Consider the following 71,343-nt stretch of genomic DNA (forward strand, 5'->3'; position numbering starts at 1 on the left):
GGTGAATTTAACTCAGATGACCATTATATCTACTACTGTGGGCAGGAATACCTTAGAAGAAATGGAGTAGTCATCATGGTCAACAAAAGAGTCTGAAATGCAGTACTTGGATGCAATCTCAAAAACGACAGAATGATCTCTGTTCATTTCCAAGGCAAACCATTCAGTATCTCAGTAATCCAAGTCTATGTCGCAACCAGTAATGCTGAAGAAGCTGAAGTTGAATGGTTCTATGAAGACCCACAAGACCTTTTAGAACTAACACCCAAAAAAGATGTCCTTTTCATTATAGAGCACTGGAATGCAAAAGTAGGAAGTCAAGAAACACCTGGGGTAGCAGGCAAATTTGGCCTTGGAATACGGAATGAAGCAGGGCAAAGGCTAATAGAGTTTTGCCAAGAGAATGCACTGGTCATAGCAAACACCCTCTTGTAACAACACAAGACAAGACTCTACACATGGACATCACCAGATGGTCAACACCGAAATCAGATTGATTATATTCTTTGCAGCCAAAGATGGAGAAGCTCTACACAGTCAGCAAAAACAAGATCAGGAGCTGACTGTGGCTCAGATCATGAACTCCTTATTGCCAAATTCAGACTTAAATTGAAGAAAATGGGGAAAACCACTAGACCATTCAGGTATGAGCTAAATCAAATCCCTTATGATTATACAGTGGAAGTGAGAAATAGATTTAAGGGACTAAATCTGATAGATAGAGTGCCTGATGAACTATGGACAGAGGTTCATGACACTGTACAGGAGACAGGGATCAAGACCATCCCCATGGAAAAGTGCAAAAAAGCAAAATGGCTGTCTGGGGAGGCCTTACAAATAGCTGTGAAAAGAAGAGAAGCGAAAAGCAAAGGAGGAAAGGAAAGATAAAAGCATCTGAATGCAGAGTTCCAAAGAATAGCAAGGAGAGATAAGAAAGCCTTCCTCAGGTATCAATGCATGGACATAGAGGAAAACAACAGGATGGGAAAGACTAGAGATCTCTTCAAGAAAATTAGAGATACCAAGGGAACATGTCATGCAAAGATGGGCTCGATAAAGGACAGAAATGGTATGGACCTAACAGAAGCAGAAGATATTAAGGTGGCGAGAATACACAGAAGAACTGTACAAAAAAGATCTTCATGACCAAGATAATAATGATGGTGTGATCATTCACCTGGAGCCAGACATCCTGGAATGTGAAGTCAAGTGGGCCTTAGAAAGCATCACTATGAACAAAGCTAGTGGAGGTGATGGAATTCCAGTTGAGCTGTTTCAAATCCTGGAAGATGATGCTATGAAAATGCTGCACTCAATATGCCAGCAAATCTGGAAAACTCAGCAGTGGCCGCAGGACTGGAAAAGGTCAGTTTTCATTCCAACCCCAAAGAAAGGCAATGCCAAAGAATGCTCAAACTACTGCACAATTGCACTCATCTCATACACTAGTAAAGTAATGTTCAAAATTCTCCAAGCCAGGCTTCAGCAATACGTGAACCGTGAACTCCCTGATGTTCAAGCTGGTTTTAGAAAAGGCAGAGGAACCAGAGATCAAATTGCCTACATCCACTGGATCATGGAAAAAGCAAGAGAGTTCCAGAAAAACATCTATTTCTGCTTTATTGACTATGCCAAAGCCTTTGACTGTGTGGATCACGATAAACTGTGGAAAATTCTTCAAGAGATGGGAATACCAGAGCACCTGACCTGCCTCTTGAGAAACCTGTATGCAGGTCAGGAAGCAACAGTTAGAACTGGACATGGAACAACAGACTGGATCCAAATAGTAAAAGGAGTACATCAAGGCTGTATATTGTCACCCTGCTTATTTAACTTCTGTGCAGAGTACATCATGAGAAATGCTGGGCTGGAAGAAACACAAGCTGGAATCAAGATTGCTGGGAGAAATATCAATAACCTCAGATATGCAGATGACACCACCTTTATGGCAGAAAGTGAAGAGGAACTAAAAAGTCTCTTGATGAAAGTGAAAGAGGAGAGTGAAAAAGTTGGCTTAAAGCTCAACATTCAGAAAACGAAGATCATGGCATCCGGTCCCATCACTTCATGGGAAATAGATGGGGAAACAGTGGAAATAGTGTCAGACTTTATTCTTCTGGGCTCCAACATCACTGCAGATGGTGATTGCAGTCATGAAGTTAAAAGACGCTTACTTCTTGGAAAGAAAGTTATGACCAACCTAGATAGCATATTCAAAAGCAGAGACATTACTTTGCCAACAAAGGTCCGTCTAGTCAAGGCTATGGTTTTTCCTGTGGTCATGTATGGATGAGAGTTGGACTGTGAAGAAAGCTGAGCGCCCAAGAATTGATGCTTTTGAACTGTGGTGTTGGAGAAGACTCTTGAGAGTCCCTTGGACTGCAAGGAGATCCAATCAGTCCATTCTAAAGGAGATCAGTCCTGGGTGTTCTTTGGAAGGAATGATGCTAAAGCTGAAACTCCAGTACTTTGGCCACCTCATGCGGAGAGTTGACTCATTGGAAAAGACTCTGATGCTGGGAGGAATTGGGGGCAGGAGCAGAAGGGGACAACAGAGGATGAGATGGCTGGATGGTATCACCGACTCGATGGATATGACTTTGAGTGAACTCAGGGGGTTAGTGATGGACAGGGAAGCCTGGCGTGCTGCAGTTCATGAGGTCGCAAAGAGTCGGACACGACTGAGCGTCTGAACTAGACTGAACACTAGTCAAAAGAAAGGTGGAGTAGTTACGTTAATCTGAGACAAAGCAGACTTCAAAATATGGAAGCTTATCAGGGATAAAGAGGGGACTTACATAATGATAAAGGGGTCAGTTCTCCAAGAGGACATGAAAGCCCTGGTACATGAATACCTAATAATGGAGCATCAAAATATGAGAGGCAAAAACTGATAGAACTTCAAGGAGAAGCAAACACATCAACTATTATGGCTGAAAGCTCCAATACCTTTCTATCAGTAACTGGCAGATACAACAGGCAGAAAATCTGTGAAGATAGAGATGACCTGGATAGTCAATGCAGTCTACCTGACATTTAGAGAATATTCCATCCCACAGCACAAACGCTGTCTTCTCAAAGATCATAACTCAGTTTACACAAAGGTGAGAACAGCAAACCTAATCTGTTGTTAGACGTCAGGATAGTGGTTAGCTTTGGGGAGTAGGATAAGAGGGTACCTGGAAGGCACAGGAGGCTACTAGTAAAGTTCTAGTTTGTGACAGTTGCATGTGAACGTTAGGATAATTCATCAAGACATGCATTATGCTTTTGCACTTCTCGTGTGCTTATTATGTTTCAAGTAAGTTAATTTTTTTCAAAGACATGGAAGCAAAGGGATGCTTGGAAATAACAGAGTTGCCTGTAGGATAGTGTGCACAGTTCCCAAAGGGCTGCAACTGAGATGCAGCTTGGAGCATCTCAGGAAATTCTAGAGTAGGTCACTTTAGAAGGAGGAAAGTGACCTGCTCCCAAACATCCAGAAGCCAGGGGGAAAGAGGAGAGAAACCAGGGGCAGGAGAAGTGAAACCGTATCTGCACAGACACCTCGAAGGTACAGATGCTCCCAAAGAACTTTCTTCTTTCACAGAGGAAGAAAGAGGGGCAGATAGGTGATTTGATGACTTTGAGCAAGATTCGCAGGCTTAAGCTGAAATAAGCAGAGCCCCTAGTGCTCCTTGATGTCCTAACAAACATGCAGAATGGAGTCTGAGGAAACAGAAATATTTTCTTGCTTAACATACTTCCTTCTGAGTGGTTGCGTTATGTATTGTTATGTGACTCGGTGGCACTTGTTTTATGAGCAAGAACAATGACCCTATTCAAATTTGCCAGATTCCTTGAGACGGGTGTAAATACTAGTTTTAGTTTTGGGACAAAGTGAAACGGGGCTTCCCCAGTGGCTCAGTGGTAAAGAATTTGCCTGCAACACAGGAGACTCAGGAAATGCAAGTTTGATCCCTGGGCCTGGAAGATCCCCTGGAGGAGGAAATGGAAACCCAACCCAGTATTCTTGCCTGGAGAATCCCATGGACAGAGGAGCTGGGTGGGGTACAGTCCATGGGGTCACAAAAGAGCTGGACATGACTGAGCATTGTGCTGTATACATGAAATGAAACGCACTCCTAACCGGCTTGCTTTATCTTTGCTTTTTTCCCCTCTTGGACCTAATACATGGCTTATTTTCAATTTCCTTAATTGTTCATTATTACAGGCAGAAGCCAAGAGAGCAGAGAGAAGTAAAGTTATTAAATGATCTCACCACACCCTTTCTCTCGCTTTTAAAAATTTTTTGATATGGACCATTTTTGAGTCTTTATTCAACATGCTACAACATTGCTTCTGTTTTAATTTTTTATTTTTTGGCCAGAGGGATATGGGTCTTAGCTCCTCCACCAGGGATTGAATGCACTCCCCCTGCATTGGACTACACTAAAGTCTTTGTATGGATCATAATAAACTGCGGAAAATGCTTAAAGAGACAGAAGTAACAGACCACTTTACCTGTCCCCTGAGAAACCTGTATGCATGTCAAGAAGCAACAGTTAGAACCGGACATGAAACAACAGACTGATTCAAAACTGGGAAAGGAGTATGACAAGGCTGTATTACTGTCAACTTGCTTAACTTATATGCAGAGTACATCTTGTGACATGCCAAGCTGGGTGAATCAGAAACTGGCATCAAGATTGCTGGGAGAAATATCAACAATCTCAGGTATGCAGATGATACCACTCTAGGCAAAAAGTGAAGAGGAACTAAAGAGCCTCTTAATGAGAATGAAAGAGAAGAGTGAAAAAGCCAACTTGAAACTCAACATTAAAAAAAAAAGATCATGACATCCAGTCCCATCACTTCACAGCAAATAGAATCGGAAAAAGTAGAAGCAGTGACAGATTTTATTTTCTTGCATCCCAAAATCACTGCAGATGGTGACTGCAGCCACAAAATTAAAAGACGCTTGCTCCTTGGAAGAAAGGCTGTGACCAACCTAGACCGTGTATTGAAAAGCAAGGACATCACTTTGCCAACAAAGGTCTATATGGTCAAAGCTATGGTTTTCCCAGTAGTCATGTATGGATGTGAGAACTGGACCATGATGAAGGCTGAGTGCCCAAGAATTGATGCTTTCAAATTGTGGTACTGGAGAAGACTCTTGAGAGTCCCCTTGGACAGAAAGGAGATCAAACAAGTCAATCTTAAAGGAAATCAACCCTGAATATTCACTGGAAGGACTGATGCTGAAACTCCAATACTTTGGCCACTTGATGTGAAGAGCCAACTCACTGGAAATGACCCTGGTGCGGGAAAGATTAAAGGCAGGAGGAGAAGGGGATGACAGAGGATGAGATGGTTGGATGACATCATTGATTCAATGTACATGATTCTGAGCAAACTCTGGGAGATAGCAGAGGACAGAAGAGCCTGGCATGCTGCGGTCCATGGGGTCTCAAAGAGTCGGCCATGCCTTAGTGACTAAACAACTAAACCAACACATAGAAACGCTGAACACTTTCACCTCCTTTCTTCCTTCCCCACTGCCAACTGTTGATGCCAAAGGGCTGCAGAATCCTCTGCTTGCAGACATCAAAGGGACAGAAGGGAACTCAACATCTAGATTCCCATGAAAAATCAGGAGGGTTTTCTTTTTTCTGGTAACATTTTTGTAATTAACCTACAAACTTAAATTCTGTGCAAAAGAACCCAGTGCAAAATCCCAAGGCAGTAATCAAATCCTGCTTCTTGGTTTCATACTTCAGGCCTGCCACACATTAACTCCAGGGCTTCCCTGGTGGCTCAGCTGGTAAGGAATCTGCCTGCAATGCAGGAGACCTGGGTTTGATCCTGGGTTGGGCAGATCCCCTGGAGAAGGGAAAGGCTACCCACTCTGGCCTGGAGAATTCCATGGCCTGTATAGTCCATGGGGTCGCAAAGAGTTGGACACAGCTGAGCGACTTTCACTTCCTCCTCTCCAGCACTCATCAGGAGTGACAGAGATCTTCCATCTTCAACCTGTGGCCTTCAATTTACTCCCAGGTCTCTAGGGGGCCTTACTGCTTTTCTATTCTGGGCTCCTCATCACATGGATAAAGTCGAGGCCCAGGGAGATAGCATCCTACTAAGGGTCATACAAGGTCAGAGGTGCAGCAGGGACCAGAGTGTGACCTTGCCCTGCCTTTACCTGCGTGGGCCCCACGAGGAGAAGCCCTGGTCCCCCAGGGCTGTTCCCTGTCGCCACCTGGAGCCCCTGCCCTGACCCCCAGCACTGCTTCCAGTCGTGTGATAACTTCCGGAAACGTGCCCCCTCCTGAAAACTCAGAGCTGCCTCCTCCATTCATGTCAGCGCTTCAGAGGCCACCCGCAGGCAGGAGCTCTCCCCATGTCCAGCCAGGCCCGTCTCTGCCTCGTCTGGTCCCTCCCTCTCCTCAAGGCCCATCTCCAGCTGGGCTCCTGACCAACTCCCTTCCGGCTTCCCGAGGCCCCTGTCTCGTGGATGGGCCATCTCTCTCTCTCCTGTTCTTTCTCTCTCCACCAGCTTCCTGCAATCAATTTTCAATGCTGATGCCTCTCATCTTAGAGAATGGCACACATGCCCTGGTCTCCCGCTCTCTCCCCTTTTGGGGTGGCTCCTTGCATTGACCGCCCCCTTCCTTCCATCCCATGGAATGATCCCCATGGGATCCAGGAAAGAGTTTCAGGCCAACCATGCATGGTCACAGGGAGACAAGCTCAAACTGCTGACCTCAGCAGAAGCCCAGCATCCTGGCTGCAGTGGGCGTCCAGGTGACCCAGGCCGGATGTGTCCCCATCGCCAGAGAGCTGTTTGTGCCATCTGCCGCTTGTCATGGGGAGGGGCCTCCGTCTTCCTGAGGCCTGAGGCACAGGGGCCTGACGGGCCGCGTGGTTGAAGGTCAGAGCACCGGCCAGCCCTGGCACCAGGGCAGCACGCGGGCCTCGAACCCACAACCACACAGGCGGTACTGCAAACCAACTCCCATGAAGAGCCAGATGTGACCTGTGGACCCAGGGCCATACAGGCTAACATGCAAAGAGTACTGGCCACAGAGGGCTACGCTGGCAGGGCCCTGTGTCCAGCACGGCGCCCTGCAATCCAGTCGGCCTCTGAAAACACAGCAGTCAGCCCCGTCTGCAGGACTGGAATGGAGCGAAACCAGTGAAAACTGGACTAAGCCTTCAGTCTGACCACGAGGCTCTGAATGTCTGCGAGGTTGAGGCCAGAAGTGCGCACCTGCCCAGGGGCCAGGCGCCGGGTGTCCTGCACACAGGCCTCCGGCAGCCCCCAGGCTCTGTGGCTTTCTGTCCCTCCTTCCCCCTCACTGTCCCTCACAGACACCACTAAATAGCAGGGATCAGGGCCACCAGAAACCCCAGTGAATCACATCTCTTCCCAGGGACGCAGCTGCTCAGACTGTACTTCCAAAAGGAGCTTGGCTGGAGGGCCAACCCTCACCCACCCCAGGTGCCTTCATGCCTAGCTGTGCCCGTAATGGGTGTGCTTGTGTGTCTGTGTGAAAATGTGTGTGTGTGTCAGTGTGTGAGTGACATGGAGAGACACACACAGAGGGAAACACAAAGAGAGATCTCAGTCAATATATAATTTGACTCTATAGTTAAACACACAGGCCACAGTCATGGCCATTTTGCCAAGTGGCCATAAAACTGCAAGATAAATAGGAAACCCCTAAATGGCAGGGATTTTTCTGGGTAGGGAGTGGCGTGATAAAGCGCTATCTGAACCAGGTCAAGCTTGCAGTGACCCGGGTGGAGTGGACAAACAGACAAGGCCCCGTTTCTCTTCAGTATAAAACCTTCTCCATAAAACCCATAAAACCTCCAAGGCTGAGAGCCTGGGTTGAGGGCAGGTCCCCATGACCCATCCTGGGAACCAGGCTCCCCTCCCCCCATGAGAGCAACCGGGACAGGGGAGCCCACTTGGCAAGGATGGGGTCCAGTTCTCCCCCCAACACACATATACTCATATGCATATACACACACATGTGCACAAACATACACACGTGCATGCGCACAGATACATACATGTGTACACACATACACGCAGGCACGCACACACACATACACACACACACTCATGCTTTCTGATGCCTGCCATCCAAACAGCCTGCTCAGGGACCGTCTTTCCCTGAAGGCGGGATGCCCAGTTTCCTCCATCTCCCACCACAGGGGCCCCGCCCCCCAAATCCAGGTCTGCACTCCTCAGCTCCCAAGAGGAACTGCTCTCTACAACTGAACAGTCATGTGAAACACTGTTTTTCTCTTTTTTTTTTTCCAAAAAAGAAAGGCCTCAAACTTAGGATCCTGTGGCTGGCATTGCTCTGAGAAGGGGAGAGGGAGGATTCTCCCCTCATCAGCATGAAGAGGGTCTCACTCAGGGGTCCCACTACCGCTCCTTCCTCCTGGCACCGTGCTGCCCGAATGGCCAGGACCAGCCAGGGCCATCAGACAGTCAGGGGGAGCCCGTGGAAGTGCAGCAGAGGAGACCCACAGAGAGCAGAGAGCTGCGCGAGACTGGAGAGGATGAAGCAGGAGGGAGGAGAGTGCCCCCTTTAAAGACAGCAGGAGCGCGGAGGGCAGTGACATTCTTTTAAGCACCTGCAATGCCAAGCCCTACATCCAGTGCCTAGCACCTTCAACAGAGTCTTCCGAAGACAGAATCAGTGTATCCATTTGATGGACGAAGGAACTGAGACTCAGAGAGGTTAAGACACTTGCCCATGGTCACACAGCTAACAAGCACACAAGCAGGGTATGAACAGAATCAGAGGACCAGCTGGGAGCGGGGAGGCAAGGTAGGGGGCGACCGGGTCCTGCACTTCGTGGCCTTGGTGTCCTGCTACGTAGGTGGGGGTCTTAGCTTAACTCAGCAGAGCAGGACGGTGAAGCACAGCAGGCCAGGCCCAGGGCCCAGGCGTCAGGGTGCTGTTGCTCAGTCCGGCCTCAGTGGCCCTTCGCCCTGATAACACACTGTATCCAGCGAGGCATGTCCTTGTGCAGCCATGAGCTCACTGAGCGCTCTCAGTCGACCTTGCTCAACCCCCTGCCACCTCACCCACCCACATGCAGACAGGGTGTGCAGACCCCAGGGCCCCTCAGCTGCAGAGCGAGAGGCAGGAAAGGCCAGGGCACCGGGCTGGGCTGTCCCAGAGGGTGCTCAGCCATCAGGAACAGGGTCAGCATCGTCCACTCAAGTCCACAAACAGGACGAAAGACAGACTCACCCCAAGACCACCTGACCTGGGTTCTTAGAGCGGGCGTGCTTGTGGTGGGGGAGTCAGAGTAGTGTAAATCTGGGTTGTTGCTTCTGTGCAGAAGACGGCCTGGGGTGCCCTGAGGGGGTTTCTCTTCACCAGGAACGGCCTCCCCCAGGCCCGGTTGACGTCTGCTGCCCAGGCCTCAGCCCGTGTCCCCAGCCGTGGGTGGTCACCATCACCTACCCCATGGGGAACTGGGATGTGAGTAACTCAGGCACTTGATCCCTTCAAGGCGCCGCATGAGGCCACGGGACTCGGGCACACACTGGCCTCGGGAGCCCAGAGGGTGAGGGTGACAGCCGGCACTCGTCCTGAGAGCAGTAAGTCCACCTCCCAGAGACCTGTCATCTCTGCAGGGGACGTTTGGGATACCACAGTCATGCTCTTCTTTTTAAAGTCCTCAGGCTGATGGTTCTCATCTGATTTGAGAGAAAGAACTTCTCTCTGTTCAGTTTTGTTTTTTTTTTTTAAGGAATTTTATATAAAGGCCAGATAAACACCCTCGGTCTCAGTCACGCGCTCCGAGCCTTTAAGACGTGTCCGGCTAATGAACATGCACCTCAAGAGGTTAAGACGTGCTGCCTATTGCCTCCAGATTATTTTAGGTGTGTGAACTTCCAGAAATCAGCACCTTTTCTAATTCCTACTTGACAAGTCAGTGTAGCAAACTTTAAAATGAAAGATGTGTCAACTTCAAGCTTCCCATTCTGCCCTCAGCCTCCCTGCTGACTGCCAGTGGCCCCGATACCACCTGCCTCTCCTCTATCTCTGGGAAAAATTGGGAGGTGCCAGGACAGCCTACCCATCCAGTCTCAAAGCCAGTGCCTGAGCAGGAGTTGTCTGATAAATGTTTACAGAAAGAGAGCCTGCCTTAGCCTGGGATGAATTGCATTACACCCCTGGCATCCAGGCGGGCCATCCTACGGAGAGGTGACACCCCAGGGTGAGAGGGTCCATTGGGCCTTTAATTTCAACATTTGCTGTGCAACTCTCGGCCACCTACCTGATCCTTCTGGACCCCAGTTTCCTCATCTCTGAATTAGGGATCACCATAGTGAAAGTAAAAGTTGCTCAGTCATGTCCAACTCTTTGCAATCCCATGGACTGTATAATAGAATTCTCCAGGCCACAATACTGGAGTGGGTAGCCTTTCCCTTCTTCAGGGGATCGTCCCAACCCAGGGGTCAAATTCAGGTCTCCCACATTGCAGGTGTATTCTTTACCAGCTGAGCCACAAGGGAAGCCCAAGAATACCGGAGTGGGTAGCCTATCCATTCTCCAGTGGATCTTCCCAACCCAGGAATCGAACCGGGGTCTCCTGCATTGCAGGCAGATTCTCTACCAACTGAGCTGTGAGGGAAGCCCAAGGATCATGATAGAAGCCGTCAACTTAGATCCTTGTGAGGATTCATTAAAGTAACACGTGTGCCCCAGCAGATCACAAACTTTAGCCAGGCTTACAACAAAAAGTCATGGTGCTCAGTGAGTTACTGTGTCAAATTAATTAATAGAAAATCTAAAGGGAAAGAAGAATGCCACCGATCCTAAAGCTCTGGCTCTAGGATTTCCTTGGTTAAGAATTGGCTTGCCAATGCAGGGGACCTGGATTCAATCCCTGGTCCGGGAAGATTCCACATGCCAAGGGATAACTAAGCCTGTGTGTCACAACCACTGAGCCCGCGCTCTGGGGGCCGAGGTCTGCAACAAGAGAAGACACTGCAGTGAGAAGTCCGTGCCCCACAGCTAGAGAGTAGCGTCGGCTCGCTGCAGCTAGAGAGTCTGCCCACAGCAACAAAGAGCCCGTGCAGCCACAAATAAACAATGTTTTTTTAAAAACTTTAAAAATTTTTTGGTGTTATTTATTTCACCTTAATGATCATTTTATGGAAATACAACAGCAGTGGATATGATCATTCACTGAGTGAAACATAGTATGTATCTATGCCCACTGTACTTGGATTACTACACTCAATATGCCAGCAAATTTGGCCTTGGAGCACAAAACACAGCAGGTGAAAGGCTAACAGAGTTTTGCCAAGAGAACGCACTGGTCATAGCAAACACCCTCTCCCAGCAGCATAGGAGAAGACTCTATACATGGACATCACCAGATGGTCAACACCAAAATCAGATTGATTACATTCTTTGCAGCCAAAGATGGAGAAGCTCTATACAGTCAGCAAAAACAAGACCGGGAGCTAACTGTGGCTCAGATCATGATCTCCTTATTGCCAAATTCAGACTTAAACTGAAGAAAGTAGGGAAAACCACTAGACCATTCAGGTATGACCTAAATCAAATCTCTTATGATTATACAGTGGAAGTGAGAAATAGATTCAAGAGATTAGATCTGATAGACAGAGTGCCTGAAGTACTATGGACGGAGGTTCATGACGTTATACAAGAGGCAGTGATCAACACCATCCCCAAGAAAAAGAAATGCAAAAAGGCAAAATGGCTGTCTGAGGAGGCCTTACAAATAGCTATGAATAGAAGAGAAGCAAAGACAAACGAGAAAAGGAAAGATATACCCATTTAAATGCAGAGTTCCAGAGAATAGCAAGGAGAGATAAGAAAGCCTTCCTCAGATCAATGCAAAGAAACAGAGGAAAACAATAGAATGGGAAAGACTAGAGATCTCTTCAAGAAAATTAGAGATACCAAGGGAACATTTCATGCAAAGATGGGCACAATAAAAGACAGAAAAGGTATGGGCCTAAAAGAAGCAGAAGATATTAAGAAGAGATGGCAAGAATACACAGAAGAACTATACAAAAAAGATCTTCATGACCAGATAATCACGATGGTGTGATCATTCACCTAGAGCCAGACATTCTGGAATGTGAAGTCAAGTGGGCCTTAGGAAGCATCTCTATGAACAAAGCTAGTGGAGGTGATGGAATTCCAGTGGAGCTATTTCAAACCCTAAAAGATGATACTGTGAAAGTGCTGCACTCAATATGCCAGCAAATCTGGAAAACTCAGCAGTGGCCACTGGACTGGAAAAGGTCAGTTTTCATTCCAACCCCAAAGAAAGGCAATGCCAAAGAATGTTCAAACTACCACACAATTGCACTCATCTTACAAGCTAATAAAGTCATGCTCAAAATTCTCCAAGCCAGGCTTCAACAGTATGTGAACTGTGAACTTGCAGATGTTCAAGCTGGATTTCAAAAAGAGATCAGATTGCCAACATCCGTTGGATCATCAAAAAAGCAAGCGAGTTCCAGAAAAACATGTACTTTTGCTTAATTGACTACGCCAAAGCCTTTGACTGTGTGGATCACAACAAACTGGAAAATTCTTCAAGAGATAGGAATACGAGACCATGTGACCTGCCTCCAGAGAAATCTGTATGGAGGTCAGGAAGCAACAGTTAGAACTGGACATGGAACAACAGACTGGTTCCAAATAGGAAAAGGAGTACATCAAGGCTGTATATTGTCACCCTGCTTGTTTAACTTTTATGCAGAGTACATTATGCAAACTGCCAGGCTGGATAAAGCACAAACTGGAATCAAGATTTTCAGGAGAAATATCAATAACCTCACATATGCAGATGACACCACCCTTATGGCAGAAAGTGAAGAAGAACTGAAGAACCTCTAGATGAAAATGAAAGAGGAGAGTGAAAAAGCTGACTTAAAACTCAACATTCAGAAAACTAAGATCATGGCATCTGGTCCCATCACTTCATGGCAAATAGATGGAGAAACAATGGAAACAGTGAGAGACTTTCTTTTCTTGGGCTCCAAAATCACTGCAGATGGTGACTGAAGCCATGAAATTAAAAGATGCTTACTCCTTGGAAGAAAAGCTATGACCACCTAGACAGCATATTAAAAAGCAGAGACATTACTTTGCTAACAAAGATCCATCTAGTCAAGGCTATGGTTTTTCCAGTAGTCGTGTATGGATATGAGAGTTAGAATATAAAGAAAGCTGAGGGTCAAAGAACTGATGTTTTTGAACTGTGGTGTTGGAGAAGACTCTTAAGAGTCCCTTGGATTGCAAGAAGATCCAATCAGTCCATCCTAAAGGAAATCAATCCTGAATATTCATTGGAAGAACTGATGCTGGGAAGCTGAAGCTCTAATACGTTGGCCACCTGATTCGAAGAACTGACTCATTTGAAAAGATCCTGATGCTGGGAAAGATTGAAGGTGGGAGGAGAAGGAGATGACAGAGTATGAGATGGTTGGATGGCATCGCTGGTGAGATGGACATGAGTTTGAGCAAGCTTCAGGAGTTGGTGATGGACAGAGAGGCCTGGTGTGCTGCAGTCCATGTGGTCTCAGAGAGTCAGACACAACTGAACTAAGCTGATACTTGGATTTAAAATTTATTTTAAAAGTCACTGGCCAATCCTTATTATGTATCAGTAGTCTTACAGGAGGGATATACTCACCTTTAAGGATTCAGGGAACCAAATTTTTACTCCATAAAATCATAGAATAAATGCCAATGGATGTACTACTTCAATGGGTTTCACTGACATCTCAACTGAAATATCTCAAAGGTTTATTTTCCAAAAACATTCACTTTTAAAAGTTCCTATTCTGGCTGTGTCTAAATAGGGTTGTCTTCTTTCAAAATGACTTACTCATCGTTCCAGCACCTACGGGTGCCTGGGGCCTGCTGTACAGGTCTCCCAGAAAACAGTTAAGAACACTCCCACTCTTGGAACAGAGACTTGAGAGCAATCTTGAAAATCAGATCCTTTTCTTGGAAGCAAGAATCCAACGCTTTCTTCCAAGGTGGCCTTTGTCCCTCCATAGCCTCAGCTCTATCTTGCCCATCCCCCTGCCCCCCACCATCCCACCACCTCCCTGCAATTGTTTCCTGGGCCTCCAACCTCCATCCTATCAGGTCATTGTGCTCCTGTTTTCCTCGCACACAATACACCCTTCACAAGGCTCTTTCTAAACCTAGTTAATCCTCTAAGATAGGCAGACTGTGCGGGGGTGAGGGGTTCACGCAGGAGTCTCTAGAGCTTCAGGAACCAAGGTCACACCTTGCTCACTCGAGTGCTTGGGGCCCATGGGCTCCATGTCTGGGGACCTGGACTCATGAAGACATGGTTTCTGGGTCTGCTGAGTCGATTGAACTCATCAGCACACATCAGCACTACTCACAGCCCAAAGGCTGAAGGGGCCCAGAGTGGGGAGGCTGGCAAAGATCCAAGTGCCCAGGAAGAGGAGGAATCTGGGTCACACCACCCCAGTCCTGCCTCTGAATCTTTGCCTGCAGAGCTTCCATCATCTGCCTAGATCCTGGGTCCCTGCCCTGCTCTCAGGCTGCTGTACACACCCATATGGACCTGGCCTCCACTGAGAGTGGAAACAAATACCCTGTGGCCTCCCAATGCCTTCCCAATGCCCTGTGACCCCAATGCCCTCCCTTCTCTGACCGTGGCCTGAGTGCAGCCCTGTTTGGGGATCTTCTCTGAACTGAAAGCCAAGATGGGGCCTCCCTCCTCCAACCTCAAGTCTCTCCTCCCGGGGGCTGCAGGCCCATCTGTCCAGCTGAACAGACCAGAGAAGAGTCGCCTGCTATCTCCCCGCCCCCCACCCCCACCACAACCTCTAAGGAAATGTTCTGAGGTCAACAACAGGGAGGGAGCTGAGGAAGTGCAGCTCTCTGAGCGTGGCATCCATGGGGCTGTCGGGCTGGGGGACACAGGCAAGAAGCCCCAGGGCCTGCCAACTCATGCGGGCCCCCTCCCTGTGGCCCAGTCTCCACCCTGGACACGTGTGCATGGAGAGCTGTTCCCTGAGACAGGTCACAAGAAAAGATGTCACTGGATTTGTTAGTTTTTCTGTTGCCACAAACAGAAATTACCCCTCAAATTACCACAAACTCAGTGGCTTAGAACAACACATATTTATCTTCTTCCACTTCTGGAGGCCAGAAGTCCAAAGTAAGTTTCATGGGGTTAAAACCAAGGTGTTGCAGGGCTGCGTCCTTCCTGGAGCCTCCCAGGGACAGCCTGCTTCCTTGTCCTTTCCAGCTTCCGGAGGCCGCCTGCGTTCCTTGTCTTGTAAACCCTCCACCTTCACGGTCAGCACTGGCCAGCTGGGTCTTCCCACACAGCATCGCTGGGACACCTCCCCCTTCCACACTGGGGCTTCCCTGGTGGCTCAGACAGTGAAGAATCTGCCTGCAATGCAGGAGACCCGGGTTCGATCCCTGGGTTGGGAAGATCCCCTGGAGAAGGGCATGACAACCCACTCCAGCCATCTTGCCTGGAGAATCCCATGGACAGAGGAGCCTGGTGGGCCACAGTTCATGGGGCCGCAAAGAGTCGGACACAACTGAGTGAGTAATGCTTCCACACTGGGCCGACTTGGGTAATCCAGGGCAATCTCCCCACCTCAGTGCCCTTGGCTGAACCATCTGCCAAGTGCCTCTTCCTTTCACAGGTTCTTGGGCTGAGAATGCGTTCATCTGGGGGGAAGAGGGGAGTTATTCTGCCTACCGCAATCAAAGGAGGGTGCTTTCCCCAGGACACACTGTGAATAGACACCTTCACTCTGGACCAGCATCTGGGGGGCACTAGACAGCCCCTGGGCGGCACTCACATGTGGTCTTTATAATCAGAGAGCACAACCGCTGGGGCCCCTGTGTGCTCACAGCCCTGGGGAAAGACCGTCTCTGGGACCCAGGTCCCCTTGTGAGCAGGCAGGAGACAGGGGGTGTGCCTTCTGTGGGACATCTCCTCCAGGAAGTGGCCTTTCTCCTGCTTTGAAAAGAGCTGGAAAGGCTGGGTCCACGGAGAGTGGCCAGGGCCCCCTGGAAGAAAGAGGAGCCCCAAGACTCTGGGCAGCTCCAACCAAGGGACCCCTCAGGCAGTCCGGCCGTCCTGGGGAAAACTTGGGGAGCTCTGAAGCAGGGGTGAGGCCTGCCACGTGACATGCAGAGACTGGGGAGCCCAGGAGGAATGACAAGACGCGGGGACTTCGTCTAAGTGGTGGTGGGGCAGGCCCTGAGAGTGGGCAGCCAGACATCATGGAGAACAGGCAGGGCCACCCAGCCAAGGGACGCCAGAGGCCTATGCCCCGCTATGCCCCAGGCAGGGATGGTGGGAAAGGAATAGGGGCTGCAGGATGGCCTCCTGGCAGCCCAGAGCAAAGGAGGCTGGCAGGGCGGGCGCAGGGGGACACCGATCTCCAGTCACTGCCCCAAGGGAGTGACTTTCTGCCCCAGAGCCTGGCTCATTTGAGCACAAAGACAGTCTTTATCCCTTCGAATCTCCAGAAATCACCAACCCTGCAATCTTAGGACTGGACGGCATCCTAGGAAGTTACCTGGTCAGCCTCATCTGCCAGAGGAAGGCTCTGTCAAGCCTTCTGAAGGAGCCCTGAGGTCGCCCGGGGTCACCGGGCAGGTGATGGTGGCATGAGGCCGGCCGCCCTGTTCTGGCTTCTCCCCCAACGACCACATAAGACAGGGCAGAGTCAGAGAGGGTCCAGGCCCCTGGACCCTGTTGCAGTCTCACAGCCTCCTCTAAGCTTCGGGAGTCTGGGGGCACCAGCACCACCATGGGGGACTCGGGCAGAGGGGACCTGGGAGCCAACAGGCCTACCCTCTCACTCCTGGCCCAGCCACCCTTGCTTGCTTCAGAGCCTTTGGCAACTGTTTAACCCCTTGGCGCTCCAGGTTCCCCAGAAAAGAGTGACTCAGAGCCCCCCGCCTCCCAGGAGGAGTGCATTGTCAGATGCAACCCCCACCCCGCCCTTTCTCCCCCTCCTACCAATTCAAGTCAGGCCAAATTGATTTTTCCTAATCAGTAATTTCTCACTAATTTCCTGTCCTGGCAGCTTCCAAAACTAAAATGCCTCGTTGTTGGGAGCCCTCGGGCTAAGCTTCCTGTGCTGTCCCCGTGTGGACTACATACCGACGATGACGACGGGGTGGGCAGGATCAGGGTCAGCCCCAAGGACCCTGGGCCCGCCAGGCCCATTGTGGTGGCGCAAATGGTTTAATTATTAACTCTTTCTCCAGTGCGGTCGGCCTCCCACGCGCATTCATGAGATATTCACCCTCATCTGGTCCAGCATAGCTCCCCGCCCACAGGACAAGGGGACCAGCATGCTTGGGCTCTGAGTCACTCTCCAGCACCATGTTCAATGGCTGGATAGGGTTATTTGTCATTGTGGCAACATCTCACAGCCACCCGGACTTCCCCGGCCTCCCCAGGGCGGCTCTCTGCCTTCAGCCCCTTCTCCATCCTCCTGTCTCCACTGCTGCCCGCCCGCACCTGGGGTTCATCTGCTCCTCAAGCACCCTGACCCCTCCTGGACCATGGTCTCCACGGAGACCCCACCTCCAGGCCACCGGAGACTCCAGGCCCCCTCCCCCATCCCAGCCACCTTCTTATCCCCTTCCTGCCCCGCGCCATCTGCTATCAAGCACCCCCACGTCCTTAGGGAACTCTCCACGTTCTTCTCTCTCTTTTTTGGCCATGCCCTCGGCATGTTGAAGCTGAAGCTCCAATCCTTTGGCCATCTGATTCAAAGAGCTGACCCACTGGAAAAGACCCTGATGCTGAGAAAGACTGAAGGTGGAGGAGAAGCGTTGAGGGTGAGATGGTCGGATGGCATCACCGACTCGAAGGACGTGAGTTTGAGCAAACTCTGGGAGACAGTGAAGAACAGGGAAGCCTGGTCCAGGGGACAGTGAAGGGCAAGGAAGCCTGATGTGCTGCAGTCTACGGGGTTGCAAAGAATCAGACAGGACTGAGTGCCTAAACAACGCAATGGAAGCAAGGTGAGTGCTTGCTGTGTTCATTTCCTGTGGCCACCGTGACAGACTGCTACAAAGTGGGTGGCTGAAAACTACTGAAAACTTTTCTGTCTCGTCTCTGGAGACTGAAAGTCCTAACTGAAGGCATCGGTTGGGCCATGCTCCCTCTGACAACTCAAGGCCCGGACCCTTCCTTGCCTCTTCCCAGCTTCCAGTGTTGCCAGCAGCCCTCAGTGACCCTTGGCTTGAAGACACTTCTCTCCAGCTCTGGCTCCATCATCCACGGCTCCTCCCTGTGTCCTCTCTGCATACTTGCCCAAATGCCCCTCTTCTTACAAAGACCCCAGTCATTGAGTTAGGCCCACCCACAGGACTTCTTCTTAATTAGACTACATCTACAAAAGCCTTGTGTCCAAATAAGGCCTTTCCTGGTGGCTCAAATGGTAAAGAATCCACCTTCAGTGCAGGAGACACAGGAGATGCAGGTTTGATCCCTGGGTCGGGAAGATCCCCTGGAGAAGGGAATGTCTACCCACTCCAGTATTCTTGCCTGGAGAATCCCCTGGACAGAGGAACCTGATGGGCTATTGTCCATGGGGTCACAAGGAGTTGGGCACGACTGAGCGACCAACACTTTCACCAAATAAAGTCACATTCACAAGCACCAGGGCTTAGGACGTGAACATGCCTTTTGGGGGTACATAATGTTTCTGTCAACACTGATCTTGTATCTGCCTGAGACTCAGTTTTCTTATCTTCAAGGTAACAACACCCGCTCCCTCAGGGAGGTTTGCTAGGATGTGATGAAATAGCGCAGGTGGAGACTGGACACCTCCCGGCACACATTGCTCAACCCTTTTCTGTCAAGACCCACAAGAGGTCCTTGCAGGTGTGATTCTAGGCCCACCTGCCACTGCGTTTCCTTTCCTATCTTCCTCTCTCGAAAACGTCAGAGCGAGAGGGATGATCCCAGGCACCAAACATGAAATCTGCGCAACTTTTTTTCTTTCTAATTAAGTTTTAATTACAACTTTTTTTTTTGAATGTTTTATTATTTGGCTGCGCTGGGTCTTAGCTGCAGCACGTGGGCTCTTCCGTCTTCATTGAGGCATGCGGGATCTTTAGCATTTGAACTCTTAGTTGCACCCACTGGGATCTAGTTCCCTGACCTGGGGTCTACTCCTTTGCACTGGGAATGCACAGTCTTAGCCACTGGACCACCAACCAGGGACATCCCTAAAGATCAATTCTTGAAGCATCAATTGATCTTAAATAACAGCCGTCCGTTTTGATCCAGCACAGAGTTTCTGAGTTCTGAGACAGCCTCTGTCCTTCCTTCTTCCCCACAGCCCAGGGCAGCTGTTGCTTCCTTGACAGCCCGAATCCCAGCTTGCCTCACTAGCTACACAGCCGTGGACAAGTCCTTCCAGCAATCTGAACCACCTCCATTTCTCATTCATGAAATACTAGCGTGCCCCTCATACTAGCGGGCTGTGAAGGTAGGTAGAATACTCTCGTGATACAGCAGGTACCTGGCAGATCCCGAGGGCTCAGGACCTGTGAGCTGTTCCAGTCTTTGTGCCAACACTTCTCCTGGGCGAGGAGAGTCTCCTCCAGGAACCAGAGAGCAAGGCCAGAGGTGCTCTCTTCAAACCTGAAAGTGATAATGTCAGTTGCTCAGGCATGTCCGACCCTTGGTGACCCCATGGACTGTAGCCCACCAGGCTCCTCTGTCCATGGGATTTCCCAGGCAAAAAAACTGAAGTGTGTTGTTCTTTCCTTCTCCAGGGGATCTTCCCAACCTAGGGATTGAACCTGCGTCTCCTGTATTGCAGACAGATTCTTTTCTGAGCCTGCTTGCATACATGCTAAGTCACTTCAGACTCTTTGCAACTCCATGTACTGTAGCCCACCAGACTCCTCTGTCCATGGGGATCCTCCAGGCAAGAAAACCTTCCTAAATTCAATAAGAAGCTATTTGCTGAGCCTCATCAGAGTCCTCCCTCTGAGGTCCCATAAGCCATTCACTTAGAGCTTCTCTAAACTCAGAGCTGGCAGTCAGGAGCTCCTGGAGGGTGAATGACTCAGAAGGCCCCCAGGGTGCCCAGAGCTGATGTCCAGTCCCACAGACAGACTCTTCCCCCACTGCCCCCACCTGTCCTAGACATCTCTTCCTCTCTGTCTCAGCGGTGACCCAGCCTAGGATATCTAGTCAGGTCACTGACAGCAAACGTATTTCTAACTCCAGGGAATTAAAATTAATTTTGTTCTAAATTCAAACTAGAGTTTCCATATGACCCAGCAATCCCACTTCTGGGCGGGCATATGCAGACAAAACTACAATTCACAAAGATATTTACACGGACCCCAGGAATCACAGCAGCACTTTTCACAAGAGCCAAGACATGGAAACAACCTAAATGTCCATCAACAGACGATTGGGTAGAGAAGCTGTGGTCCACATATACAACGGAATACTACTCAGCCATGAAGAAGAATGAAATAATGCCATCTGCAGCAACATGGATGCAACTAGAGGTTATCATTCTAAGTGAAGTAAGTCAGAAAGAGAAAGACAAATACCATACTTATATGTGGAATCTAAAATATGACACGAATGAACTTACCTACAAAATATAAGCAAACTCACAGACATAGAGAACAGACTTCTGGTTGCCAAGGGGGTGGGGGGGTGGAGGAGGGAAGGATTGGGAGCTTGGGATTAGTAGACGCAAACTATTACATATAGAATGAATGAACAAGTCCTACTGTGGAGTACAGGGAACTCTATTCAATATCCTGTGATAAGCCATAATGGAAGAGAATATGAAAAAGAAATATGTACAAAAATATCTATATAACTGGATCATTTTGTTGTACAGCACAAATTAATACAACATTGGAAATCAATTATATTTCAATAAAAAGAAAAAAAAAAAACTCCTGTTGTTCTGAAAATGCCCCGGGTGGCTTTAAGAATCTGAAGACTCCTGGCAGGTTGGGAATTCTGCGCTTAGGCTGCAGGCTGCCTGTCTTCATGAGGCCCCCCAGACTGTCTCACCTCACCCTCCAGGGTCCGGTCCAGGCAGGGAAGTTGGCCTCAAACTGTCTCCCTGCCCCCAGGGCTCCTCTGGCCAGAATCTCTGTTCTTAACGCATGAAAAGAGACAAGGCTGTTAAAATCTCTTTTCCCTTCCTTGCATTTTCCTCCCTCGCATTCCTAAAACACTCTCCTCCACCCCTGCAGTCCTGCGTGGCTGGCCTCTCATTTCTGTTTACGTTGCATGAAATTGGAGACTTTTGGAAGAACTGATAAGAATGAAACACTGGGAGGAAAGAAGAGCTAACATCTTAATTAGACATTAACATTAGGCCAATGGGAATTCTTACTGAAAGGCCAGCCAGATTTTCCCAGAAACACTGTTGCATAATTGTTTTCCATTTTTCTTTCATTATCATTCATTCAGCATCATTCATGTTATAATTTTTCAGGCTTCTTCCTTGTCCACTTTAATAGTTGTGTGTAATTTTCCCCAAGTGGGCACGGCTGGGTTTGTTTTGTCTTGTCGGTGAGTGGGTTGTTTTGCCTTTTACGTAAAAACTGTTGTTTCTCTCATTCCATAGATGGGGAAGTGAAAGGACAAAGTGCAAGGAGATTTCTTAATGTGAGTGACTCTGGAGCAGATTTAGAGAAAGGTATTCCTAGGGCAGCACCTGACAGGGGTGGGCACACTGAACTGAGTCCTCCCAGGAGGACAGCTCATCTCTGCTCAGCAACTAGGAGATGGCATGGGGCCCCCTAAATGCACAGAAAGACCTTCTCAGAACATCTCTGGGCCCCCTAAGTGGGGTGTAAGTCCCCTATCAGCTCAGGTCCCTAGCAGTAATGAGACATTTTCTCAGGGCCAGGGCTGACTCTGGGAAAGGAGCATCCACTAAGACTCACTCATTGGTCAGTGTTAAATGAGAGCAGCTGATTTTTGAAGCTTTTTTTTTTTTTTAATTTTTAACTTTTTATTCTGTTTGGAGTATAGTTGATTAACAATGTTGTGATAGTTTCAAGCGGACAGCAAAGGAACTCAGCCATACGAACACATATATCCATTCTTCCCCAAACTCCTCTCCTGTCCAAGCTGCCACATAACACTGAGCAGAGTTCCCTGGGCTTCCCTGGAGGCTTAGATGCTTTAAGTATTCCTGCCTAGAGAATTCCATGCACAGAGGAGCCTGTTGGACTACAGTCCGTGGGGTCACAATATAGTAGGTCCTTGTTGGTTATCCATTTTAAACACAGCACTGTGTACCTGTCAAAACTCCCTAAATATCCCTTTCCCTCCTCCTTTCCCTCAGCAACCATAAGTTCAGCTGATTTTTAGTCCAATATGCCTGAACTGGGCTTTCCAGGGGGTGCTGGTGATAAAGAATCCACCTGCCAAGGCAGGAGACACAGGAAATGTGGGTTCAATCCCTGGGTCGGAAAGATCCTCTGGAGTAGGAAACGGCTACCAGCTCCAGTATTCTTGCCTGAAGAATCCCATGGACAGAGAAGCCTGGCAGGCTACGATCCGTAGGGTCGCAAAGAGTTGGACACGGCTGAAGCCACGTAGCACACATGCACGTACTCATGCCTGAACTGAGGATATTGACTCAAGATCCATCAGAAAAGGCATCTCAGCTCTTGGTTTTTCCACTGACCCAGAGCTGCAACCTCTCTCGTCCATAAAACTACTAAGACTCCCCAGAAATATTGACTCTCCTGGACTCAGGCAAGTGATCGCTGGATAACTGTCCCAGTCTTTTCCACCCATCCTCCATCGGCCCCTTTGCAATGGTTTCAGCCAGCACAGCCAGTGGTCTCAGAAACCGTCCCCACACAGGTTCCCCTAGAAAGCATCTCCGGAAGCCTCCAAGGGCTCCAAAGCCTGCCTTTTAAAACTCTCCGGAGCCCAGAGGCGCGGTAACCTAACACTCTTTTCTGATAAGCACTGTCTTTTGCCCAAACACAATGGTCCTCGGTCGCTTTCACTGGGGCTTTGAACTCTGCACAAAACCCTCCCTCCCCTAACTGCCCGCTGGAGCTGGCCCTGGGGGCCCGGCTGTGTCAGCATTTCCTTTGTGGTCTGTTTTTAAGGTGCTTATAATGGAGTCTTTTTTCTGCTCCATGCTCACCCCCCCAATAGGTGAAATCTCAGTCTGGAAGGCTATTCCCCTGCTTTCCAATCACACACGCTCTTTTCTTAATGCCTGGGAATAAGCTAGACTGCTTTTGAGCAAGGGGGTGGAGGTGGGGGCAGGGTGGTGAGGGGGCGGGGCAGGAAACTGGGAGAATTCTGATGCTCTGGGTACTGACCAAGCAACTGGAAAGCTTCGTGGGAACAAAGCTGAACAAGGCAGTTTGCTGGTGCCCGTTTCTCCCTCTGGCCCTTACCCACCAGCTGGTCTCAAAAAAAAAAAAAAAAAAAATCACTTGAAAGTTAAACAGCTCCTAGGTGGACTAGCAGTCCGTCCTTTCATCCTCAGAAGCAATGTTTCAGCCGTCCCAGGGGCCCCAGCCAGCCCACAGAACCAGATTCCCTCCCTGGTTTCTGGTCTTTCACGCTAATGATGACACTGTGTTTTGAGTCTGGGGGAGAGGGGGAGGAGGGGAGAGGCAGCTCCAGGGGAAGGAGAGCCCGAGAGGGAGGCCCCCCCAACCCCGCTGCTTTCCAGGCAAGGTGAACATGTTGAGGTGCAGAGTGGGTAGCCTTTGCCCTCTGTGAAGCCTCACCCATCCATCTCTGGGCTCTCTCTCCCTGGGTACCAGTCCTGAGCTCTGACTCCAAAGCATGCACTCTACACCCTGTCCTCCAGAGATGAGGCCAAACAAGCCTGCCCACCCCTCCATCCCCAGGCCTCCACTCCCCCTGCAGGCTAATCCCTGCTCCCAGTGCCAGGCCCAGGGCCCTGCTTGATCCCTGCACGTCTGGAGGCAGGTCCCAAGGTGAGCACCCTCCCGTGGGCAGCAGCCTGGCCCCACATAGCTGGTTGGAGACTCGCACGCAGCATCGAGACATGAAATGAGAGCAGGGACAGTTCAGAAGAAGCTACTTTGAAGCCACCTGCCCCACCAATCCTTGCTCCTCGGCTGGCCTTGAATTTCAGGACCTTTGCTTCCGCAAAGCCCCAAGCTTTCCCTGATGGCCCTAGGTCAAAGAGAGCAGAGCTCCCTTGGCAGAGAAGGCAATCGGTCTTTTACAAATCCACGTTTTGGTGAAGCCAGGACCTCCTTTGTCTTGGGAGCCCACGTCTGCACACAGCTGGAAGCATGCCCCCCAGGCACCCCTCCCCGCCCCAAACGAGCAGTGCCATTGATCCACAGGTCAGGAATTAAGTGTAACACAGACTGGCCTCTGTCTGTGGGTACCCTTGAGCTCTCCATGTATTATCTTACCTCCATTCTCTCATGAAGCTCTTGTGAGCAGGCTATGCATAAAGCAATCACAATACGGCTATGGAACCTCCAAGAGGCCATGGGAACTCCCAGTGTTTCTCTAGAGATGCACGCACCATAGTTTTGGCAAACCTAGGACGGGGAAGCAGAGAAGGAAATGGCACCCCACTCCAGTACTCTTGCCTGGAAAATCCCATGGATGGAGGAGCCTGGTAGGCTACAGTCCATGGGGTTGCGAAGAGTCTAACAGGACTGAGCGACTTCACTTTCACTTTCATGCATTGGAGAAGGAGATAGCAACCCACTCCAGTGTTCTTGCCTGGAGAATCCCAGGGACAGGGGAGCCTGGTGGGCTGCCATCCATGGGGTCGCACGGAGTAGGACACGACTGAAGTGACTTAGCAGCAGCAGCAGCAGCAGGACGGGGAAGAGGTTGATGATACCATCAATGATGGTATAATTAAATTTGTTTATATTTATTTATTTATTTTTATCTTTCCTTTTTGATTTTTTGAATTATGAAAGTATGATGACACATTTATAGGAGACTTGGAAAATATAGAACAAAGTTACGTGTAGTGCCACTATATATTATAACCGTTTAAGGAGATAAATTAAGATTTTTAGTTAGAGTTTCAGTATCAAACTCTCAGAAATTAATTGAGTGAAGGTACAGATACAGTCAATGATGATGTAATTAAATTCTTTATAACAGGTTTTCTCTAAGTTCACTTTCAGTAGAAAAATGCATACATTTTCATAGGTGAACACTTCTCATCGTACCTACAGGTAACTTTTTAATAACTTGTTCCAAAAAGCAAGGTGTCCCTACAAGGATAATGAAGCATCATTGAAAGAGTAGCAAGGCCTCACTTGAAATCTTGCTGGAGACTAAACCGAAAACCCAATGGCAGCCCTGTTTCTATTCCATGTGGATGCCATCTGCCCACGGGGCCAATATGCAGACTTTAGATTAACACACCCAACATGGAGTTGCTCATCTGGGCTATGGACTATTGGGGCTTCTTGCTTCCTTCTGTTTTCTCCCCTCCAGCTGACTTTCTAGAAGGGAAAATCCAAAACTGTCCATCCTGTGGGGAAGGAGAATGAGGGCATGAAGTCTGCTGTTGGTGTTGGCTTGTCTGTCCTTTGATAGCTCAGTTGGTAAAGAATCTTCCTGCAATGCAGGAGACCCTGGTTTGATTCCTGGGTCGGGAAGATCTGCTGGAGAAGGGATAGGCTACCCACTCCAGTATTCTTGGGCTTCCCTTGTGGCTCAGCTGGTAAAGAATCCGCCTGCAATGTGGGAGATGTGGGTTCGATCCCTGGGTTGGGAAGATCCCTAGGAGAAGGGAAAGGCTGCCCACTCGAGTCTTCTGGCCTGGAGAATTCCACAGACTGTATAGTCCATGGGGTCGCAAAGACTTGGACACAACTGAGCGACTTTGGCTTTTCACTGTCCGTCCTTTACTAAGTTCTCAGTGGCATCACTGCCCCAGCATGGGTTCACCCCACAACTCTGTGTCCCATGCCAGGCTGGACGCTGAGCAGCTAGAAAGTTCCAAGCATGGCTGTTATCCCCCTGGGGCAGCTGGTTGAACAAGCTCAGGGGTTCTCAAGCAGGGACTCTCTTGGTGAAGTCTGGAGACATTTGGGGGGTCACTCGGGAGAAGGGTGCTGTTGGCATCTAGTGGGAGCAGGCCAGGGATGCTGTACACCCTATGAGGCAGTGGCTGGCCCTGCTTTAGTTGAGGAGGTGCAGCCAGGTGGACACACCTGGCACGGAAGGGAACGGGCAGGGAGATTCTGAGCACCCCAAGGGGCGGAGGAAATGAAGACAGGCCACCAGTGTGGCTGCAGCCCCCACTTCCATTTTTGTAAAATACGATGCTTAAAGTTTGTGCTTTTATTAACTACCATTGGCGGAGCTGATTCCACCCCTTTCTTTCTTAGACATAAAAATCTTGTTCGACTCTCACAGGCTTAAATTAGGAATATTTGGTGGTGTGATCATGTATGTTTAAAACCAAACAGAAATTTCCTGTTCTCCAGCACAAAATAAAATTCAAGTTTATAAAAGGGCCTGTAAAATCTCATAATCAAGCCCATTAGCTGAGCAAAATGCTCCACTTTGATTTTGTGGTGTTTAGCTTTCTTTTCTTAGCACTACTTCATTAGCGTGCTTTTAACGGAGACTCTTCCAGCCTGCTTCTTGAAATTGCCGAAAAAGAAAACACACGGCTTTAACGCACAAGAGACAAGAGCTGTCATCCCTCCCCCTCCAAATCTGAAGGCTCAGGGAGAGCAGAGAAGGCTGGGGGGCGCCCGCCGTCCAGCGGGCCCCCTCCCCCCCGCAGCATGTCTTAGTAGGGTGCTGGAATCTTCTCCCTCATTTTCGCTCCCTGGCCTCATTGCCAGTGGCCTCACTAATTTCCAGTTCTTTGCTGCTTCAGAAGACCAGATTTTCTTGATTAATAACAAAAGGTTTTGTTGGGATCAGAGCTGTTTCCCACCATCTCTATGCAAACCCCGGCAACACAGACTGCGGATATTAGCATTTCAAGGCGCTTCCTATTACGAGGCAAGAAAAGCCCCTCTTGGTGGGTAAAATCCATTTTGTCCTCTCTGGTGACATCTGTTCTAACTTTTAAAGCCAGAAAGGAAACTAGATAATGCCAGTCCTTTGATTTACAGCACTCCTCCTCAGGATGTCGCCCAGCTCACTCAGGAGAACCCAGAAGTAATTCTGAACTCGCCATTCAAATACTTTGTCTTTTCCATGATTTCTTAATTACATGTTCAGCGATTTCTACAACTCACAGACTTGAGTGTCTTAACTTTCTATTTTGGAGGGGAGAAATTGTAAATGTTTATTGCTTCAGATCCTCTTGCGTTTCATCTCCAAGTCCCCCAAAGAGAAGTTCGCATGAGTGAAGTGAGGAAATCGAAGAAGACCCGATTAGGCCACCGCAGTATGAATACATATTGGGCTTCCCTAGTGGCTCAGACGGTAAAGAATCTGTCTGCAATGCAAGAGAACCAAGTGCGATCCCTGGGTTGGGAAGATCCCCGGGAGGAGGGTATGATAAGACAATCCAGTATTCTTGCCTGGAGAATCTCATGGACAGAGGAGCCTGGCGGGCTGCACTCCATGGGGTCGCAGAATCAGACGCGGCTGAGTGACTAACACAACACAGTATCTATACAAGTAAGGAAGAAAAAGCCCCACAAGTGATAGGATATCGAGGGAAAGGAGAGAAACCCGCCGGATCACAGCCTCCTCCTACCATCTGGGCTGCAGGCTCCGGGGTCCCTTACCCTGGTCATCTGCGAACAAAGCTGGAGGCAGATCTCAGCTGGTTCTCCATTCACTATTCATTCAGGGGTCCCTGCACTCCATATGCATTCCGCCGACTGCTGTGCTAAAGTGGGCCTCCTCCCAGGATTGACATGGTAATGAAGTGCCCGTGCGGCTCCTGAAAAGACCGCCCTAGGTATGTGCCCTTTCTGACAAATCCACCCTTTCACCCCACAGAGGCCCGCAAATTATCTCATAACACTGCAACATCTGTGCAGAGGGCTCCAGTCTTTGGAGCTGGGCATGTTTATCACGTGGCCTGGCCTTCCTTCTCCAGGTGGGTCCCCTCCTCTCACCTCCACCACACCACCGCCCCCTCTGCCGAACACCCCCTTCCCCTGCAGCCGCCCTGCTCTAAAGGGCCTGCACCCAAAGGTGCTGAGGCCCCCGGGCTGCTGCTGCTAAGTCACTTCAGTCATGTCCGACTCTGTGTGACCCCACAGACAGCAGCCCACCAGGCTCCTCCGTCCATGGGATTTTCCAGTCAAGAGTACTGGAGTGGGTTGCCATTGCCTTCTCCGCCGGGATGCTGAGCACCTGGCATTTTATTTGCTCACTTTCAGGTGTTAAAGGTGGACCAAAGAGTTAAACTATGTCATATGAACTTGCTGTCAGAGAACCTTATAATTAGCCCGGCAAGGAAGCCAGACGAACACTGGGGGCTTGGGGTGGGCAGAGGAGTGGGGAGGTGGGGGGAGGGAGGAGAAGTGAGCTAATGAATTTTGCTCAGACTCTAGCAGATGACATTTGCTCAACTAATAAGTGTGTTTGAACTTTATTTAAACTGGCCCAGGTCAATAAAACCCAAGAGGAGGCAGTGAGGCTGGGGGAATTTATAGAAAGACCACGCCATCTGCAACTTATATATGTTCTGCCCCGATACAATGATTTCATTTCATTTCATTTGACATTTAAGAGCCCTTTTTGGAATGAAAAAGGAATATTTCTATATTCTACTTGCAATAACCTCACCTGACTCTGCACAAGGCCAAGAAGAATAAAGGTCACATTCATGGCACCCCATTGAGGCTTCCTGGAGAGGCGGTTGCCCAGGAGGGACAGATCAGGGCTGTTCCCATGGAATATCTGGAGGCCCCTTTGGCCTCTGAGCGCTCAGGCTTGTTTTGTTTTGTTTCCCCTCGTCCAGCTTCAAGTGATGGTTTGCATAAAATGTTCTTGACTGCATACGAGATGGATTTTTGGCTGCCAACCGGGACACCCAGAGCGGCCGCCAAGAAACCAGGCTCTCCATGCAGAGCAGCAGGGAGACAGGCCAGCGTGGCCCCAGGCTTCTGCCAGTGACCGATCCCTCTTCAGAATCTTTCCAAAGCTTCTAGGTCAAGACTGAATTGTCCTGCCATCACAGGACCTGGAAACGTGTCCCTGGCAAACACTTAACATCCTTGAAAAAGAAGCCCTCTGCCTGCTGACATCTGGGGGCCACAGGCTCAGAGAAAAAGCAGGCAGTGGGCTGGGTGTCCTCCCAGGAGGGACCGCACCCTGCTGTGAACACCCCAGGTCTGAGGACCTGCTTTCTGGGGGGCGTGGGAAGGAGCTCAGGTTCTAGACCTGAGGCGTCCACAGGCCGCTGGCGGTACCCTTCACAATGCTGAACGGACTAGGGAGTGGGATGCAGAAGGGAAGACTGGAGAGCAGACCCCTGCCCCGCCCTCGTCCTGGGACCCCTGACTATCAGCAGTGAGCCCGCCCCCTTCACCCTCCTCCTCCGGGCCAGAGGGTCGAGGGAGCAGAGAGGGCCAGAGGGGGCCCTGACTCAGGCCTCAGGGGTTCTTCCTGGAATACAGGATGCTGTGGATCTAACAGAACATTCCCATTCCTTTATTTTCCCAACAATCTGGCCCCTGGTTTATCAGTTAATCAAGACCCGCTCTCTTGCAGTGGCCACACCCTCGGGCAAACAGTCCTTGCAAAGCATCTGGTGCTGATTCCAGACACCATTAAGAACCTCTGAGCACTGCTGGGCTGTCCGGTCAGGAGCCACACTGCCCCTGTGGGGGGCCCCAGCCTCTGCCCCACACAGAGCCTTCAAAGCCATGTGTCCTTCGAGGTGAGCCCCTGGTGGGGATGCCCCAGTGCTCCCACAGGGTCTGCAGGCATCACTGTCTTCCCTAGGGCCTCCACCCTGGCTGAGACAGTCTGACATGGCAGATGATAAAGGGCAGACGCCTCCTCTGAGGTCACAGGGCCCTTGGGCTTCACCCAACCTGGGACTCTTTCAGGCTAGAACCCCCTACCCTGGCTGGAATCATGCCCCCCCCACCAACACACACCTGACTGGCAGGATCTGCAGAAATCATAGCATCCAGGAACCCCTGACATTTCCAGTTCAGTTCAGTCGCTCGGTTATGTCCAACCCTTTGCGACCCCATGGACTGCAGCACGCCAGGCTTCCCTGTCCATCATCAACTCCTGGAGTTTACGCAAAGTCATGTCCATCGAGTTGGTGATGCCATCCAACCATCTCATCCTCTGTCATACCCTTCTCCTCCCACCTTCAATCTTTCCCAGCATCAGGGTCTTTTCAAATGAGTCAGTTCTTTGCATCAGGTGGCCAAAGTATTGGAATTTCAGCTTCAGCATCAGTTCTTCCGATGAATATTCAGGACTGATTTCCTTTAGGATTCACTGGTTGGACCTCCTTGCAATCCAAGGGACTCTCAAGAGTCTTCTCCAACACCACAGCTCAAAAGCATCAATTCTTTGGCACTCAGCTTTCTTTACAGTCCAACTCTCACATCCATATGTGACTACTGGAAAAACCATAGCTTTGACTAGACAGACATTTCCAGAAGGGCAGCTAAAGGGCCTTCACGACAGGGATCTCCAGTGCCCCAACCCCCTCTCCATGAGTTAGCAGTCGGTCCCCTGTGCCCAGCTCCCACCTCTCTTCACCCAACGAGTGCTTGGGTGGAAGTTGTGCCCGACTCTTTGCAACCCCATGTACTGTAGCCCGCCAGGCTCCTCTGTCCACAGGATTCTCCAGGCAAGAATACTGGAGTGGGTTGCCATGCCCTCCTTCAGGGGATCTCCCCAACCCAGGAATTGAGCCCACATCTCTTGTGACTCTTGTATTGATAGGTGGGTTCTTTACCACTAGCGCCACCTGGGAAGCCATCTAACACCTAATATCAGTACCCACCCCTGCCTCCAATTCTCACAGCTTGTGTTTCCGCAGGCAGAAGCCCATCCACCATATGTACACCGTCACCAACCCATGAGATTAGCTGCCGCCAAGGAAGATGGGGGTCCATGGAAAGAAACTTCAGGGAGGTGACCAGATGGTGAGAAAGAGCCCTCTCCCTAGAGCCCCAGGGTGGGCATCCAGGTGCCCAAGCCCCCGTTCCAGGCCCACAGAACCAGACCCAAAACGATGGCTGTCCTTTCAGGCGGTTACGTAGGGGTACTTTTTCATATAGTCCTAGATAACTAAACCATCTCCATTCAGGCCTGAATCACTTCTGGGATTCTGACATACCACTGGTTTTGTTTTTGTTTTCTGCTTTTCCATTTTATGACCTTCCTAAATCATCACCCACGGTTTCTCCAGAAGTCCAGCTTATAACCGCCAGTCTGCGCCCTGTCATCTCATTGTAAAACCTATTTATCTTCCTTAAATATCCCAGAGCAGTAAAACTAAAAATATTATCAAGCTATTCTGGCAGGAGTTACCAATAGCCTTTCCACAGCATTTAGCTTCCTTGTTTCCCCGACCTGAGTTTAAAGGAAAAAATATATGTGCAGATCCCTCCGAAGATCTACATTTTGGAAAGGAATCACCTAATCGCTTCCTTCCGTTAGTATCGTCCATCCACTGGGCCCTTCGGTGCCCCAAGGACTCATTCCCTGAGTCCCCTGTCTGCAGGGCCTCCCACCTTTACTGCTGGCCCACCCCCCCCCCCCATCCCGTATCCAATTACACCTGTGGTTTAAAGCATAACTCATTTATCTCTTAGTCAACTAAACGCTGTAGCTGGTCAGCAAATATTGACTAATGAGCCTCATGTAGTGGGTGTCTCCAATATCTTCCCTACCCCTTCTCCTTCCCTCCCCATCCAGCCACTGGGCTTCCTGTTGGGTCATTCCCCCACTTCCAAATTCCTACACTCTCAGGGGTAAGCACCTTCTTCATCCTGGTCCAGCCACTGACCAGTGATCACTAGATCAGTGGACAGGCCCCATGGTCGCAGGAAAAAGGCCAAGGACTCACACAGACCAGCTCCTTTTTTCAGACTAACAGTTCATTGATACTGAAAAAAACCCATCTCAGCACCAGGCAACTGCATTTCAATCGTGCAGTGAATGCCCACCAACCATATACTAAGAAAACCAAGCAAGGCATAAGTAAATAAAGCTTGGCACGCAACCTTGATGTCTGCTGAGGAACACAGAAGCAGACCCGGATGGGGGAATTTTACGTGCAGGGAGGTCAGGGCTAGAGCACAGGTGGCCACAAGTGGTGTAGAAGCATGGACGAGGGGGGTTCTCCAGGCATCAGAGGAACAAAAAAAGGGTTAAAAAGAAGGGCACATGGAGCAGGCACTCCAGACAGAGAAGGGAGAGCCAGGCATGGGGCCAGGGAGGCATGGGTGAGTCTATTTCTTTACCTCCATCAGTGAATCTATGCTAAAGTGATACCAATGGCCTGTGACATAGGGGTCAGCCTCAGGCCAGGAGTGGGGTGAAGGGACACAGGACAGTGAGGCTTTGAGTGTAAAACTGAAGATGTCAAAAAGAAAAAAAAATCAGTGCTCACGATACATCTTTTCTTTTAATGCAGTACCTAAGGAATCAAAATTAATGCATAATCCATGGCTAACAAAATACTACACTTTTAAATGAAAACAAGATCACTATTACTGATTTTTTCTTTTGTTTCTGGCTCATTTTCACTAAGGGTACTTTTGCCCTTGTCTTTACCTGGAATTCCCTTTATTTCCAGGGAAAATGAGAGGGAGGAAAAAAAAAAATACACAAGACAGTTTGAACCGAAAGCTCATGCATTCCTGTCTTGGTCTTCAGGAAACTCTTCCATCTACAAATTCCCTCCTTCTTTTGGAAAATCAAAACATGTTTAACTAAATACTTGAGAGTCCAGGAGCTGGAAGCTTTCCCTCCCACTGAATCCTGTTCAACACCCTTTTCCTCTGTTAACCCAACGAGCAAGCCAAATGTGCAGCCAAAGGCCCAAAGCTGGCCTGGGAGCCTGCGGAAGCGTGTGCATCCTGCCGGAAGCAGCCAAACCTGGCAGGAAGTTGCAATTACCGAGCGGGCAGGGCTTATGCAGACGCCGAGCAGGGCTGGCCTGAATAAACCCGGGCTTATCAAAAGAAGGTGTATGGCAGTGAATCTGGTAATTAATAGGATTGCAGGTTTCAAAGGAAGAGGGAGGAGGCCAGGCCAGCTTTCTGGCGCCCAGCGCTTTCCCTAAAGGCACAGACAGAAACAGGATAAGCCGCCTCGGGGCAGGTCCAGAGGGGCCCTTGTGGTGGGATGGAGCATGGCTAGCAGTGGGGTGGGCAGGCAGGCCCTCTCCTCCTTTGGGGATGGTGGTGGTTTAGTTACTGAGTTGTGTCTGACTCTTTTACGACACCCTGGACTATAGCCCACCAGGCTCTTCTGTCCATGGGATTCTCCAGGCAAGAATACTGGAGTGGGTAGCCATTTCCTTCTCCAGGGGATCTTCCTGACCCAGGGATCAAACCCAAGGCTCCTTCAACACAGGCAGATTCTCTGCTGACTAAGTCACCGGAGAAGCCCCTCTCTGCCTTTACGCCCTCCTTACAGATGCCTGTTTGCTCAAGACCCTTTCTCTTCTGCCATTAGTGACTTCTTAGCTTCTCAAGAGAATTATCACTGGGGATGAAGTTTCTTCCTCTTGGATGCTAGCCAAGTGAACTTATTTTCAGAGTTTAAGGAAGATTTTTGAACTTCTCTTGTTAAGTTCCAATTTCAACTCTTTTTAACCGAACTTTACTAGAAGCCACGAAATATTTGCAATGTGTTATTTCAGTAAAAGTGAATCCATTTAGTCTCGAGGGCCAGACAGCACAACACAGGGGAGCGTGAAGGTTGCAGAGAGCTGCACCTCCAAGATGGGAGTGAGGAGGAGACGGCCTGTCCGCCCCGGACCAAGTGTTCTCCGGGGTTTGCCACCCGGTCAGCATGGCCGGCCGCACGTAGGAGCTGCTTTGCTTTCAGAACCACCCGCCAGCCCGTGTGAGCCAGGAGCCTGCAGTCTCCATTCAGAGCTTACAAGTGTCCACTGGAGCAGAACAGGAAGGGAAAAGCTCAGAGGAAAGGGTTTCTCCCTCCTGTGATCCTGAAAGAGACCCAATGGTAGCCTGCAGGGCTGGATGGAAAGACTTAGACCAAAAAAATCACAGAACGCGGAGAATAAAAGGTCACACAGGGTTTCTCTGGTATGGTGGAAAGTCAGCTCACCTCGGAGTCAAGCGAGCTCCCCTGGAAGCCTACGACACGCCTGCTGTATTTCTGAAGTCCACTCTGATCCTCAGTGTCCTCATCAGACAAGGGCTGGGGCTGATGGAGGGCGTGATGTGCCCTCCCTCGCACCCCTTCTCACTCCAGCCTGTTCTCTGACCATTCCTCCTCTTCCACTCCCTGTGGTAACCCTTCATGCTGGCTCTAGGGATCCCTGTGACACTGAGTCATACCTGGTTACCCACCTGCTTCAGAATGCCCCTGACCACCCATGTCCAGCACTTACCACAGGATCAGCTCACACTTTCAGGTGCCCCCCCCGCAACCCCATCCCGCTACCCAGGGATGTGGCCTGGCCTGAGGTCCTGCTGAGGGACACACAGCGGGGCTCCTCCCTGCCCTGAGCTCAGATTCCTAAAAGGAAAGCAGTGGTGTGGCCTCAGGAGGACGGAACCCAAAGACAGACCATCTAAGGCATTTCCCCCATGGTGAGCATCCTTCTCGCCTGTCATCAGCATTACATAATCGCCCACCACACCTACCATCTTCAAAGCCTGAGTATGAGACCCCGCTTTTGAACTGCGGTGTTGGAGAAGACTCTTTGAGAGTCCCTTGGACAGCAAGGAGATCCAAGCAGTCCATCCCAAAGGAAATCAGTCCTGAATATTCATTAGAAGGACTGATGCTGAAGCTGAACTCCAATACTTTGGCCACCTGATGCAAAGAATTGACTCCTTAGAAAAGACCCTGATGCTGGGAACGATTCAAGGCAGGAGAAGGGGACAACAGAGGATGAGATGGTTGGATGGCATCACCGACTTGATGGACAGGAGTCTGAGTAAACTCCGGGAGTTGGCGATGGACAGGGAGGCCTGGCGTGCTGCAGTCCATGGGGTCACAAAGAGTCGGTCACGATTGAGTGACTGAACTGAACTGAGACCCTGGGTCCCAGGGCGGACACAAGGGCCACGTGTGCACCCTGGAGCAGTCACTAGGCCCGGGGTGGACAGGCCATCCCCAGGATCCCGCCCAACCCTGAGATTCCCTAGCACCAATGCTCCGTGTCCCCAGAAGACGCTGGAGGTGGCACCAGGTGGACAGAGGGATCTCCTTTCCTGGAGATGCACCAGGAGACTAAAGCCAACTGACTCAGCAGCTATCTGAGAACTGTCTACGCTGTCATGGTAACTGTGGGGGACAAGCAATTAGAAATAAAATGCAGCTGATCCCCTGGGGTCACTGCAGGGGAATTGAGGTGTGAGAGACGGCCCCCACCCCCAGTCAGGGTCTGACATGGAACAGAGCATGGTCGAGAAGGTGCCAGCGGGGCCTGCACCTGCCAGAGGGCAGCCAAGAAGGCCTTTCTGAAGAGGGGATGGGGCAGCAGGCCGTAAAAACCTCCCAAGAAGCTGTGGGTAAGTGGCATCTCAGGGCCCTTGAGCAGAGGCTGAGGGAGAAAAAGCGCGGAGGCCACCTGCGGGGAGGTTGAGCCTCCAGGATGGGGACCCGCAGAGGGGGCCCTGGGCACAGAGGTCCTGCTGTTTTGCCAACTGTGGGCAGCTGGGAGCAGGGGAACAGTAGGGGCCCAGTTTTGCTGGGAGAAAATGGCTGTGGCCTCATCTGTGCGGAAGCAGGCGGGATGGGAGGAGACTAGGCACGCTCCGGGACTCAGCTACAAAGCTGGGTACCCACTGCATCCTCACCTAGCCAACTGCCACCTTCCACGCCAATCTGTCAGTTCAGTTCAGTTCAGTCGTTCAGTCGTGTCCGACTCTTTGCGACCCCATGGACCGCAGCATGCCAAGCCTCCTCCCTGGCCATCACCAACTCCCGGAATTTACCCAAACTCATGTCCATTGAGTCAGTGATGCCATCCAACCATCTCATCCTCTGTCGTCCCCTTCTCCTCCTGCCCTCAATCTTTCCCAGCATCAGGGTCTTCTCAAATGAGTTACATCAGGTGGCCAAAATATTGGAGTTTCAGCTTCAACATCAGTCCTTCCAATGAACACCCAGGACTGATCTCCTTTACGATGGACTGGATGGACCTCCTTGCAGTCAAGGGACTCTCAAGAGTCTTCTCCAACACTACAGTTCAAAAGCATCAATTCTTGGGCGCTCAGCTTTCTTTACAGTCCAACTCTCACATCCATACGTGACTACTGGAAAAAGCATAGCCTTCAGTAGATGGACATTTGTTGGCAAAGTAATGTCTCTGCTTTTTCTTACATCAAATCCCACCTGCTCTTAACCACAGGGCCGTGGCCGTAACCTCTCTGCTGCACACAGATAAGGGTCAGCACAGTGTTTGGCAGCCACTGTGCACTCTTTGCTCAGTTGCAACACGACAGCAGCAATCCCTCATGACTACCCTCAACCAGTTCCCAGGGAGGCGAGCCTGCCCCTCACTTGCCCAGGAGGGTCTGATTTCATGCCTGCTGGTGGGGTTGTCCTTGGCTGTGAATGGTGTCCCCGGCTCCTGTCACAAACGTCCTGTCACTTTGGAGAGTGACTCATGTGGTAACCCCAGTCCTGACACCACTGCTTGGTGCATCAAGGTTGAGGAGGTGGCTGGGTTATGCACGTCTGCCCCGAGTGGCTCTGCCTTTGAGCTCCCTGGAGGAGGGCAGAGATGGAGCCCAGTGATGTTTTTGGTTTCTCACCACGGCAAATGCTGGATAGAGTGGGCACTGTGCAAATTTCTCTTTGGCCCAAGAAATGGGCAAAAATAAGGAGTATAAAGGAGTTACGTATCCTCAGCTCTTCGAAAGCCTCCAACAACCAGGGTGGACTTACTGGAACTGGCATAACCCCTCTGATGAGTTCCCGGCACCCCTGGATCTTCACCCCTACCCCCTAGCAGCCTAGGGGAGAAGAGGCCCCCCTCCCCTCCAGGCTCTGAGAGCATCCACTTCCCGGGGTGAACTGAGGCCTCAGGGAGGCAAGAGTGGCCGAGACCTCTGTTCTCAAATGTAATTTTAAAAACAGCACAAAGTGACCTTCAGGGTTCGTTTCTGGCAGGAACATTTTTCGAGTCCATGAACACGACAAATTAAACGTCCATGCCTGACAAAGCAGCCAGCATCACCAGGATTCCAGGCAGCGTCCTCCGCTGAGTCTCGGACTTTCACCTGGCATTTCCGCCTCCTTTTCTTCCCCCACCAGCCCTCATTAGCACAGCCTCCCAGTCCGATCAGGTGCGCTTGGCCAGCAGCCCAGGACCCAAGGCAGTCGCTGATCAGCCTTTAGCTGGAACCACTGATGGACACTCAGCTCCCTTTCTGCCAAAATCCGGTCTGGCCTCATCTCCAGTGGGCTGGTAGACCCTTGGTTTTAAGTGATGAGTGACAATCTAGCTCCTCTAAGCGTTCCTTTAGGGCATGGGGGTCTCATCCAGTGGGTTTGGAGGCTTCTGCTGAAACTCGAGTGGGCAGGGGATGGGGGAGGGGGAGAAGGCTGCCAGAGGAGCCTCACAGGACCCTCACATTCTCCTCTAGTCCCTCCAGGTAGGGGGCTGATCAGCACAGACCCCCTGGCCCCTCTCCAGGGCCTCTGAGTCATCTCTGGGGTGAGGTATGATCATTGGCATCCCTGATATTCCCGGTGGCGCTGAGGTCAAGGTCACACTTCGAGCCTAGTGCCTTAGCCCTAGTGCCCTGGTGGAGACAAGACAGTCCTGCCCACTGGACACCACTCTGCCCGAAGGGTCTGTGGTCAGAGCTCCCCATCGGGGTCATGGGCCACCGCAGACCCTCTGCTGAAGAGTTCACAGGACTCAAGCAGGAAGAAGCCGAGTCCAGTGCAGACAGCCCTGAGGGAGGGAGCCCCAGTGGGCCAGGGAAGATTCCAGAGGAAGTGACATTTGAGAGGACACACATGGGCCACCCTCAGGGGGCATGAAGAGAGCCCCAGAGAGCTGGATGGACGCCAGCAAACCCCCACCCAGCACGAGAGTGAACTGGTGTCCCAGGGGCAGCAAGTACGCGGGCAGGAGCTCAGGCTGGACAACAGGCCAGGGCACGACCTGAGGGTCAGAGTCGGGACACGACCCAGGGGGCAGGGGCAGCGGTGAGGGGTCAGATGTCTGGTCCTGGGCCCCCGGCAGCCACGACTTCCCAGACAGAGCAGCCCTCGGAGGACGGGGACCCAGGTCTGAGGTGGGGAGTGTTTGCGGGGTAGCAGCTCAGGCTGCTGTCCCAACATTGCACAGTCTGGGGCTTTAAGACAAACATTTCTTCTCACGGTTCTGGAAGCTGGAAGTCCTAGATCATGATGTCAGCATGTCCAGGATCTGGCAAGAGCCCTCTGCCGTCCTCAGGGCTGCAGCCACTCTTCACATGGGGTGGGGGCCTCGGGCTCCCCGGGCCTCCTCTTTGTCATCGATGTTGTTGTTTAATCACTTCAGTCGTATCCGACTCTTTCTCGACACACCTGGACTATAGCCCGCCAGGCTCCTCTGTCCATGGGATTCTCCAGGCAAGAATACTGGAGTGGGTTGCCATTTCCTTCTCCAGGGGATCTTCCTGACCCAGGGATTGAACCCACGTCTCCTACATTGCAGGCAGGTTCTTTACCCACTGAGCTAGAAGGACACTGAGCCCACCATGAGAGCCCCACCTGCATGACCTCATCTAATCCTGACCACCTCCCAAAGGACCACCTGCAAAGACCACCACATTGGGGTGTAGGGCTTCAACATAATGAATTTGTGGGGGACACAAACACTCAGTCCATAGTAGAGGAGGGAAGGGGAATGGGACAAACATCAGAGCTGACATTTACTCAAATTTCCAAAAGGCTTTACATGGTGGGGGCAGGGGAACAGTACGATGTAAGAAAAACTGGGACAGCTTTGAGAAGTCCTATGTTGTCTTCCCTCTACTCTAGTAAACAGCAGGTCACCTCTAAACACAATTTTCTTTCAGAAGCAAGCTGGAAGGAAGTGCTATCGGTTAAAAATTAAACAACAAAATGAAACTCAGGCCATGTGAGCGTCACACGTTTTTAAAAAGCAATCACTGACACATACACCCATGACGGATTCATGTCAATGTATGGCAAAAACCACTACAATACTGTAAAGTAATTAGCCTCCAATTAAAATAAATAAATTATTTTGTTAAAGTAATCACTGAATTACTGATTTTTCTCTAGATCCTGACAGGATCAAAAAACATTTGGTATCTATTCCTTAACGGGTCAAAATCCATCCGTGAATGGTTTCACAGTCCTTGCTCAGCGGTGGATGTCCGGCACTTCCGTTCGGCACCAAGTTCTTCAGCTCTTGCTTCTCCCTGGGACCCCTTGCTCAGCAAACATTTTTCAGTACACATGCAGGTCTTCTCATTGCCATGTTCCTGCTGATTTGGGAGGAAGTGGAAACACTGATGTCTTTTTTTTTTTTTTCCAAATGGCATCCTACGATTTTTTTACTATTTACTTTTTATTCAGCTGCAACAGATCTTAGTTGTGGCACAGGGGATCTAGTTCCCTGGCGGTAGGGATCGAACCCAGGCCGGAATCCAGGCCCCCTGCATTGGGAACACAGAGTCTTAGCCACTGGACCACCAGGGTAGTCCTTGATCCCTTGTTTCAGAGTAAGAATCACTGAATGCTCTTCGATGTAGAGAACTTTTCTTTTTTAAAAATGGAAGTGTAGCTGATTTTCAATATCATGTTAGTTTCAGGTGCAAGGCAAAGTGATTCAGTATGTGGGTGTATTCTTTTTCATATTCTTTTCCCTTATGAGTTGTTACAAAATGTCGAGTAGAGTTCCCTGTGCTATACAGTAGGTCTCTGCTGGTTATCTATTTATATATCACACAGAGGTGCATACGTGCTCAGTCATGTCCAACTTTGTGACCCCACAGACTGTAACCTGGCAGGCTCCTCTGTGCATGGGATTCTCCAGGCAAGAATACTGGAGTGGGTTGCCATTTCCTTCTTTATTGGTATTGGGATGCTGCTGCTGCTGCTAAGTCGTTTCAGTAGTGTCTGACTCTGTGCAATCCCATAGATGGCAGCCCACCAGGCTCCCCTCCTGTCCCTGGGATTCTCCAGGCAAGAACACTGGAGTGGGTTGCCATTTCCTTCTCCGTTGGTATTGGGATACCGGGGTATAAAGGATGAACCAGGCCCTGCTCTCAGGGAGCTTATTCTGTGAGAATGTTCCAAGGGCATTAGCTATTGTTCAAAGAACCAAACCAGGCTGGCAGGAGAGAGAGTGATTGCCTGAAAGCCACCCAGTCCATCTGCCTCAGGTAACCCCACCCAAGACTGACCCTTCAATGACTGACCCTTCAATGCCACTCCCTTAGCATGGGCTGGACATCCTACAGAACCTCTCCACGCCAGCTTCAAGTTCCCATCTCTTGTTCCAAGACCCTTCAAGCACTCAGCACAGAGTCAAGACATTCAAACAAAACATACACATGCGAAAAAAAAAAAAAAAGCCTCTTCCAGTTTTCAAGCTTCACTTTATGACCTAAAAAGCAAAATCTTTCTGAAGCATAACAAGCTACTTCAGATGAAGAAAACAGCAGACTCTAAAAGGCGAGGAATCCAGTGTATGTTCTCAGTCACGTGAGCACCAAATACCGAGAAACCATCCCGGGACGAGGAGGCCAGCCCAAACCAGCTGCTTCAAAGCGGCTGTTCTTTAACCAGAGGCTTAACACAATGACCCTAGAAACCGTCTGAGAGCTTGCGCCAGCTTTCCAAGGAGGGGTGTCAGAAGGGCCCTCCCGGCAGGATTCACAGCCTCAAAATCCCACTTGGAGAGACTGCCAAGTGTCAGCAGCTCGGTGGCCCTTTTAAAGAGCCATGCCTTCATGCCACTGAGAAAGAAAAAGGGACGAAGAGAAGCTAAAGATTCACTGAGCTTAAAAGTTGGGAATAAAGGGCACTTCCCCCCCCCCCCCCCCCCCCCAGTAAATGAATGCATTTGCATTGGTTTTTTCGTGGCCAGCTGTCTTCTTGTTCACGGGAGGGCCACTTGGGCCCCTCTCCACCTGGAAGGCCAGGTGTCATTGCTTCTTTCTCCCCAGCTCACCTCTGAGGCAGCCACTCTGCTCTGGGGCCCCAGCCGGACGGCCCTTTCTCAACTTGTCCTCTTCATCCTTGACCTAGTGTCTCATTTGGGTGTGAAGAAATCTGGGCCTTTTTTTTTTTCTCCTGTGTGTTTCATTTACAATGATTTTTCCAAGCAGTGTGAATGTTCACCATATGCTGGCTGCATGGAAGAATATTCTGGCTCCCCTAAATGCTGAGTCATGCTGAGTCACTCACCCGGAGAAATCCGGAAAGAGGGCAACCAAAACAGCTGAGGCAGCCGCAGCCGGGCCTCCCTGGAGGGACGGGGAGGGGACGGCAGAGCTGGACGAATCAGGCCAAGGTTCCACAAGGGGCCAAAGCAGCATGGCTCTTACCAAATAGTAAAGTCCTGTTAATACTGAATTTCTAGAACTTTGCCTACAGAAGAGCATAGCTGAGGTGAAGCCAGAGCAATGAGCAGGACTAAAGACATATATAGACAGAAACAGTGTTAGATAAAAATAAAAAATAAAAAACAGAATTTTATTACCAGCAAAAGATAAGGATTGCTTACATTGTTGTGTGTGTGTGTGTTTTTTTTTGTCCTGTCCAATATTGTATGAGGGCTTCCCTGGTGGCTCAGATAGTAAAGAATCGCCTGCAATACAGGAGACCCAGATTCAATCCCTAGGTTGGGACGATCCCCTGGAGAAGGGAACGGCAATGCACTCCAATATTCCTGTCTGGGAAATCCCATGGAGAGAGCCTGGTGGGCTACAGTCCATGGGGTCACAAAGAGTCAAACACGACTGAGTGACTAAGCACTATGACATTGTGTGAATACTGTATGGCGTACATTCAAAAGTCAATAAACGAACTGACTTTGATTATGAGTAGCTGTGTATTTAAATGGAAATGGGTAAGTTTGAGTGGTTATTACCTATAGTTCCTTCAACGTCCCCAAGTCGGAACTTTCATGGGATAACAAAACGGCCACTTCTAGTCACTTTTTGGCCATAAGAATCACCCAGGAGATCTTATCTAAAATGCAGGTTCTGTGATCATCTTTCTACCTCTGCTAAGAAGCTGGGGATCCCAGGAGTGTTCCCTAAAACATGATCTCAGGATTGCCCAAGAATCTTGTGAAAATGTGTAAAGTACTCTCAGCCCTAATCTTCTCCCTACCCTCAGGTTAGGTGGAGGCAGGGTGGGGGCGGATCTACAAATCCATAGATTCCAGACACTTCCAAATCATTCCAGTTGGCTTTTCTCCGGCTCTGCTTTCAAGAACAAAACGGCCAAGTCCTACCAGTGCCTAAATGACCCCCAATTCCTGAGCAAACGTGGAAATGTGGCCTGTGAGTTTTGTTACCCTCTCCCACTCAAGAATAGCTTTCCTCACTATCTTCCCCATACTTGACTGAAAAATGCATAGAAAGTGTATCTATCATCCCAGGCTTTACTCCCTAACCCTGACACTCAGTGGCTCTGTGACCTTAGACTTGTTACTTAACCTCTCTGAGTCTCAGCTTCTGACTCACACTAAAGCAGAGCCCCTAAATCTGTAGCTGTTTCTGTCGGGTTGTTGTTGGGATCAGGTACAGGCTAATGAGTACCCAGCCCTCTCCTCCTTTACTGTACTCAAGTTCCAGCAATGTGACTGGGGAGACTGCTTTCTTCCAGGCTCTCTTCAAATGTCACCTTCTCCATGCAGCCTACCAGGACCACCTATTTGAAATGGTCACTTTTGTGCCTTGCTACTGGCACGACATATTCCCATCCCTGCTTTATTCCCAATCTTCATCATCTTCTAATAACCTCTGTGATTTACTCAACAATTTTCTTTCTTTCTCTCTCCCCAATAGGATGTAACATCCTGGTGGTCAGGATGGTTATCAATTTTGTTCACTGATAATACTCAAGTTCTTGGAAAAGTGCCTGATACATAGTAGGTGTTCAGTAAATACTGGATGGATCTATGATAAAGATGGGTGGGTGGATGGGTGAATGGATGGACAGGTGGGTAAGTGGATGAATGGGTGAATGGATGAGTGGGTGAGTGAGTGAGTGGATGGTTGGGTGAATGGGTGAATACATGGGTGGGTGGATGGATGGGTGGGTGAATGGATGGATGGGTGGGTGGGTGGATGGATGGACGGATGGATGGATGGATGGATGGGTGGGTGGATGGATGGATGGATAGATGGATGGATGGGTGGATGGATGGGTGGGTGGGTGGATGGGTGAATGGGTGGGTGGATGGGTGAATAAGTGGGTGGGTGGATGGGTGGGTGTGTGGATGGATGGGTGGGTGGGTGGATGGGTGGATGGATGGGTGGGTGGTTGGATGGGTGGTTGTATGGATGACTGGGTAGATGGATGGGTGAATGGTTGGGTGGATGTGTGGGTCAGTGGGAGGGAACCTGTCTTTGAGCTCTATTTTACTATAACACAATTCACAGTGGCTGCATATCTGAGCTTGGAAAACCTGTCTTCTTTACCAGCTAAGGTAAGATCTGATTACTCACAAGCTGGTGACTTCCCTCTTTAAGACCATATTGGTTGTTTTACTACCAACATTTTTGCCAGATCTGTTTGCATGCTCATTAACTCATATAAACGCTAATAAAAAGAAGCTATGAAAACAACTTCCTACATGTTTCCTCTTCCAGGCATAATCACGTGCACACACAGCACGCCACGTGGGCGGTGGAATAACCCTTTCACCAGGCTTCCAGATGACAGCCCCTTCCTGGGAAGACAGCAAATTCCAGATTTTTACCTCTGGGAACCCCAATCCATTCTGCTTTCTGCATGATTCAAGGGTCCTCAAGTAAGACAAGGACATCAAAGCCCCCTCCCTGTGACACGGCAGCCGGTCACCTCCATTCCCACCCCAGGGCAGCCTGGGAGCTCAGTCACATCTTTTAAGTAAGTGTTTGAGAATGATGGGGATATTCCTTTTCATTTGGTCATTTCCTCTTCATCTGCTCACAAATAAACACTCAGGAGGGCTGTTGACCACACTGGCAGCTGGTTTCCAGATGCCCCCCTTGTCCCATGCAGCTCCTGTCCCATCCCTCAGGCTCTGCTACCCACCCCCTCACCCGTAGAAATGGCTCTGCACTGGGCCCCTCCAGTGTCCCCACAGCACCAGAAGAACCGCCCAAAGTCACTGAGAAAGAGAGACTGGCCAGCAGGATCTAAATGAGCTTTCTTTTCTTCCCGATCAGACGTCTGGGCTACTTTTCCCAGGCTCCCTGCAGTCAGGTGGGGCCAATTGACTGGTTCTCAGCCAGGGTGACTTTGCTCCGCGCCCCCCAGGAGACATCTAGCAATGTCTGGAGACATCTTTGGTTGTCACCACTGACGGAGAGAGGGATTTCTATGAGGAGCTAGTGGGAGATGATGCTGGAGAAGACTCTTGAGAGTCCCTTGGACCACAAGGAAATCCAACCAGTGCATCTTAAAGGAAATCAACCCTGAATATTCATTGGAAGGACTGAAGCTGAAACTGAAACGCCAATACTTTGGCCTGATGCAAAGAGCCAATTCACTGGAAAAGACCCTGATGCTGGGGAAGACTGAAGATAAAAGGAGTAGTGGCTGGTTAACCATGAGATGGTTAGACAGCAACATGGACTCAATGGACATGAGTTTGAGCAAACTCTGGGAGGTGGTGAAGGACAGGGAAGCCTGGTGGGCTACAGTCCACAGGGTCACAAAGAGTTGAATACGACTGAGCAACTGAACAACAACTACTAGTGGGGAGAGGCCAGGGCACATCCTGTTAGGGACAGCCCCCCACAACATAGAGCCGTCAGCCCAAGTGTCAGCAGTTCTGACACTGAAAGTTCGCAGTCCAGCCCAGGGGATAAGTTCAGTGTTCTGAGCCAAATCCAGGCCTGATTCATAAATCCAGCCAAGTGCTTCCCCATGGGGCTCTCCAAGTTCTCCCCGCTCCTGGCTCTGTGCAGATGAGCCCAGATGCCTTGGAAGTGCAGGGTGAGTAAGGCTGAGCCACTGAAGCAAGCAGAGACCAAGTGCCTGAAAAATGCCTCCCCATCCCTGACACCCACTCTAGACTTGGAGCTAGAAACAGACTCTGAGCTGTGCGTGAGCTGGGCCTGGATCAGCAGACATGACCTGGGAGGGTTGCTGGAGTCTCGACTCCTATCTCACGTGGGAGACAGGCCTCAGGGGTATTACCCTGGAAATCAATTTGTAACGGAAACAACGAGCTGGCCTGTGCAGAGAGGCAGGAGGGGTCCGTGGACCTATCCATCTTTGAAGTTGCAGCTTTTTAAATAAACCCTCTGAAGTTCACTTCTGGCCATTCTGGTCCCCAAGGACTCCAAATTAGAACTCTTTTACTCTGAATTCTGCAAGTTTAGTGAAAGACATCTTCTCTCCCAGTTATTTTAACTAGTCAGAGCTTAGTAAACATTAAGTGCCAGTTTCTATTTCTTTATGGATGTCTTAGTTCTTTCATAAGGAGCACTTGCTGCTGTGAGTGATATTTACCGAGAAGGCTTAGACTAGACTTACCAGGTAAAGTACAGGGACTCACTCACACTTAAAAAACGTATTCACTGTGCACCTGAAATGTGAGCTGCATTTTGTCCGCCAGCCGTGTTTACTGAGCATTTACGTTCTTCCAGGCGTTGCATGTGACGCGCACTGAAACTCCCAATACTTTGGCCACCTGATGCAAAGAGCCAATTCATTGGAAAAGACCCTGATGCTGGCCAAGACTGAAGGTAAAAGGAGGAGCGGGTGGCAGAGGATGTTCAAAATGCAATCCAGAGCAAGGTGCTGTTACCATCCGGATTCTCAGTCAGAAGGGCCTGCGCTCCCCCCACATCACATACCACGGGCGGCAGTGCTGGGGGCTCCCCATGGGGAGGCTACTTTGAGGACCACCTGCGCTCAGGGATGCTCCAGTCTCAACATCACATCTTCTAGCCCCACCTACTGTGCATGGGCTTTTGTTCCTACCGGCAACCATCAGCTCACTGGGACCCTAAGACATGGTGAGGATGGTTAGGAATATTTTATTTCAAAATGTTATGTTTCAAATGCTTGTAAAATATCCAATGTCAGTGTTTCTTTCTTTTTTTTTAAGCAAGCATTTCTCGCGATGATAGTTAAATGGATTGAATACACTTTGAGAAAGTCTTATTAAGTAACTTAGGGCAGAGAGGAGACTCTGATGTCAGGACAGACCCAGATCTGGCTCCCGCCTGCTGGCTGCATCGACAGGGCGGGTGACAGGGCAGTTTCCTGCCAGGTGAGATGGAGAGCGAGCTGGTCCCACCCGAAGGGTCTTGTAGGGTTTATGGAGATCAGGCCAAGATCTCTGAGAAAGCAGGGCTCAGGGCTTCCGGGCAGGACTTCACGAACTGTAGCCCTCTCCTGACTCCAGTCTCAGGACCAGAAATGACCACCCTGAGACAGCATCACAGGAAGACAGATGGCAGCATTCTGGCAGCTGCCAACAGCCACAGTCGGAGGGCTCCAGCCTCCTTCTCGGTACTCAACCTTAGAGTCCTCATGCCAACAGAGTCTTTCAGGGGGAAAATAGTATCCCCAGGGGTACCTGGAAGTCAAATCAGTGAGACAGTGGGATGAAGAACCTGGGCCCAACTAGGAAGCCCGATGGCTCCACACTCAAATCCATGACATGTAAAGACATGTAAACACCAAAATCACCTTATGGACTGTAGTCCGCCAGGCTCCTCTGTCCGTGGGATTTCCTAGGCAAGAGTACTGGAGTGGGTTGCCATTTCCTCCTCTAGGGTTTTTCCCAGCAGAGATATCGAACTCATGTCTGCTGCAGCTCTTGTATTGGGAAGTGGATTCTTTACCACTGAGGCACTGGAGAAGCCAGACTCACACTATATACATGAATACATGCTCCACGATGTCAAATAAAACATCAGACAGTTTTAAAAAGTAAGGCGTTTTTGTTAAACGTGGAGATACACTTATTTTGTGTATTGTAAATCATTTGTTGTAAAACTTCCGGGGGGGAAAGCCAAAATAAGTTATCAATGATTACAGCTACAAGGCATATGTAAGATTATATTTAGAAACCCTGATTCACCACTAACCCCCGTCCTTGACGGTAACCTGGAAAATCACACAGGACCACACCCACTACATATTCTTGGGTGCACAGGGCCTCCCCAGGTCCAGTCTGGGAAGGATGACACCCACACTGAACTCTTGGAAGCATAGTTCATTAAGGGGCATCTTTAGAGAGTAGTGACCTCAAAAGCTATCAGTGAAAGACAAGCTAAATAAATTTCAGGGACCACTGCAAAGTGAAAGTGCAGCCCACCCACCTCATTCAAGCAGCAGAAAGAAAGAATTCTTCTTTTCTTCTACATCTCTCTCTACTTGTCATCAAGGTTCATTTGTGATTTAATGGCATTCTCTTGGTCACAAGGGTACTCACACAAATAAAGACACAGGTGCCCAGGGCCCTGGTATTCAACTCAGCATGTGGGCCACACTCACCCACCCTGACCCTTCCTGCCCCCAGTCCTAGGTTCCGGCAGATAGAGGAGCAGTGGTGGATCAGCAAGAGGCAGGGAACAAGTGGCAAGAACCCAGGGAAGTAGGAAGATGGGACCCCCATACGGTCCAGGCACCAACCCCCAGTACATACTCCATTTTCCCATCAAGTATCACTCAGAAAACACAACTGAAAGAATTGTTAAGACTCTCAAGATAACACCTGCAGAGCATTAACCCCCAGGCATGGGGCCCCTCTGAGCTAGGTGCCCAGCAGACATGCAACGGGGGCTGGGTCTGCCAAGGAGAAATGATAGAGCCGGAGAGCCAGCAGCTTTAGCAACATGAGCAGGCCCCTGCCACGGGAGGGGAACGATCCCTCCAGCTTGTCCAGCTAGCCGGGACCCAGACGGTGCTAGTGGAATGAATCAGACTCCACTGAAAAGAATTCTAAGCAATTCTTCCAGCCAAGGGCGAGGACAGTACTCATTCAGACTGGAGACCCGACAACCATCAGACGTAAGGATGCCTCTACACACCTGCCGTCAGGGCCTGATTGGGCTTGATGAAAACAACAGTTAAATCATATTTTTAATTTTTTTTAAATCCAGGACTTGATGAAATAATGTACCTGGGAAAACACTTGCAAGTCCAAACAATAAGGAAATGTGAATAGTTTTCTTCAAACAGAGACCACTGTTTCATGTTCTTTACTTCATTAAATGATAAACATTTGGTACTTCTATTCCAGGCAAGATGGAGTAGATGTACTTCTCCTCATTCCTCCTGCCAAGGAGAGCTAAGAACCCTGGAGATCATCGAGAAAACAGACATGGGGAGACTCTGAGAGGCAAGAGAAGGGCAGACTAGCTGCTGACTCTGGGGGCCAAGGAAGAACATGGTGATGTTTTCCCTGGGTTTTCTTTGCGCTTCTTATATCCTGGATCAGGGGCTGGGGAAGTAGGTACCCAGAAGCATCAATGGACATGGAAAAAGAAAAAGAAAGGCCTGTACTCTCAAGCAGCAGATCAGGAACGAGGCAGCCTAGTAGGACAGCAAACTTCCAGACAATAATTATGTGACTCGAAAGAAGCACCACAGGTAGGGCGGAGGCACCAACTCTACCCCCATCACAAAGGCCAAGTGGAGAGCCTGTATCTCAGCCTCCCTCCACGAAAGGGTGGTGATACAGATGGTGGGGTGGGGAGTAGCGGTGTTCCTCCGCAAGGAGCCCCCTCAAGAGTGTCAACAGAGATCACATGGGAGCCTGGACTCTCACGCCCACCCAGCAGTAACCAGGCCCTGCTCCCCCTCCCCACAGGCTGGTTCAGCAAGAGTTGGGTGGGGAGCTGGGGCATTCACACCCTTCCAGAACCAAGAGGTCTTCACCCTCCACCGTGAAGGATGAAGCCGAGGCACATCTCCCCCTACCCCTACTCCTCGTCCCCAGCCAGGCTGGTGGTGGCAAAGACTTGCTCTCACAGAAGATGGAAATAAGTTCCAGAGTTTCATAACACCCAGAAAGTCCAAATAAGTTTCAAACAAACATCACTCTTCTTTCTAAGAAACAGGAAAAGCTCAATTGAATGGGAAAAGAATACAGTTGCCAATACTGAGTTGACATGATGTTGGAATTAACTATTAAGGATTTTACAGCAGCCACAAAAAAGAAAGGAAATGTCTTTCAAGGAGGAATTCTGAATACTCTCCAAAAAATGGAAAAAACAGAAAATCTCAGTAAAGAAATAAAAGATATAGACAAGAACCAAATGGAAAATTTCAAAATGAAAAGTACAATAGCCAAAGCAAAACCTGCTGCTAAGTCGCTTCTTTCGTGTCCGACTCTGTCCACACACACACAAAAGGACAGCCTCACAAACCTGTGGAACTATAAGAAAAGATATAACATGCTTGTCATCAGAGCCCCAGAAGGAGAGGAGAAGGAGGGAGGGGCTGACAAAGTATGTTAAGAAATAATGGCTGAAAATTTTTCTAATTTGGCAAAAGACTTAAACCTACAGAGTCAAGAAGCTGAGACACCCTCAAAATGGAAAAACAAAAAAATCCTTGCCAAGATACATCATGGACACGTTTCTAAAAACTGAAGATACAAAGAACAGGGAGAAAAAGCATCTTATTTACAAAGGAAAAAACAATTTGAGAAACAGCAGATTTCTCATCAGAAACCATAGAGGCTAAAGTGGCATAGCATGTCAAATGCAGAAAGAATTCTAGCCTGGAAGTCTGCTACTGCTGCTAAGTCGCTTCAGTCATGTCCGACTCTATGCAACCCCATAGACGGCAGCTCACCAGGCTCCCTGTCCCTGGGACTCTCCAGGCAAGAACACTGGAGTGGGTTAGCCCAGAAGTCTAGATCCAGCAAAAACATCTATCAGGAATCAAGGAGATAACAAGAACTTCTCAGACGCAGGAAAACTGAGAGAGCTTGTCACCTGCAGACCTACCCTTAAAAAATGTCTAAAGGATGCCCTTGAACAAGAAAGGAAACAATAAAAGAAAGCAAACTGGAGGGACTTCCTTGATGGTCCAGTGGCTAAGACTCCATGATCCCAACAGAGGAGGCTTGGGTTTGATCCCTGGTGAGGGAATTAGATCCCTTGTGCCACGACTAAGACCTGGTGTAGCCAAATAAATTAATATTTTTAAAAGGACGTCTTTGGTGGTCCAGTGGTTGGGAATCCACCTGCCAACGTGGGGGGCACAGGTTTGATCCCTTGTCCAGGAAGATTTCACACGCCTCGGAGCAGCTGAGCCCACGTGCTGCAACTACTGAAGCGCATGCCCCTAAAGCCCGTTCTCTGCCCCAGGAAAAGCCACTGCAATGAGAACCCCCCGCACCGCAACTGGAGAGAAGCCCCACTTGCAGCTGCTAAAGAAAGTCCATGTGCCGCAATGAAGACCCAGCACAGCCAACAAATAAATTTTTTAAAAAAAGAACTTTTTAAAATTTCCTTCTAAAAGAAAGAATATTGGAACATCAGGAGGAAGAACAAACAAGGGAGAAAGTAAAGATGGGGGTAAATGCAACATACCCCTTGTCTTCCTTTTCTTCGGCTTTCCAAAAGCAAATATGCACGGGTCCTCAAGAGGCAAACCGCGCCTGCCGCAGGACTGATTTCACAGATTACCTGTCATTCCGTCAGTGTGGAACCCGCAGCACCTGCATCCATGTCTCCTGAGCGTTTCCTTGGCCACTCACCAAACCCAGTTAAGCAGAATTTCTAGAGATGTGGGCCCCAGGACTGTGTCTGTAAAGGTTACCTCCACTAAGAAGTGAAGTCCTCAGACCTGAGTTGAACTTCTGTCAGTAGAGAGTCAGGCTCAGTCCCTCAATGTTAATACCTGAGGAAGGGGAAAGCAAAGTGTTTTATGAATTCCCTGCAGGACTGGAACAAACTTCAAGGTTAAAGTAATTGACATCCCACCTGGGGTGAAGGTCACACACCTCCAGATCATCACAGGGACTGTTCTAGGGAGTGTGGGCTCACACAGGCAACTGCCACTCTTCTATGCCTCAGCTTCTTCTGTAAAATGGAGGCAGCATCTGCCCCTCCTAACTCATGGGGGCAAAGTGAAGAGCAAAATAGGCAAGCTGTCATGAGCTTGTAAATGATTGTTCTTACCTAGTGTGAACAATTAACCTCCCTTTAGAGAGGGCCATCACTAGAAAACAAGCTCATGGTTACCAGGGCATAAGGGGGTTAGGGGGATAAAACTGAGAGATTGGGATTGACAGATACACACTACTATATATATACTAAATAACTAATAAAAAAAAATGTACTGTAGGAGAAGGAAATGGCAACCCACTCCAGTATTCTTGCCTGGAGAATCCCCATGGACAGAGAAGCCTGGTGGGCTACAATCCATGGGGTCGCAAAAAAACATACAGGACTAAGTGACTAACACACACACACACGCACACACACATACATAACAGAAGAAAATGAAAATAAAGACTTAAAAAAAAAAGAAACCTACTGTAGAGCACAGGGAACTCTACTCAATACTGGGTAATGGCCTATATGGAAAAGAATCTTTAAAAAAGAGTGGATACATACATATGTGTAACTGATTCACTTTGCTGTACACTTGAAACTCACACAGCATTGTAAATCAGTTGTGTGCATATGTGTGTGCCAGAGCTCAGTTGCTAAATGGTGTCTGACTCTTGCAACCTCATGGACTGTAGCCCACCAGGCTCCTCTGTCCATGGGACTCTCCAGGCAAGAAAACTGGAGGGGGTTGCCATTTCCTTCTCCAGATCTTGTCCCTCAGCTATCTAACCAGGTCTCCTGCCTGCCTCTCCTGCATTGGCAGGCAGATTCTATACCACTGAGCCACTTGGGAAGCCCCATAAATCAACTGTACTCCAATAAAAAATTTTAAATAAAGAGGGTCATCACGGTTCCCTTTTTGCTTTGAAATGTAATGTATCTGTGCTCTTCGCAAAGACTCCGGGAAAGGCAGAAATGGTTAAGATGAAATGGACCACTTAATTCAACTGTCAGAGTCTGGCTGATGGGCAGCGTTGGCATCGAAACAGATGAGGGTCCTGACATCTGCAGCGCTGGGAAGACAGCCTGATCACCACCGTGCTGAGGGTGGGTGCCCACGACTGCTCCTCCCGGGAGCAGTCACCTCCCTAGCACTCACCTCCCTGAAAATGCAGCTCTAGATCCTGTCACCTCCTCTGGACAGGGACAGCAGTGACATGTGACAGGGGTCAGAGGGCTTGCAGAACCCTTGGGCTATTTCCAATTGAGAGAAGGTATACTGTAAATTGCCCTTTTTAGGGAAGAGGGATGGTAGAACCTGGGAGTAAAAGCCCCAAGGACTTGGGGGTGGGGGACATAGAAGGTTGTCAAAGTATTTTAAAATAAAGCGTCTCCACCAGCCGACTAGAGCGGCCAGCGATCAGTTACCCGCACTGCCGCCTCCTGGGTACCTCCCCGGGTCGAGAAAAGGCAGGGGCCAGAGCGCCGTGGGCGCAGGACGCGTGCCCGCCGAGCGCGCCCCGGGCACGGTCGGAGCCCCTGACCTGTCGGCGGGACGGGGCGGCAGGGCGCGGCGGGGTGGCCATCCGGGCCGGGCGCGCACGTGGTGCGGGGCAGGCGGGTTCCTCCCCTCTGAAGTCATGGACTTGGCTCACAGTACCGTGGCCAGCGCGCCAATGTGGCTTCGGCCAAAAAGGCGGGGAAAAAAAAAAAAAGCGCACAATGTGTTTCTTGTTAAGAGACTCGCAAGCGGGGCCTCGGGGTTTTGCTTTGGGGGCAGTATTATAATATTAAGATGCAGCCTGATTCCGGACAAGCCCGCCCTTGTCGCTGGCTGGAGAGGGTTACCGCGGTTTCCCACGGACACCGGCGGGTAGCCCGGCGGCCGAGGCGCTGCGTGCCGCGAGGGGTGGCGCACGGTGGACGGCGGCCCGGGGTCCGAGCCGTGACCCAGGCGCCTCACGGCGGCGCAGACTCGGCGACGCCAGTCCCGCGCCCGCCAGCTCGCGGGCGGTCCAGGGTTGTTTTCCAAGCCCTTATCTCTCGCTCAAGTTAATTTTCTTTTTTAATTTGGTGACCGGAACAAAAGTCACAGGAAAATCCTTTGTGAAAGCCAAACGCAGCCACAAATCTGGGCACTTCACAGTGTTTGTAACTAAATATTTGCCGTGCTGGTAGTTAAATCGGCCCCTCCGCCAAACTTTCCAAACTTTGCTTTCTTTGAACGGGGCTGAAAGGTGATCTCCCTACAAGGAGATCAGACGGTTGAAAGCAATTGGATTTAGCACGCCGTTTTCCTGGTGCTCTTGAGATCTCTGGGCAAACAGGACCGCGCGCGAATCCTAGAAGGAATTAGGGCCGGGGTGGGGGCAGCGCGGGGGAGGGATGCCCGCTAAGCCACGGTAGTAGCTGAAGCGCTTTGTTAATGCAATTTATTAGCTGTGCGCGACGAGAAGTAAGAGGTTAGGCAGGTCTTCAAAACTTCCAAAAGGGAGAAAAATAAACATCCCCTTGTTTGCTTTTTGTGGTTTGGTTCATTTTCTTCCCCTCTCGTTGCCCCTCATCTAAGACTGTTTTAAACCCAAATTCGGTTATCTGGTTTCAGTGAGGGTTCCCTCTTGCCAAGGTATTAAATAAACAAGCAAAGCAAAAACTTGAATCCTTATGTAACCCAGATGCTGTTTCCTCGAAAACCACAACAAACTCTGCTAAACCAGATAACCGGCTCGGGAACAGTCGTGTGTCCTCACCCCACCCCCACCCCCAGGGTCCACCGAGGACAGTCGTGTTCAGGACCTCCTCTCCAGGGCAGACGATAAATAATTGCTGCTAACACTCTAAGCCGCGGATGCGCACCCCGAGGGATCCGGATACCATAAACTGTCCGGGAATGTTGGCATCTGGTTCTTAAAATGGAACTTTCCCTAGAGATAAAGCCAGGACCGAGGCGGCGTCTGCGTCCTTGGCCCCACTTGGATGTTTTCTGGCCTCTTGATGTTCGCAGCTGAAAGCGCAGCTCTGGAAAGAGGCGACGTCTGCCCGGCTTTGTAGTGGTAATGAGAACGCAGACGCGGGTCGTCCGCGCGCAGAGGCTGGGAGCCGCGGGAACCGGCTGCCCATCCTCCAGCCTCAGGAAGGGCGAGGGGAGAGGGCCGTCCTGGGATGGGATTTTTTTTTTAGGGCAACCTCCCAAGGTTCCGAGGATGGGCAGTATGTAGGGGCGGGAGGGAGCCCTTCAAAGGTATTTTGGGGGAGTCCAGCTCCTCCTCGTGAGGATCCCAAGGAATAAATCACTTTTGCCCTCCACTGAGACACTTTCTCCCCATCAGCCCTCCCCTCGCGCCGGCCCCACCCTGAGCGCCTCGGTTGCAAAAACAAATAAAATAAAGCAAAACCTTTTGCTTTGGCAACCTCTAAGCCACATGACGCCTCCTCTGCACAAGGAAGATTTCTTTCTTCTCCCTCTCCTGGCTTTGTGTGTGTGTGTGTGTTTTCTTCTCTCCCAACCAGCCCCCCTTTTCTTTTCTTCTCGGTCCTCCTTCCTTGCCCCAAATCGCTGGAAACTTAAGACGCGCGGCGGCTGCAGGTGCGCGCGGGCCGGGCGGCGGGGCCGGGGCGCGCCGGGGCCGGCCGGGCCTCGCAGGCATTGATCAGCTGGGCGCGCGCGCTGAGTGACGGCGCGGTTGCCATGGCAGCCGCCTGAGCGGCGCCGCGAGGACAAGGCGGCCGGGCGGCGTGAATGGGCGGCGTCACGCGCCTGGCGCCAGAGAGTCTGCTCCCGGGCTCCGGCCCCGGCCCCGCCGCGGCCCGGCCCGCGCGCCGCCGCCGCCGCCGCCGCGCATTCATCACCTGTCAGGGCTCGCTCGGGGGGTCACGGGCGGGATGGACGCAGCTGGGAGAACAAAACCGGGGGGAAGAGAGGCGAGCGCTCCCCAGCGCGCCAGATGTGCCGGGAGGACCTTGAGACACCCCCTCCTCCGCAACCCCCCCCCCCCCCCGCCTTCCCGCAGGCTCCTCCCGCCCCCAGTTGCATCACGCGGGGCGGGGGGTGGGGGTAGGAATTGCAAAGGCCGTCCGGCCAGCCTGGCGCGCCCGGCCCGGAGCTGCTTCTCATTACCGCGAGGGGCCAGTCGCGCTGGGAGCCGGCGGCCGGGCCGGGGTGGAGATCGAGGGAGTGAAGCCCTGGAACCAGGTTAGGCGACCTTCCTGGGCCGGCGTGTGACTTTAAGTGGGGGGGTGGGGGGGTGGGGGCATGCATCTCCACCCCCCCCCCCACCGGAAACCATTCACACCTTCCCACCACCCACGGATCTAGCAGAACCAGGGCCCATCTGCAGCTTTAGAGGCCTCAAATTCAAGCCCACGGAGACACCAAGGGACAGATTTTTTTTTTTGTAACCCACCTCACCATTTTCCCGATGAAAACATAATTTTAAAGGTAATGGCGAATTGGGCTTGCTGAGACAGAACGTACTAGGAACTCAGGCCTTTAAAAAAAAATCATGAGCTTAGCCTCAGAGTCCCCTTAAGTTGATCTTTAAATGAATGTAGAACTGGTTGGCCTGCCAGTCGAATCGAATTCCACTCATCCAGGCTGACTGGACTCTGACATGGCCGATAGAGGAAGAAACACCAGAAAACTTTCACCATATTTAGCAGTTTTACTGCATCAGGGTACACACATGAGCCTGGGAGAAGGCAGTGCCTTAATCAACTTTGCGAGTGTGCAAAGTAATCCCGCACAAGGCTCATTAGGAAGCAGCCCGGAGCCCGGCTGGAGGGATAATGAGGCTGGCACGGATGTTAACATACGGTGTCCTTGGAAAAAGCTAGGAATGCGTCAGTATCTCAGAGCTGCAATGTCCAAGAATCACAAGTAATAATTTGAGAATCCCAAAGATGTTTGTTTACATTGGCTATTATTGTAAAATAGTCAAAGTATAACATCATGAACCAAAATAGTGTCAAAACAAAATCTGTTCCACTGTGGCACGTATGTGACGGAAACACATGCACACAAAGAACATCAAAAGGTTCGAACTGTGAGGACTCAGGATGAAATCATTTCCAGACTTAATATCAGAGGAGAGGTGGGGACTCCACTGCTGTGCGCAAAGAAGTCGCAGGCAGCATCTGCTGGTCAGGAAACCATCACCTCTATGCTCCCACCTGAGGTGGCTGGATTTTCGGAAGGTGATATCCACCCTAGCGCCACCAACTTTTCCTCCCTCGAGAGCAGCTGTAGTGCAGGCACATGGCTGTAGTTGGTGTCCAGGACCAGACCGGCTGGTCCACCAGCTGAGGAATTAATCATTAACTGAAGAAAAATATACTGTTTCCCCATTATTAAGCTTTACTTTTTCTCCAGTTCTGCCCTCCTTTTCCTTCTTAAAGGCCGAGGAGATGCAGATTGAGATAAAGTAAACAAGACACTTAAAAATAGAATGCTTTTTCAGACTTTCTAGTTTATTGTATTCTAGAAAAATGTTTAAAACACACAACTAACTTACTGTAGTCTTCCGTTAAGTTAGAATTATGTGTGAATTCACTGAAGAGGATTTGAGTAAAGAACTGCAAACTGTAGTTCTTAAAAGATTTCTAGACAGAAAAATTTTTAAAAAGATGAGGGCGGGTGACACAACCTGAAGCTGCCTCCAGTACTGGTGCTAAGAAGATTCCCAACCTGGTACCTTATAGATTTTTTTAAAAACAGTGTGAAGATATTGACCGTGGCTAGGGCCACCTACCTGTACAAAACTTTAAAAATACAGCAGGCACTGAAATGTGACACCAGAAATCATGTTGTGTGCATAGCTAGTCACCTTGCTTTGCCACCGACACTGCAGAGCGGACCAGCAGCCTCTCAAGGGTAGTGTATGTAAATACAGCTTCAATATGCAAATACTCCTAATGATTTCCGATTAATAGCTTTATTATAATAGCCCTTCCCAGTGTTAGAGAAGGAACCCAGGAAGGGTCCCGCACTTCTCGAGCTCTTTAGCGATCAGCACAGTTATCCAGTAAGTACTCACTTCACAGAGTTTACTATACTGCCTTCTGCGTTGCTCCGGGTTGCACGATCCCACACCTAAACCTGTCGTTGAAATGCGCGCGCGTGGGTGTTTTGGGGTTTGTTTTCATAAAGCTTTTCCTGATCTTAAGAGGCCGATCTCAATCTACAAACATCAGTTGTCGATGGCAAAGTTATTTGCGTTTTCCCTTTTTTCGGAAATGCTTTCCATAACGTCTTGATGACTTTCCGGGAGGAGCGGGGAACCGTGGTGGCTTTCCCCTTCTGCCGTGCAGACTCCGCGGGGGTGCTGTGATCTTAGTGATGCTGAAAGCTTGGAGGAGTAGCAGCCTCCGTCGGGGGGCACCTTTAGGGGGAGGGTCCCGCCTAGTGATCGGGATTGGAATTGGGGTGCCCACTTACGGTCCCGGGGTGTCCCCGCCCCCACCGCGTCCGCGCCCCGCTGCTCCCGTCGCTCGGCCGTCCCCCGGTCCCTGCCCACCCCCAGGTCCCCCTGGGCCCGGCGCTCACAGTACTCTATTTACCACCTCAGCTGGGCTGGCGCCCGTTCCGCCCACCCCCACGGCGATTGGCTGCGAACGCGGAAGGACGGAGCTCTCCCCTCGCGCCCGCACCTGCCAATGGGCGCGCCCGCCCGGCCTGATGGACGCGCCGCCTTCCACCAATGGGGTCGCGGGGAAGCCGGGTCGTGTGGCCCCGGCGAGCGCGTATAAAAGCCGCCGGGCCGGGCTCTCCGCTTCATTCTGAGCCGAGCGCGGTGCCGAGCGCAGCGAGCTTCGCAGGAGGCGGCGGCAGCGGCGGCGGCGGCGGCCTGAGCTTCGGGGCAGCCCGCTTCCCTCCTCCCAATCGCTTCGCTTCCCTTCCCCGCTATCAGCATGAAAGCCTTCAGTCCAGTGAGGTCCGTTAGGAAAAACAGCCTTTCGGACCACGGCCTGGGCATCTCCCGGAGCAAAACCCCGGTGGACGACCCGATGAGCCTGCTGTACAACATGAACGACTGCTACTCCAAGCTCAAGGAGCTGGTCCCCAGCATCCCGCAAAACAAGAAGGTGAGCAAGATGGAAATCCTGCAACACGTCATCGACTACATCTTGGACTTGCAGATCGCGCTAGACTCGCACCCCACCATCGTTAGCCTGCACCACCAGCGACCCGGGCAGAGCCAGGCGTCCAGGACGCCGCTCACCACCCTCAACACCGACATCAGCATCCTGTCCTTGCAGGTAAGACCCGCTCCCCCCAGCGATGCTCGGGTAGAGCCGTTGTCAGGCGGCGGGCCCTAGTCGCTGACTTACAGACGGGCTAATAACTTTATCACTGTGCCTGTTACAGTCATTTAAACAAAAACAAATCTGCTGTGGAAGGAGTCGTGTGCGTGAAATTGTTATGACATGTGAATGCCTCTGAGTCTGAATTCATCATAAACGTGGGTTTTTGGAACTTGCTGTTCAAAATTAAACTATTTTTTTTTTAAAGAGGTTCTTTCTCCTTAAGGTTGTCTAACGTCTTGTGCCTTTTCCCCCCCTTTCTCTCGCAGGCTTCTGAATTCCCCTCTGAATTAATGTCAAATGACAGCAAAGCGCTCTGTGGCTGAATAAATGGTGAGTGTCTGCTTGTGTCCCCCGTTGGTGAACTGGCGCTTGGAGTGTGTGTGTGCGCGCGTGGGTACTTGCGTATCTGTAAAATTTGGGGGTTTGGTAAATGAACGTGTACTTCGTTGTGTTGCACGTAGTACATTGTTTACGCGTACTAGACATGAAGAGCCATCTAGCTCCTGTTACTCAAAATCCCAGAACGTTTTCTTAAAAAAAAAAAGAAAAGAAAAGAAAAGAAAAAATCAATGCCTGTAACTTACTCCCAAGGTGGTGAAGGAGAATACGTACTGGCTTCTTGTGCGCCTGTAACATGCCCCGGCTGTTTTCTGCTATTGCTCTGGTACTATGAGGTACTAACCTCCATATAATTAATCTTATCACCGCAAATTCCATAGGGATCCTCCTTCCCCAAAACTCCAGCCCCCTGGGATCGGCTAGTTGAGCATTGCTACCCTGTGTCTCAGACCCTGTGATGTGGGATTCCGACTTCCCTATCTGTTAACTAAAGGGCTGTTTTCAATCAAATAATTGTTACAAGAAGCAGACTGGCGCCTGTGAGGACTGCCGTTGGAGATCCAAATAGGAGATTGCGTTGGGAAGTTTTCCCCTGAGTCTCTGCTATTTTAATGTTTAATTTGCGCTGTCCAGGCCGAGTGTGTGCGCTGCATCTGGACGCCAGGGTTTGCCCAATGTTTGAGTGTTTGGTTAAATGCTCAAACTGCGGCTTCTTCCTGGCGCCAGTCTGCCTGTCTCTGCCCTTAGGTTAAAACCTCCTAAACAGTCCTTTCTCTCCCGATCTCTTGCAGGTGTTCATGACTTTTTTTTCCCTTTGCACAACAACAACAACAAATCCACAGGCTCTTTTAAGGCGCTGAACTTATTTTTCAACCATTTCACAAGGAGGACAACAAGTCGAATGGACCTTTAAAAAAAAAAATGGAAGGAAAACTTAAGAATGATCAACTTCCCCAGGGTGTTTTCTGACCTGGACTGTGATATTAGTTATTTATGAAAAAGACTTTTAAATGCCCTTTCTGCAGTTGGAAGGTTTTCTTTATATACTATTCCCACCATGGGGAGCGAAAACGTTAAAATCACAAGGAATTGCCCAATTTAAGCAGACTTTGCCTTTTTTCAAAGGTGGAGCGTGAATACCAGAAGGATCAGTATTCAGTTACTTAAATGAAGTCTTTTGGTCAGAAATTACCTTTTTGACACAAGCCTACTGAATGCTGTGTATATATTTATATATAAATATATATATATATTGAGTGAAACCTTGTGAACTCTTTAATTAGAGTTTTCTTGTATAGTGGCAGAAATGTACATTTCTGCATACAAAGTGTAATGATGTACTTATTCATGCTAAACTTTTTATAAAAGTTTAGTTGTAAACTTAACCCTTTTATACAAAATAAATCAAGTGTGTTTATTGAATGGTGATTGCCTGCTTTATTTCAGAGGACCAGTGCTTTGATTTTTATTATGCTATGTTATAACTGAACCCAAATAAATACAAGTTCAAATTTATGTAGACTGTATAAGATGATAATAAAACATGTCTGAAGTCAATGCCTGAATTCTGAATGATTTTTAAGATTCTGTCTCTATCTCGCCATTTTATTTAATCCCTCCTCCTTCATCGCTTCTACCACCCCTAAGGCTTGGAATCTGCAGTGCAGAGAAGGCCCTTATCAGACAGATGTGTGGTCAGGGCTAGCACTCTGGGGTAAAGGGCTGTTGCTGCTTTTTAGGGAAGCTGACTGTCCTGGGGAGTCTGTAAACCCAGAAGTTTCTTTTAGTCTGTCAAGGAAAAAGTAGCTCTGTGCCTTGGGGTGGGGTTTCCAACCCAAGAGTTACTGTGGTGGGGCCTCCTAGCACTTTAGATGTGGAATCTGGAGGACGACCTGTCTGAGTGGATAAGACACTTCTGCAGCAAATGAAACTGCTGTTAATCAGGAAAGAAAAGAATCCACAGAATTTCTGAACCTGATTTTAAGATTTAGAGGTGGGGCAAAAAGAAAAAAAATAACCCTCCATGCTACTCGTTGCTCCTAAGGCCCCTTTGCCCTGGGGGTGAAGCTGTAATATGGCCGCGAGCTCCCTCCTGCACCTGTAGCTCACCCAGCCTGGGGCGGAGGCTTGGGCCCTGCCCGGGGCTCCGAGACAGATTTCTGTTTAAATCTTTAAATCGCCCTTCACCCTTGGCTGCGCCTGGACTGCGCAGGGAAGGATCCGATTGCTGTGTCCACCGCATCCCTCACGTGGCAACGCTGGGACTGGTGTAGGTACGTGTTTACAGTTCATCTGTATCCCCGTATATTGATACTACCTTCTCACGTTGGAAGACACTTTCGCTGGGTCGTGTGGCTTGAGGTTGGGGGTAGGATGCTAGGAAGGCCGGTCCGGGGTGGACGGGACCTGGAGAAGGAGCGGGGAGGACGGGCCGGTGAGGATGGGGCGTGGGGTGGAGGGGGTCTCACCTGGGGCCACCTTCTCAGGCCTAGCCGAGCAGGTGTAAGGGTGGCGCCGGCGAGTCCGCCCCGGGCGGCTGCGGCGTTTCCGGACCAGACGCTGAATCCTTCGCGGCCCAAGCGCGGGGCGGGGGCGGGGGCACCGGCGGTCCCAGCATCGCCGGGCTCCTGCACCCTTCCAGGGCGGGGGTGGGGCCCGTGCAGCCGGCCGGGCCAGCTCTGCGCATCACCCGCGCGCTGCGCATCGTCCCCGCCCCCGGACCGCATCTTCGCCCGCAGGTGGGCCGGTCCTTGGATCCAGGGGCCGTCGCTGTTGTCGTGGGTCATCATACCCCCGGGGAGGCAGGCTCCGGCGGCGGCCCCCGTCCGGAACCGGTTATTCCGACAGTGGCCGCCCTTCAGGACTGGCCCCGGCCGTCGGTCCACCCGTCCTCCGCCCTTCCAGCGCCCGGCACGATCGGCCACTCCGCGTGGGGCTGCACCCGGGAGCGGCGAGGGCGGGAAGCGCCAGGCCAGGTCGCTGGCCACCAGCGTCCTTTCCCTCCGGGTGGCGGGGGGCGCAGACCCCAGGCTCGGTGCCCCGCCCGCAGTCGGCTCGGACCGAGACGGTGTCTGACCTGGACGGAGGGGACCTCCCGCGAGGGCTCCCTGGCCTTGCGAGGGAAGCGTGGGGCGAGCCGGGCCCGCACGGTCGCTGGGAGCCGCGGGCAGTTCGCGCCTTTCGATCGACGACCTAAGGGAGCAGCCGCGTCCGGGAAACGGGAGCCCTTCCGAGGGGACTTGGGGCGTCGGAGCCCAGTGGTTCTTTCCGGGTCCGGCCGGTGGAGGCCGGGCGCCACCTGGTGGCCGCCTCGAGGAGGGCCGTTCGCGGGCGGGGGGCTTTGAGGCTTAGAAGCGAAATTGGCATCAGGGAGATGCAGCCTTTTGAAAATGAAGGATGGTGTCCTGCAAGCTTACTTCTCTAGCACATGTACAGTGGTTTCCACATGCGACTCATTTCATCTTTACTACTTCATAACTTGGATAAGATCCCTTTTGCAAACTAGTATCTACCACCAACTTGACACCAGGTGGGGTCCTGGATTTTTTAAAAAAGTATCAGATGTGATCCTTGGCCTCAAATAGATGATAAGGGGATTGTGGAGAAAAATGAATTGTGAAGTCCAAAGAAAGCCTGAACGTTCTCCCTTCTCTTACCTTAAGCTTCTGTTTAACTTAATGTTATTTATTTATTTTTCTGAATTATTTAAGCACTTTAGCCAGAATCTTCAATGCTGTGTTAAAGGAATAGGGGTGAGTGAGAGTGGGTATTCTTATCCTATCCTGGCCCTTGGAGCACAGGTCACCCTCCATCCCTTATGGATGACCTGACTCTAGGATTTTGTTGTAATATATAGTCTTTATCATTCTAGGAAGAACCCTTCCATTGTTAGGGATTTCTTGAGAATTTTAAATCATAATTTGGGGGGTGAATTTGGTAAGATAGTTTTACCATATTTATTGAAATTATTTCTCTAGTATATGATACCGATTTTTCTGATGTGAACTACCCTTTCATTTCTGCAATTAATCCTACCTGATGGCAAAAGCAATACAATATTGTAAAGTAAAATAAATAAATTAAAAAAACAGATATAAAAATCCTACCGGACACAACGTATTGTTACTTTTTATAGACACTGTTGCGTTCTGTCAGCCAATATTTTGCTTGGAATTTTTGAGAATGAAATAGAGCTGTGGTATCTTGTGCAGACCTTATCTAATTTTGGAATCAAGGTCACGCTAACCTCAAACAATAAATGCCAGTTTACATTTACTCTTAGTCCTCAAAGTCATGGATAAATCCTCTGAGGTGGGCAGACATACATCTTCTATCCTGTGGAAACTGGGTTCAGAGGTGGTGACTTGAGTGAGGAAAGATGCACAGCTGTTCGTGGACAGAGCAACTCGGCCCAGTGTTCTACTGGAATGGAGAAGAGGCTTCTGAATTGAAAAGGAAATAGCATTCTTGTCCATAAGAAGCTGTACTGTGGAGCTTTTCTCAAAAAAAAAAAAAAAAATCAATGTTAATTATTTATGGGGCTCGCTCTCCACAGCGTGGGCATGTGGCTCCAGGACCATTCAGAGAGTCGGTAGCCTGACTTGGCACCCACCCTCCCTTTCTGTGCTGGTGGGTAGGCGCCTCCAGGCTCCGAGTGTCGTTGTTCTAGTTGATGACGCTGCCAAGACTTCGGATGTCTTTCTGGTTCGTCATAAAGATCATCTGAGACAGGGGCTGTGAGGTGGGTTGAGAAGCTCAGCGCAGGTACTGTGTTCAGTGCCAACCACGGACACAGGCACTCTGAGTGGCACCAGCCCGAGGTCACAAGAATGCCAGGGAAGGCTGCAGAGGACACGTGCAGACAGAGCTCCAGCAGAGTAGAGGGAGGAGGGGAGTGCCCACCGCTGTGGCCGTCCCGGCCGGGGGCTCCTGGCTCGGCAACCTGAGGGCACTGGCCCGACGGGATGGGGATCAAGGTTTGGAAAGCACGTGGAAGCAGGACGCTGCAGCTGTGACCACCACGCAGAGCCCTTGAAGGCCCCCTCAGCTGAAGTATAGACTAAAAAAATACATTACTCACTAGATCCTAAGAAAGTCTGTCAGCCCTGAGTTCAGGCTGGGAAAGAAATAGCTCCCTAGAAAATTCATATCGGTAGATCTGCCCTCAGGTTCAAATATATACTACCCAGTTAGTTTCAGAAATTCTAATGCCAGTGTGTGTGTGCTCAGACACTCAGTCGTGTCTTACTCTTGGCGACCCCGTGGACTGTAGCCCTCCAGGCTCCTCTGTCCATGGGATTCTCCAGGTAAGACTACTGGAGCGAGTTGCCCGCCTCCAGGGGATCTTCACGACCCAGGGATCAAACCTGTATCTCTTGCACCTCCTGTGTCGGCAGGCAGTTTCTTTACCACTGCACTGCTAAGTCACTTCAGTCGTGTCCAACTCTGTGCGACCCCATAGGTGGCAGTCCACCAAGCTCCCCTGTCCCTGGGATTCTCCAGGCAAGAACACTGGAGTGGGTTGCCCTTTCCTTCTCCAGCCACTGTGCTAATGCCCATAAATTAATATAAAGTGGGGTCCTATCTAGTGATGCTTCTGGGGTGTTTGGCAGTAGCAAGTGCAAAACTTCTCTGGATAGAAAGGCCCTCCATATAGACCACATAAAATTCTCATATTTAATGGCTCGCTGAAAGTAAGTTTAAAGGAAATTTTTTTTAAACCACTGGAAAACAGTTTACTGTGAGAGAAAGAGTCAATAGAGACAATGAAGAGAAAGATTAGGAACCAAAGAACTATAAAGAATGAGAATGACTAAAATGATTAAAGAAATCAAAGAACTAATTGAAAACATAAGACAATCCCAAGATATTGAAATTGAAAACTTGATGCAAAAGTTAAAACCCAGATGAAAAACCACCAGAGCGTTTCTGCACATTAACAACAAACAATCTGAAAAGGAAATTAAGAAAACAATTCCATTTACAATAACATCAAAAAAGAATAAAATACTTAGGAATTAACCAAAGAGGCAAAAGGCATTAGAATTAAAAGTATAAAACATTGCTGAAAATATTAAAGAAGACATTTAGAAATGGAAAGATTTCCCATGCTCATGAATTAGAGAACTCAATATTGTTAAAATAAGAATGCCATCTGAAGCAGTCTATTAGATTCGAGGCCAATCCATGTCAAATCAAAATGATGTTTTTTGCAGAAATAGAAAAATCCATCCTAAAGTTCATATGGAATCTCAAGGGATCCTTAAACTAAAACAATCTTGAAAAAGAACAAAACTGGAGAGCTAATGGTTCCTGATTTCAAAACTTGCTATAAAGCTCTAGTCATCAAAGCAGTGTGGTGTTGGCATGACCACAGGCAGAGTGATCAATGGAACAGACTAGAGAATCCAGAAATAAACCTTCACATATGTGGTCAAATGATCAACAAGAATACCAAGACCATTCAATAGGAAAGGACAGGCTTTACAACAAAAGGTACTAGAAAAATTGGATAGTCACGTGCAAAAGAATGAAGTTGGACCCTTACCTAATACCATATACAAACATTAACTCAAAATGCACTACAGGCAATAACATATAAGACCTAAAACTAAAAGACTCTTACATGGCATGAGCTTCACAACACTGGATGTAGCAATGACTTCTCAGATATGACACCAAAGGCACAGGCAAAATAGACAAATAAAAATAGACAAATTGGACTTCATGAAAATTTAAAACTTTGTGCATCCATTGATGCATTATCAACAGAGTGAAAAAGCAACCTATGGAATGGGAGAAAATATTTGCCAGTCATGTAACTGATATAGGATTAATATGCAAAATATGTAAAGGACTTTTAAAACTCAACAACAATCACCAAAAAAGTAAAAAACCAGCCCAATTCAAAAATGGGCAAAGGCAGATTTTCTTCAGACTTAGATAATGAACTTAGGGCCAGCAGGGAAGGAAAGTGGGGAGAGTGGGATCGATTGGGAATTTAGGATTGACATGTACACACTGCTATGTTTAAAATTAGATGACCAACAAGGACCTCCTGTATAGTTCTGAGAATAGTGCTTAATATTCTGTAATAACCTAAGTGGAAAAAAAGAGTTTGAAATAGGATACCTGCGTGTATATGTAGAACTGAATCATTTTGCTGTACACCTGAAATTAACTCAACATTATTAATCAGCTATATTCCAATACAAAATAAAGCTAAATAAATAGCAAAACAACAAAATAGAATTTTACTGCTATACTGATCCGATATTGCTGGGTGAGTAAGCTTTCTAAAACCTAGCAGCTTGGACGTCCCTGGTGGTCCAGTGGTTAAGAATACACCTCCCAATGCAGGGGACATGGATTCAGTCCCTGGTCAGGGAAGATTCCTCATGTCAAGGGGCAACTAAGCCTGTGCCCCACAACTCCTGAAACCAAGCTCTACAGCTGGCGCTCTGCAACAAGAGAAGCCACTGAAGTGAGAACCCTCCCACCACAACCAGAGAAAGCCAAAATGAAGACCCAGTGCAGCTAAAAATAAATAAATAAGACTTAGCAGCTTGAAAACCATAGCTTGGACTAGACAGACCTTTGTTGGCAAAGTAATGCCTGTGCTTTTTAATATGCTGTCTAGGTTGGTCAGAGCTTTTCTTCCAAGGAGAAACTATCTTTTAATTTCATGGCAGCAGTCACCATCTGCAGTGGTTTGTATGGATGTGAGAGTTGGACAATATAGAAAGCTGAGCGCTGAAGAATTGATGCTTTTGAACTGCGGTGTTGGAGAAGACTCTTGAGAGCCCCTTGGACTGCAAGGAGATCCAACCAGTCCATCCTACAGGAAATCAGTCCTGAATATCCGTTGCAAGGGCTGATGCTGAAGCTGAAGTTCCAATCCTTTGGCCACCCGATGCGAAGAGCTGACTCAGTGGAAAAGACCCTGATGCTGGGAAAGACTGATGGCGGGAGAAGGAGACGACAGAGGATGAGATGGTTGGATGGCATCACCGACTCCACGGACATGAGTTTGAGCAAGCTCCAGGAGTTGGTGAAGGACACAGAGGCCTGGCGTGCTGCAGTCCATGGGGTTGGACGCCACTGAGTGACTGAGCTGAACTAGCAACTTAAGGCAGTGAACATTTCTCTCTTTGCTGGGTTTCTGAGGGTTGGGAAGTGAGAGTGGCTTTGTTGGGTGACTCTGGATCAACTGTCTGTTCTCTCACCTCGAGGCTGACAACTCTGGAGAATCAGCTTCCAGATTCCATCCTGTGGTCACCTCTGTTCATCCCCAGCTGTCGGCCAGAGACCCCAGAGCCTCTCTTATGGGCCAATCACAGCAGGGCAGGGCAGCTGGTGTCCCCCGGAGTGAGGCAGGGGCAGAACGTACAGGACAGAAGCTGCAGCCTCGACTCACCAGATCTCGGGGATGACAGACCTCTGCTATCAGCCATGCAGACCAACCTGGGCACAAGGGCGGGGACCACCAGGCTGCAGCTGCACGCAGCAGGCACAGGTCTCTGGGGCCATCTTGGAGGGTGGCTACACACAGTCTTTTTATGAAGAACCTTGGCTGAGGGGGTGCGGTGGGATCAGCGCCTGCCAGGGGGTCTTGATGCCTTTGCTGCTAGTGACAGTGGAGGGACCCCATGGTCTGAGCAGGGAGCCAGGGGGCCCTCAAGGAGGAAAGGGCCAACTTTCTACCACAGGCACCATTTTAGAAGCTCCTTGGGAACATTTGGTGGAAATGGCAGCGATAATTTTGGCTGTGTGCCTCCTCCAGGCGTGTCTTGCTGTATCACTAAACTCTCAGTTTAGGAACTCTGCCGGCATTTCCTCCAGCTGATACGATGTCTAGATGTCACGGGTTTACATGTGTCTTTTTTTAGTTGTAGCCAGTGCATTTTAAACTTATTAATAAGACCACAATTAACTTAGTTTTTGAACTCAAGAAAAAGTACCAAGTAACCTCAGATCATAGAACATCCTCACTCATTCAACCATTTTATCTTTACTGTTTACATTTTACTTTTCCCAAATATTACTTTCACCTAATTCAATACCTAATTCTGACTCTATGCAGAACCTCAAACTGGAGTAAATAATATTTTCACTTCTACAATGGGAGGGGTAATTTTGGCATATCTCAAAGACTAGATAGATAGATAGATAGATATGAAATCATACTATTAAATATTTTGGACTTGAAATGATCATTCTATTAAAGAATGAAATGGCAAGGTATATTAGCCAAGAATAAAATTCATTTCTTTTTCCTTACCTGGCTTTCACATGTATGCAGGTTGTCTGGGGGGAAATATTTTAATTACTGGAAACATACTATACAGCATTAATAGTGTTCTTTAATCTCACCATTGAAAATGACACTCTTCAAGTTCAAGTGACCCACTGAAGTAGATAAAAGGACCGAAGTTCTGGAAATGGGCTATTTCTACACCTTTACTCACAAGAAAGGGATCGCTTTTGCATAGCATCTACTAATAGATAAAGTCAAGGGACTTGAATTCTAAGTCTTATGTTGATATGCAATCTAAAAATAGTAAGTATCGATTTTTATACACTTCAACATTTTCTGTATCAGGACTTTGCATTCTTAGTTATAGGCAAGAGCCCAAGTTTTCTGAGATTCCATAGCCAAACCATCAGTGAAGTAGGAGAAGAAGAGGAAGGAAAAAAAAAAAAAAACCTCTTACTGGAAGCCATATGCAAGAGAGAGATACTGACAGTGTCTGAAAAGAGAGCCATTTCTATTTTTTACATCTTTTTCACTACAGTAAGGGTGTAAATTTTAACTGACATTTCCCAACGAAGAAAATCATCCTGCAGGGGAAAAAAAAATGGAGGCAATCACATACCAGAAGTATGTGGAAGGCTTCAGCATTGAGGGAAAAGATCTGCTTGATTTCAAATATTTTCAGCCAAGACAGAGCTTCTGTGCAGCCCCTGGAAGGAGGGAGGTCGCAAGCGTTTGACCCTCGGGAGGTGTGGACAAGCATGTGCCCCAGCCAGCTCTCAGTCTCACTAGAAGCTCAGCAAGAGATCCTCTGAGCTCCATCATGCTGTCTGTAATTCTGCCCTGGAGATGAACAGCTCTCTAAAATCAGTCTGGGTGCATCTAGCATGTAGCAGAGCTATGTTTTCATCCATTTTTCTGCCATGATAGCATCCTTCAGTTCAGTTCAGTCGCTCAGTCGTGTCTGACTCTTTGCGACCCCATGAATCGCAGCACGCCAGGCCTCCCTGTCCATCACCAACTCCCGGAGTTCACTCAGACTCACGTGCATCGAGTCAGTGATGCCATCCAGCCATCTCATCCTCTGTCGTCCCCTTCTCCTCCTGCCCCCAATCCCTCCCAGCATCAGAGTCTTTTCCAATGAGTCAGCTCTTCGCATGAGGTGGCCAAAGTACTGGAGTCTCAGCTTTAGCATCATTCCTTCCAAAGAAATCCCAGGGTTGATCTCCTTCAGAATGGACTGGTTGGATCTCCTTGCAGTCCAAGGGACCCTCCTAGCAGACTGTTTATTTGTCTTCCTTTTCCCTGTAGATCCTAAAGGAAATCAACCCTAAATATTCATTGGAAGGACTGAGGCTGAAGCTGAAGCTCCAATACTTTGGTCAGCTGATGTAAAGAGCCAACTCATTGGAAAAGATCCTGATGCTGGGAGGGATTGGGGCCAGGAGAAGAAGAGGACGACAGAGGATGAGATGGTTGGATGGCATCACCGACTCAATGAACACCAGCTTGAGCAAACTCCGGGAGGTAGTAAAGGACAGGGAAGCCTGGCATGCTGCAGTCGATGGGGTCCCAGAGGGTCAGACATAACTCAGTCACTGAACAACAACAACAACAATCCCTGTAGTGATCTTTGACAGTTTGTATGTTCCAAAAATAACTGCAAAAATATTTCTACATGGTTTTCTAGAACCTAGTTGCTCCAGCAACAAGAGCTGAAGGCTGTCTCCTGCCCTTGAAACAGGGTTGAACCTCGTGAATGTGACTGAGAAGGTGCTCTGTGAATTCCAGGGCTAGGTCATAAGAGGCGATTTAACTGCTGCCTGGTTCTCACTCTCTCAATCTCAGGACATTCACCCTGGGAATATAACTGCCATTTTGTGAGGAAGCCCAAGCTGCAGAAAGAGAGAACATGTATGGGAGTTGACACCTGCAGCTGCCACTGCATCACACATCAGACACGTGAGTGAGAACGCCTCTGAGAGGCCTCCAGCCCTGCCACCATCTGGCCGACCACTGCTGCATGGAGACCCTAAGTGGGAACACCTGGCTGAGCCAGGTCAACCACAGGATAGTTGGAATAATACTTATAACCTAGGGCTATAAGATAAATATAAAAATATTTTTTAAATCTTTATAAATAACAGCTTATAAAATTGTTTTGCCAATCAGTTTTGGGGGACTCCTTACACAGTATTTGATAACCTGAACATCATCAGAAAAGCTAAGACATGAAGAGGAACTAAAAAGCCTCTTGATGAAAGTGAAAGTGGAGCGTGAAAAAGTTGGCTTAAAGCTCAACATTCAGAAAACGAAGATCATGGCATCCAGTCCCATCACTTCATGGGAAATAGATGGGGAAACAGTGGAAACAGTGTCAGACTTTATTTTTGGGGGGCTCCAAAATCACTGCAGATGGTGACTGCAGCCATGAAATTAAAAGATGCTTACTCCTTGGAAGAAAAGTTATGACCAACCTAGATAGCATATTCAAAAGCAGAGACATTCCTTTGCCGGCTAAGGTCCGTCTAGTCAAGGCTATGGTTTTTCCTGTGGTCATGTAGGGATGTGAGAGTTGGACTGTGAAGAAAGCTGAGCGCCGAAGAATTGATGCTTTAGAACTGTGGTGTTGGAGAAGACTCTTGAGAGTCCCCTGGACTGCAAGGAAATCCAACCAGTCCATTCTGAAGGAGATCAGCCCTGGGATTTCTTTGGAAGGAATGATGCTAAAGCTGAGACTCCAGTACTTTGGCGACCTCATGCAAAGGGTTGACTTATTGGAAAAGACTCTGATGCTGGGAGGGATTGGGGGCAGGAGGAGAAGGGGACGACAGAGGATGAGATGGCTGGATGGCATTACTGACTCAATGAATGTGAGGTGACTCTAAGTGAACTCCGGGAGTTGGTGATGGACAGGGAGGCCTGGCGTGCTGCGATTCATGGGGTCGCAAAGAGTCAGACACGACTGAGGGACTGAACTGAACTGAACCTTTCATTTGGCTCATGCCATGTTATGTTCATGTACCTTTGAAATAAGGGGAAATAGTATCTTTAATGTCTAGCCAAGAGTTTAGTTAACAAAGAATTAAACTGCAC

The 71,343-nt window shown here is 49.5% G+C and overlaps 1 protein-coding gene and 1 long non-coding RNA gene across 3 annotated transcripts; one reads left to right on the forward strand and one right to left on the reverse strand.

Moving 5' to 3' along the window:
* Positions 1 to 39,029: 39,029 nt before the first annotated feature.
* LOC138436649 (uncharacterized) lies at positions 39,030 to 51,424 on the reverse strand. The gene is made up of 3 exons (XR_011255513.1): positions 51,282 to 51,424; positions 50,889 to 51,198; positions 39,030 to 39,644 (listed from the first exon to the last, which is right to left on the reverse strand). It is a non-coding gene; the product is annotated as an uncharacterized lncRNA (long non-coding RNA).
* Positions 51,425 to 55,410: 3,986 nt separating this feature from the next.
* Positions 55,411 to 60,551, forward strand: ID2 (inhibitor of DNA binding 2). 2 transcript variants are annotated; one of them, XM_069582562.1, is made up of 4 exons: positions 55,411 to 55,545; positions 57,917 to 58,607; positions 58,922 to 58,985; positions 59,786 to 60,551. In XM_069582562.1, the coding sequence occupies exons 2-3, from the start codon at positions 58,260 to 58,262 to the stop codon at positions 58,976 to 58,978; spliced, it is 405 nt and encodes a 134-aa protein (XP_069438663.1). In that variant the 5' UTR covers positions 55,411 to 55,545; positions 57,917 to 58,259; the 3' UTR covers positions 58,979 to 58,985; positions 59,786 to 60,551. The 2 variants fall into 2 exon arrangements, with proteins under 2 accessions (XP_069438663.1, XP_069438662.1); XM_069582561.1 differs by lacking the exon at positions 55,411 to 55,545 and adding an exon at positions 57,162 to 57,373.
* Positions 60,552 to 71,343: the final 10,792 nt, after the last annotated feature.

This window comes from Ovis canadensis, chromosome 3, assembly GCF_042477335.2.
Source record: "Ovis canadensis isolate MfBH-ARS-UI-01 breed Bighorn chromosome 3, ARS-UI_OviCan_v2, whole genome shotgun sequence".
In the NCBI taxonomy this organism is placed as follows: Eukaryota; Metazoa; Chordata; class Mammalia; order Artiodactyla; family Bovidae; genus Ovis; species Ovis canadensis.

Bases quoted from the DNA above. Each gene is read 5' to 3' on its own strand.
- ID2 (XM_069582562.1), top strand. From the start codon at position 58,260: ATGAAAGCCTTCAGTCCAGTGAGGTCCGTTAGGAAAAACAGCCTTTCG. The intron at 58,608-58,921 runs GTAAGACCCGCT...TTTCTCTCGCAG, and splicing joins TCAGCATCCTGTCCTTGCAG to GCTTCTGAATTCCCCTCTGA.